The sequence below is a fragment of the Enhydra lutris genome, unplaced genomic scaffold (assembly GCF_002288905.1).
Source record: "Enhydra lutris kenyoni isolate GAN:26980312 unplaced genomic scaffold, ASM228890v2 scaffoldscaffold74, whole genome shotgun sequence".
Taxonomy (NCBI): Eukaryota; Metazoa; Chordata; class Mammalia; order Carnivora; family Mustelidae; genus Enhydra; species Enhydra lutris.
The window spans coordinates 4,560,957-4,633,045 of NW_019154158.1; the positions used below are offsets into that span (position 1 = coordinate 4,560,957).

Sequence of the window (72,089 nt, forward strand, 5' to 3'; positions counted from 1 at the left end):
TTAATTCTTCTTTAAATGTTTGGTAGAATTCTCATGGGAAGCCATTAGGCCCTGGACTCTAGTTTGTTGGGAGTTTTGTTTTGTTTTTTTTTTTAAAGATTTTATTTATTTATTTGGCAGACACAGATCACAAGTAGGCAGAGAGGCAGGCAGAGAGAGAGGAGGAAGCAAGCTCCCTGCTAAGCAGAGAGCCCAATGTGGGGCTCAATCCCAGGACCCTGGGACCATGATCTGAGCTGAAGGCAGAGGCTTTAACCCACTGAGCCACCCAGGCGCCCCATGTTGGGAGATTTTTGATTATTGCTTCAATTTCCTTGATGGAAATGGTCTCTGTCCACACTCCATGCTCACCCAGCCTTTGACCAAGTGTTTCTATCTCAGGCATACGACCCCATTTTAAGTCTCCAAACCCTGCAGACTCCTGTGCTACACTCCCGTGCTGTCCTCTTGGGGGAGGAAGGAGAGTCTTGCGGCAGCTCTGCCACTTGCTGGGCCTCTGCCTGGAGAGCAGTCATATGCCCATGCTGCGGTTTGAGGTATAGGGCAACCCCCAGAGGAAAGCCCACTCTTAGGCTTGCTGGTTGCAGCCAGCTTCCCCATTCCAATGCCTAGAACTCTGCTGCACTCAGGCACCCTCGGTCTTTCTGTGACCCTGGAGATCCTGACACCACATTGTCCCACCTAGGATTCTGCCCGACTTCACCACCTGAGCACCCCTCATGGAAGCAAACTTCTAAACGTTCTGATTTTGCGCTCTTCTGCTTTATCACTTTCCAGTAGCCAGCATACAGAGGCTCTGCCACCCCATGGTCCATCTTCCCATATATCACCTCAGATTCTCTTCTCCATACCTCCTACCTTGCAGAAAGTGGTCGCTTTTCCATTTGTAGAGTTGCAGCTATTCTTTTCTTAGCTCTCTGGTTGAGTTGGCAGGTGTTCAGAATGATTCGATAGCTATCTAGCAGAATTCCTGGGACCAGATGAAACTAAGATCTCCTACTCCTTTGCCAACTTGAACTATCTCCCCCAGAAGATTTTTTATTAGGGATTCAATCTCCCTATTAGTTTTAGTTCTTATAGATTTTCTATTCTTTAATGGTTTGGTGCTGCATTTCTAGGAATTCGTCCATTTCGTCTAGGTGATCTAATATGTGTGTGTACATTTGTCCACAGTACTCTCATAATTTTTTTTATTCCTATAGTTTGGTAGTAATGTTCCCACTTTCTGATTTTAGTAATTTGAAGTCTCTTTTTCTTAGTCCATCTAGCTGAAATTTTGTCAATTCTTTTGACCTTTTGGTTTTATAATTTTCTCTATTATTTTTCTATTCTCTATTTCACTGGTCTCTGCTCTAATGTTTATGATTTCCTTCCTTCTGCTGGGTTTGGGTTTAGTTTTTTCTTCTTTGTCTAGTTCCTTACATTGTAAAGTTAGGTTGCTGATTTGAGATTTTTCTTGTTTTTAATGTAAGTATTTACAGCTATGAATTTTTTCTTTAGCACCACTTTTGCTGTGCCCTATAATTTTTGGTACTTTGTGGTTGTTTTCATTTGCCTTAACTATTTTCTAACTTCCCTGTGATTTCTTTTTTGATCATTTGTTGTGTATGTTCTTTAATTTCCACGAGTTTGTAATTTTTCAATTGTCCTTCTGTTATCAATATCTACTTTCATCCCTTGGTAGTCAGAGAAGATACTTTATATGATATCTTTTTAAATATATTGATTTATTAGTTTGTAGCCTATCATATAATCTATATTGGAAAATATCCCATGTCACTTGAGAAAAATGTGCATGCTGTTGTTGTTGGTTAGAGTGTCCTGTGTATGTCTGTTAGATCCGTTTAGTTCATTTTGTGGTTCAAGTCCTCTGTTCACTTGGTTATCATCTGTCTGGTTGTTCTACCCATTATGGAGAGTGGGGTAGTGAAGTTTCCAACTATTATTGTAGAATTGTCTATTTCTCCCTTCGACTCTCTCTGCTTTGCTTCACCTATTTTGGTGGTCTGTTATTATGTGTGTAAATGTTATGTCTTCTTGCTCTATTGAAGCTGTTTTTAATATACAACATCCCTTTTTGTCCCTTATAAACTCTTTTGATTTAAAGTCTGTCTTGTCCAGTGTTAGTATAGTCTATCCTGCTCTCTTTTGGTTAGTATTTGCAGGAAATATCCTTTTCCATTGTTTCACTTTTAATCTATTTGTGTTTACATCTTAGCTGAGTCTTTTGTAGACATCTTATAGTTGGGTCATTTTTTTTTTAATCCTTTCTGCCAATCTTTTCCCAATCTTTTGATTGGAGAGTTTAATCCATTTACATTTAAAATAATAACTGAGGGGCACCTGGATGGCTCAGTTGATTGAGCACCTGACTCTTGATTTCAACTCAGGTCATGGGATTAGGCCTTGCCTTAGGCTCTGTGCTCAGCATGGAATCTGCTTGAGAATTCTTGCTCCCTCTCCCTTTGCCCCTCTCCCTGCTCGTGCTCTCTCTCTCTTTTTAGAATAAAAAAATTAGTACGTTAAATAATAAAATAATTACTGATAGGAGGACATTTACCTCAGGCATCTTTCTACATATTTTTCTATATACCTTACAGCTTTTTTGTCTCCCATGTACAGAACCATTCTCTTCTTTTGTGTTTACTTGATTTTTTGTAGTGAAATTTAAATTCCTTTGTCATGTCCTTTTGTGTGTATTCTATAGCTATTTTCCTGTGGTTACCATGGAGATTACATTTAACATCAGAAAGTTTTAACACTCTATTTTGAATTTAGACCAGTGTAACTTTAATAACATACAAAAATTCTGCTCCTTCAAAACTCTGTCTTCTTCCTTTTCAGTTGTTGGTGCCATAGAATTACATATGTATATATGTGTGCCCCCAAACATAAACTAATAACTTCTTTAATGTATTAGTCTCTAAAATCATGTAGAAAAGAAAATGTGTAGTTACAAACCATTATTTCTTCAAATATTCTGTGTGTCCCTTTCTCTCTCTTCTCCTTCTGGGACTTCCATAATGCATATACTGGCCAACTTGATTGTACCCCTCACATCCCTTAGCCTCTGTTCCATTTTATCTTTTTTTTTTTTTTCTGTCCTTTAGACTCAATAATTTTCCTTTTCTTCAAGATTACTGATTCTTTCTTCTGCCTGGCCAAATCTGTATTTGAATCCCTCAAGTGGATTTTTGTCATTTGTCATTGTACTTTCCAAGTCTTTTTGGTTTTAAGTTTTTTATCTCTTTATTGCTATTTCCATTTTGTTTGTACATCATTTGTTGACTTTCTCCACATTTGCCTTTAGTTCTTTGAGCATCTTTAAGGCAGTTGTCTTAAATTCTTTGTCTGCTAAACCCCCCATCAGGTCTTTTCAGGGAAAATTTCTGTTAGTTTATTTTCTCCTTTGAATGGGCCACACTTTCTTGTGTATGTCTTGTGTATCCTTTGTATGCCTTGTGATTTTTTGGGTTTGAAAACAGGACATTTGAATCTAATAATGTGGTAGCTCTGAAAATCAATCAGATTCTTCTGCTTCCTCAGGTTGAGTGTTAGTTTTTGTTTCTGCTTTTAATTGTTGCAGGCTGTCTCTGTGCCAAGGATCATCCTGAGGTGTAAACTTGGTCTTCTTGGGTTTTTCTGAGGCTATGCCTTTCCCTGAGCATGCCTGATGACTTTCTAATTCCCCCCTGCATAAGCCATTATTTTTGTTTTTTTAATTTTTTTTTAAGATTTTATTTATTTGAGAGAGAGCATGAGAGGGCACAAGCAGGGACAGTGGCAGAGGGAGTGAGAGAAGGAGGCTGCCCACTGAGCAGGGAGCCCAATGTGGGGCTCAATCCCAGTACCTTCAGACCTGATCTGAAGGCAGATGCTTTACCAACTGAGCCACGTAGGAGCCCCTGCCATTGTTTTTGAATGGCCTAGTCTTCAAGGTCTAGATCCCAAAAGGGGGAAATGAAGGACAACAAAAGGTACCAGCCCTTTGAAGACCCTTCAGCCATTTGGGAAGCACTTTGCAAAAATGGTGCAACAATGCCACCACCTCTTTCTCCAAACCTCTGTGTTCAGAAGCAGCAATCAGAGCAGGTCCCAAAAAAGACAGGGTGCCTTTTGCCCACTGTGGCTCCACAATCTGTGTACAAGCTACTCCAGGAACACATATATAACTGTCTGCCACAGGGCAGAGTGGTGGGAGATGGGTAGCTACTACAACGCTAAGAGCTGAAATTGATCAAAATTAACTGCAATTTACCATCCATGCCTTTCCTTGGAAGTTAGGAGCCTTCGGACTCGAGTTTCAAAATATTTATATAAGATTCTGCCAGTGCAATTTTGTCTAGGTGGTGACACTGATTTCTGTTGTTTCCTACTCTACCGTCTTCCCAGAATCCTCAAACCTCGTTTTAATGTTTAATAAGTTATCAAGCTTGGGTATCACTTTATAATTTAATCAAATGTTAATTCACAAGAAATAATCCTAACTTCATTGTCTTTGAATTCTTAATTAGCCACATCTACACATAGGTATCACTGTCTTCAGTCTGGACATAGGCCAAGAAACATTTGCAGAGATAGGTGGAAAATGCAGCTACCAGTTAAGGGGAATAGACAAGACGACCTGTTTTCTGAATCTAAAACTCAAGACACAGGGCCTCACAAAAGATTTGAGAATAACTATATGAAAAATCTTATAAGTACATAAAAATTAAATTTAGAAAAAAAATTAAATTTAGTTACATTATAAACTTAATGCACTGCCTTTACAAAAGAAGAAAAACCTAATCAGAACTTATCCCTGGGGGACACCTGGGTGGCTCAGTTGGTTGGACGACTGCCTTCGGCTCGGGTCGTGATCCCGGGGTCCCGGGATCGAGTTCCGCATCGGGCTCCCAGCTCCATGGGGAGTCTGCTTCTCCCTCTGACCTTCTCCTCGCTCATGCTCTCTCTCACTCTCTCTCAAATAAATAAATAAAAAATCTAAAAAAAAAAAAAAAAAGAACTTATGCCTGGAAAGTTAAGCCACATAGTCCCCACATACATGTTGAAAGAAGAAGAGGGAAAAGGGAGGCATTGACCATTGAATGAACCATTCCCAACTTTAATTCTTTGCATATTTTGACCATGATAACATCTCAATAAATGTCTTTTAATAAAATCAGTACATTTTCTTTACATTTAATGTAAATACCAAGTGGTCACATATCAACTTCATACAAGGACACATTTCATGGGTTTCATAATCAGATTTTTAAATATTCACATGTAACAAAAACAAATCACAATCTAAAAATAACATAAATAATAAAAAACACAAGTACAACATAAAAAATACAAAAATGTAATTTATTTACCTTACCTACCAAATGGTTAACTACAAAGTTACAATTTTTGCCTTGGAGTTTAAGGCAGTTTCACTTTTACCACAGTTACTTTTTCAGATCATATGCTAGAATCAGTACCTTTTCTCTTTTATCTGTATTTAATTGATCACATACATTTTACATTTATCCACTTAAGAACTATATTTTCTTCAGAACACAGAAGCTCCATTTATAAAATGTCTTCATATATTTGAGTAATACCGATCACGGTTTTGAAAGTCTCTATGAGCATATCTTGCGTAGGTCTTGTTATGTGGGATCCTTCCAAAAGGTTCATGGTCATTGAAACAAGATTCAAAAACTTCATCAACAGCCTTTTGGGCTACCTCTTTGCTGATATTCCTAACAGCCAGGATAGAAAGAATGGCTCTGTCTCGCACACAAGTCTAAGGAGAAAGAAAAGTATATGGCTTTAATTTAAATGACAGTTTAATCATGAAATAATAACATTTTATATAATGTCTGACCACAGTCAGACTTAATTCCCTTTCAAAACCTCTTACCCTGTTGGGAATGCCAACTGGTGCAGCCATTCTGGAGAACACTATAAAGGTTCCTCAAAAAGCTGAGCCTGGGTGGCTTAGTGGGTTAAGCCTCTGCCTTTGGCTCAGGTCATGATCTCAGGGTCCTGGGATCAAGCCCCGCATTGGACTCTCTGCTGGGCAGGGAGCCTGCTTCAACCTCTCTCTCTGCCTGCCTCTATGCCTATTTATGATCTCTCTCCCTCTGCCAAATAAATAAATAAAATCTTTAAAAAAAAAAGTAGTTCAAAATAGAGCTATCCTACAACCCAGCAATTGCACTAATAGGTATTTACCCCATTAATACAAATGTAGTGATCTGAAGGGCCACCTGCACCACAATGTTTATAGCAGCAATGTCCACAATAGCCAGACTATGGAAAGAGCCCAGATGTCCATTAATAGATGAATGGATAAAGAAGATGTGGTATTCATACACAATGGAATACTGCTCAGCCATAAAATAAAAAATAAAAAAAAAAAACGAAATCTTGCCATTTGCAATGACATGGATGGAACTAAAGGATATTATGCTAAGTGAAATAGGTCAATCAGACAAGATAATTACTCATATGTGGAATTTAAGAAAAAAACAGGATCATAGGGAAGGGAGGGAAAAATAAAACAAGACAAAATCAGAGAGGGAAACAAATCATAAGAGACTTCTTTTTTTTGTTTTTTTTACGATTGATTGATTGATTGATTGATTTCAGAGAGGGAGAAAGAACACAAGCAGGGAGGAGGGGCAGAGGAAAAAGGAGCAGCAGTCCCCCTGCTGAGCAGGGAGCCCAAGGCGGGACTCAGTCTCAGGACCCTGGGATCATGACCTCAGCTGAAGGCAGAGGCTTAACCAACTGAGCCACTCAGGCACCCCACCATAAGAGACTCTTAATCACAGGAAACAAACTGAGGGTTGCTGGAGGGGATGTCAGTGGGGAGATTTGGTAACTGGGTGATGGACATTAAGGAGGGCACGTGATGTAATGAGCACTGGGTATTATATAAGACTGATGAATCACTGACCTCTCCCTCTGAAACTAATAATACATTATGTGTTAATTACTTGAATTTAAGTTTTAAAAATTCATGGAAAAAGAAGAATTAATTCCCTTTCATATTATTTTATTCATTTCTATCATTCTAAAGTAGAAACATAACTCTTAAATTATGGAATATGTTTAGCTTGATCTAAAATTATTTAGGTATAAATAAGACCTCCTCCATTTTTTTCATCTTTTCCAATAATACAACCAGATGTCATTCTCTGCAGTCCAACAAACAGTAACTCCCAATTTGCAAAAATCAAAAAAACTAACAAACAAACAAAAAATCTATAAATAAGGTTCTGGTTGGATTTTTGGTAAAATTTCAATAGATTTAAGATATACTTTACTTCTATGTCTTTCTCTTTCATTACTTTCCAGTTGACTAATACTAGATAATCTTTCCTTCAAGAGGGGCATCTCCCATGGAGGCAATAGGAAGCTACACATATATATACAAATTTGAAGGTGTCTCAATTTTTCAGGAGAAAAAAATCAAACAACTTTTTTTTTTCCTGAGCATTCTTTACATGGGTATTAAATTCTCTACTTAAGACAACAAATTATCTAATGTTACATACTAATAGGCTAGAATCTCTCAGTATTCAAATATGTTACAAAACAGATGGTCGTGGGGCGCCTGGGTGGCTCAGTCACTTAAGTGTCTGCTTTGGCTCAGGTCATGATCCCAAGGTCCTGGGATCGAGCCCCTCGTTGGACTCCCTGCTCAGCAGAGAGTCTGCTTCTCCCTCTCCCTCTGCCTGCCGCTCTGCCTACTTGTGCACTCTCTTTCTATCTCTCCGTCAAATAAATAAATAAAATCTTAAAAGAAAAAAGAAAAAAAGAAACAGAAGGTCCTGCCATTCCAATTGTTGGAGAGCTTTAAATCCATTTATTTCTCCACAAGCACAAACTAAAGTTCAAAAGAATGGCATCTAACCTTTTCATGAAAAATAACCAGGGACGCCTGGGTGGCTCAGTCGGTTAAGCATCTGCCTTCAGCTCAGGTCATGATCCCAGGGTCCTGGGATCGAGCCCCACATTGGGCTCCCTGTTTGTTGGGGGGCTTGCTTTCCCCTCTCCCTCTGCCTGCCACTTCCTCTGCTTTTACTCGCTCTCGTTTTCTCTCTCTCTCTCTCTCAAATAAATAAAATCTTAAAAAAAAAAAAAAATACTGGTCCTTACAGCTGTGCAATCTGTCAATCATTCATCTTCTGTGTTTATTTCCTGTTTCACTTCACCCTGGTCAGTATGCCTGAGCTGGAGATGCTCACTAGCATTAGAATATAAACCAGTGCTTCTCGACCTAAGTTACACTAAACACTGATTTTAAAAATAAACCCCAGGCATAAAGGAAGAAGAAAGAGAGGACGAACCATATGGAGCTATGACAGCAACAGCCAGAAGAAGACATTTCTCCCTTCCAGGGGGAAAAAAGATAGCAAAAATTTGTCTCCTAGAGTTAAAGGTTTGGGATGCTTGTATAGACCACAGTTCAGGTTTATCTTTCCAAATGTAATGCATTCCTGTCAAAACCAGCCGATATTACCATATTTTGCTATCGGTTACTGTCATCAATGTCGGTGTCTCTTGGGTACGTGCTGTACAAAAACAGGGACTCCACTCTCTAAGACTGCTCTCCCTCAACCAGGCTCCCACTACCTCCCTGAACTTTCCTTCCTGTTGCTAGTTCTATTCATTTTCAGCGGCCACTACCCAAGGGAAAAAGAAGAGAGACAGCATCGTCAGGGCTGTGCTGATTCAAAGCTTTGCTATCATGGCCCACAGCCTGTAAAGGTGCCCTACTACTCAGCCCTAACCTGTGCTGTGGGGCAGCCTCTGTTCCGAAAGGTATGACTGTTTTGTCTCCGGAATACAAGTTCCAGACTGTGGGGAGAACAGTCCAACAGGCTGTGATTCTGCATCCATTCTTCATCTACTTGCTTCCAAAAGGATCCCAAGAAAAAGATCGTATAGTTCTTTTCACTATTAAAATCTCTCACTGAGTCCCACAGCTTCCCATCATTAAAAAGTAGAATTTGGGCGCCTGGGTGGCTCAGTTGGTTAAGCAAGGTCTTGATCCCAGAGTCCCGGGATCAAGTCCTGAATCGGGCTCCCAGCTCCACGGGGAGTCTGCTTCTCCCTCTGACCTTCTCCCCTCTCACCTTCTCCCCTCTCATGCTCTCTCTCACTGTCTCTCTCTCTCAAATAAATAAATAAAATCTTAAAAAAAAAAAAAGAGTAGAACTCAACTCCATCCATTTGGCTTCCACGGGACACATTCTGTATTCTCCCCATAGAAGTAGTTCTTTCACATTTCAAATACAAAATGTACTTCTCATTTCTTTGTGCGTTATTTCCACTCCTAGCACTCTGGAGGGTTAAGTGATTCATATGTTAGTTTTACCTGATGGTGTTGTTTCAATCCAAAATGCAACCTGAATATTTCATTTATAAGTGAGCAGTCTCCACTAAGGTTAGCAGCTCGAACCTATCACAGAGACAGAGGCAAACAGAAAGAAAGTAAGTTCTCCTGCTCTATAAAAGGTTTTATAAAAGAATTTAAAATTAGCATGTCTTTCTGAGACTAGAGTATCCATTGGACCTTTTTCAAGAATGTCTTGAACTCTATTTTAAGTTATTCTTAAGTTAAGAAAAAGAGCAGATATCCATGAGCTGGGCTAGACAAAGCAAAATAAACTGGGGGTTGGGGGAAAGCCAATCGTTTACCAAAGGAAATTTTCAAAACTTCACACCATAACCTTATTGAAAGAACTAATTTCTTATGAAACCAGAAGCCAGAAAGTTGGACCTCAGAGTTAAAGTCCATGCTCTCCACAAAAAACATTTCTAGAAATTACCAAAAGGACTGCAAAATAGCATTCTTTCAAAGATCTACAAACTGAATTTCAACATAAGCTTAAACTTAAATGCATCAGCATCTAAGACACTTTGAGAATAGGAACCTCCTGCCCTTGGCCCGAAACAATGAAACTCTCTTGGAACCTCCCTTAAACCTGTATAAACTCATGCCTTCCTCCAGGGCCTCAACTGTCCTTTGAAAACTTAAGTTGTTGAAACTGAAGCAAGAACATTCCAAGCACAAGAACACACTGGAGCTAGCTGACAGGCCTTCATTCTCCTAACACCCAAGGGAGAAGAGACCTATTTAAAAACTCGGGTTTCACCTCTACTCTCCAAATAGTAGGAGATGTAATTAGATGCAGTGGGGCTGCTTACTAATTTCAAAGGAAAGAGAAAATAATCTAAGTTATAAAGTGTACACTTACATTTATATATATATATATATATATATATATATATATATATATATTTTTTTTTTTTTTTTTTTTTACTTCTCAGCACATTGCACTCTTCAATTACCGAAATACAAGTATTAAACACATCTGTCTCTCTAAGAGCATAAATATATTGCACTTCTGAGAGCAACCCAAAGTGCTTAGCAGTAAAAAAACTTTTAATGTCGTATTTTTGAGACTAAATGTTTTACTGGAGGGCAAGCAAGGCGCTCCGCCTATGGGAGGCAGCACAACAGGCCGGTTAAGAACCCTGGTTGTAATCCTGTCTCTGCCATGTACTAACCACGGATCTCAATCAATGCCTCCCTTTCTACACGTGTAACATGCTGATTATAGCATCTACCTCGATGGACTATTCAGTAGACTCAGGGAGAATGCACAAAAGGAACAGTGTTTGGCACACAGTCTTCAGCCAGGGTTAACTAGCATTCGTTTTTATATTACAGAGTTGATTCCACAGGGAAAAATGGTTATTTGGTTAAGTGGTTAAAAATTATTATTATATACCACATATAACAATATGTCATATATTATTATATAATATATGTGAAATATAGATTATATACTAATGTATATGAAATATATATATTATATACTAAAAATGGTTATTATAAAGTCATTACTATCACTAGGACTTAAAAGTTATTATTAAGATAATTCGAAGAAGATACTTAAAGTATCTCTTGTTGTGTCTCAAGCTGTGTTCAGGAATTAAAAATGGACATCTAAGAGTAACATGGAACCATGATGGGAGGAAAAGGAGTATGTTTAAGTAAATTATACTTCAACTAGTTTGTTTGTTTGTTCGTTTTTAAGATTTATTTATTTATTTGAGGGGGGAGTGAGGGGCAGAAGAAGACAGCGTCTTAAGCATTATACTTCAATTAAACATTCAAACCCAGAGTGCTTCAGGGGGAGAAAGTATCTTTTTATAATAAGACTTACTTCGGAGCAGGCCAAATGTCTGACGTCAGTGAACCAGTTGACGTGAGCGCGACAGTGATCAAAGGCATGAATGAGCTCATGGGTGACCACTCTGTTCATATGGGCCTGATTACGGATGTTGTTCTGGCACAAAACAATCTAGGAGGGACCAAAATAAGAGAAGTTCCATTATGTCTAACACCTACTCACCTTTCGTAACTCCCATCTTCTCTCTGGTATGAGATGGCTTGGCAGCTTAGAGAGCCTCCACCCAATATCCTCCCTCAACCCCACACCTACCCATCCATCAAGGCCTGGTCCTAACGTACATGCTCCACTTAGCGCTCCCAGTAACCAACTTCTCCCTGTTCTCTCTGAACTACAGTAGCACTTAAATGCCATCCTTGGTGGGCTGCTGGACTCCACAGCATCATACTAGGAGTGGGCTTTGGAATGAAGCAAACTCAAACACCAGCCCCACTCCTTACTAACTCAGTGACCTTGGGCAAGTTTCTTAACCTCTTTGCACCTCAGTTTCCTCAACTATAAAAAGGAGATAATTAGAGCACCTACCTCATAGAATTGTGAGAATTAAATGAGAATACATGTAAACTGCTTCTTATCAAGTTTCTGAATGAGCAATGAATCAACAATGAATGACCACCACTGTCTCATTCTACTAGAATTGCCAGGGAAAATCCTCAGAAAGACCTTCAGAAAGAAGTGCAAAAAGCCAACAGCACACAGAGCAGGACCCTATAAGAGTAATAAAGACATGAGAGGGATCCTAATAACGACAGTTACCATTTATTGTGTACTTACTATGAGCCAGACACCAGGATATGTGCCCACTATTTTGTATACATTCATCCAACATGCATCTTTCAACTAGTATTTCTTGAGACCCACTAGTAGATTTATAATCTACTTAGAATTTATAATCTATAATTATAATTTCTAATGTATAATCTATAAATGGTGCTAGAAATTAATCAACTATTTACCAAAATCTTTAAATACATGCAATGACAGCTGTCATAAAGAAAAATCCAGGATGTCATGAGGACATACAATAAGAATGCCTGACCTGGTCTAGAGGATTGGGAAAGGGATCTCTGCAGAAGGAATTTTTAAAACTGGGATCTCATGGATGAACAGGAGTTAAATTTGAGAGGTGGGGAGGGGAGCATTCCAGACAGAGCAACCTGTGCAAAGGCAAGGAGTGCTGAAGTTCTAGAATGTCTGAGAAGCTGAAAGCAGGCCTATACTGCTGTAGCACAGAGCTATAGGGGACAGGCATGAGATAAGGCTGGTGAGGTTGGCTAGAGCCAAATCACTCTTTATCCTGAGAACAGTGGAAGTCACCAAAAGGGAGGAGTGAAACAGGGTGGTGCTTTTGTTTATCCTTTTGACTACAGTGGGGAAAATAAGCAGAAGATGACCAAAACTGGATGCAGAGAGACTTCCTGAAGGTTAAAAAGGTATTCTAGGCAACAGGTAATGGTATTTGAGCAGGGATAGTGAGATGCCTCCCCAAAAAATACTTAGGAGATAAATGGGACAGAAGTTGGTGATGGATATAAAATATGGAAAGGGAATTAGAGATACAAAGATGATCTCTTTATTTCTGGCTTGGGTAAGAGGTTGGAAGGTGGTAAAATTCACTGAGATATGCAAAATTACAACACAAAGTTGGATGGGGATAGGGGATGGTATAAACCATCAATTTGGACTTGGACAAATCTGTGAGGTCTCAGGTGCCTTTAAGACATCCAAGTGTAGGTGTAAAGTGCCATTTGGATATATAGATGTTAAGTTCAAAAGAGAGCTCTAATCTAGGGAAACAAATGAGATCCCCTTGGCAAACTGTAGAGAAAGAAAAGAAGGGAATCTAACATCAAGGATTAAGAGACTTCAACATTTAGCAGCTGATAGAGGAAGGTGAGCTAGCAAAGGAGCAACCAGAAGAGTGTCACATACCAGGAACCAGGGGAAGAGTGTGTCTGGCATTACCCACAAAAGCGTCTGGCATTACCCGCGAAAGCCAAGGGTATGCGTGCTATATGACCCAGCAATTCTGCTTCTAGACAAATACCTAGGAGTAACTTCTGCACATGTGCCCCAGGAGAAAAGGTGAGAAATATTCACAGCAGCATTGTTCATAATAACAAAGTCAGAAACAATATTAAGTATGGCTAATTGCTGTATACAGATACAGTGGAGGACTATATAACAGTCCAACTACAGAAAAGAGAGCTGTGTACAACATGAAAGAATCTCAACAAAATAATGGTTACAGAAGACTCTGTGTTGTATGATTTCATCAAACTACAAAGTATCACACAGAACTCAAAGTATTCCATGCATAAAACTTAAAAGCCAGGCAACTAAATAACATATTGTTTGACTGTACATATCTATGATAAAACCATTGAGAAAAGCAGGAAATGACTATCACAAGAGTCAGAATAAGAAAGGGAGAGGAAATGTGATCCAAGATGGGGGCACAATCTTCTGAAGTCCTGGAGATGTCCTATTTCTCAAGTCTGGGTGGCAGTTACAAAGGTACTCATTTTATTACTACAACCAAAAGCATGCACACAGGTTTCTTACTCTTCTGTATGAATGAGACAGTTCATGATACAAATTAGAATTTTAAAAAAAATAAAAGGAGAAAGTACCCAGCTATGCTCAACACTGCTGAGAAGTAAGCTAAAAGTTCGAAATGTCCACTCTATTTAGCCCCAAGGGAGAAATGAATTCACCAAGACCCATTTTGAGAGCTACAAGTATTGTTATTATCATTTTACAAATGAGGAAACTGAGAATAAGGCAAATAACTTTGCCCAAGCCCCACAGCTAATAAGCAGGGGAAGCAGATTTGAACTCAACTCTACCAGACTCCAAAACCCAGACCTTTCACACTTACATTATGTTTCTTTTTCTCATGATTACTACAAAATACCTATAAATAACCAAAATACATATAAAATTCCCCAGGGGGAAACAACTAAGTATTATCAAACAGGGTTGTATCTTCAAGATGGAAGGTGTTACTTATAAAAACTTCATCTACCCTCATCACATGCCCTAATTCTTCTACCATCTCCAAGATGCTGTCAAAACCCTGATTACTTAAAACTTTTATTGAATGCTTTCTATGCTTACTATGATAAGCACCTTACACAAGGTATCTCATTTAATTCTCATAACTATACTATAAGATAGATACAATCACTACCAATATTTTCCAGATGAGAAAACTTACTCCCCTAGTCGAAATGTTCTAAGATGTATCAGCTCAGCATTCAAAGCCTCCCACCATATGGCTTTCCTTTTCTTCCAATCCTATTTCCCTGTATTCTCCACACATTCCTGTCCCCCAGCTATGTTAGACAACATGTCACTCTCCAAATACACCTTGTCCTTTCCCAACACACCACCTTTGCTCATGCTACCCCTTCTTTGGGTAACAGTCTTCATCTTCTTTGCCACAGAAGCAGCTTTATACACTCTAGCTGAAAATCTGTAGGTATCTTGCAATCACCTTACTGTCCCATTGTGGTAACCACACCCCCCTAAAATAGTTTAACCTGCCTAACTTTATCATTGTCTTATCTCCCCTATGAGAGCATAAGCTCCTGAAGAGTAAGAACCATAACTATTCATTTTTTGAATCTTACATAAAGTCTACCCAACAGAATGGCCAGTATGCCAAGGTCCTTAGCAAATATCAGGAAAGAGAACAACTTGGCAATAATGCCTACCTGAGATGTTGACGCATCAAAGCCTCCACTGACATTGCCATTACAGTCTTCACAAGAAAAGTGTCTTTCTCTGTTAACAGCACTAAAAGGCAAGAAAGCATTAAAGATAAAATGTCCAAAAGCAGTGTGCACTCAGTGCAGGGTAAACAGCCCTGGGCAAGGAGTCAGGAGCCCCTTGTCATAAATCCCCTCTACCACTAACACACAGGAAACCTTGGGAAGCCTTCAGGACTAAGTTGTCTCATCTGTGATATAAGAAAATCATCCCTGCAAAATCTACCCTAGTTCAAATTCCATGACATGGTTCCATAAAGCATTTGGTCCACTGATTAAGACCATATTGGGAATACCCTGGAGTTGCTCCACTCGGGCCAGAAGGTCACCTCCCTAATCTCCTCCAAGTTAAACAACCCCTGGAAGGCTCCTGCATAACAAGCTGAGATTTCTTCTCCACGAAGGACAGAAGGACAACGCTGGGGCTGGAAGAGAGGAAAAGCCAGGTTTGGTAATTACTTACAAGACTTTATGTGTGGTCTTTACTAAACGCCGGAGATGAATGGTAAAGCCAGAGACTTACAGTTAGGACAGAAGGTATATGCAGAGATCAAGACCTACCTGGAAAGAATACAGCCCATCCCCACCACCTACCACATGGAAAAGGTTTTGTGGCCTGAAGTAAAAACCTGTAAGTAGTTCTAGTATGGGGTTTTTATGTTTTTAGCAGCCTGAATAGAGACCAGCACTTTAAAAAGATTTACTTACCAACCTGAGTGCTTCATGGCATCAAGTAGAAGTTTGACATATGGATCTAAAAAGATATTGATTCAATTAAGCATGCTAATTGGAAAAAATAGCACCAATTAAATTATCTAAAAAGCAGTAAATTATCAAAAAGTAACTCACAAATCTTAATGAAGTAATACTATCTTAAAAGTGGTAAAAATTGATATGAAAAGACAAGCTTAAATTAACATAAAAACAAGTCTTCAATGAGATAAAACACTGATACAAATACCAAGATGGGTACTACTGAACATCTTCAATAATACCAAAAATGATTTGAAAGCTCTTTTTTAGTTACATGATCAAAAACAGCATACTGAAGCACATACCAAAAGAATGAGGGAGTTTGGGGCCACATCCATAGAAAGGAACAGCAGCACAGTATCCAGATTAGAAGGTAGTTACAGAGCCCCACTGGCATCTTTCCTGGTCAGACCACAGGCTAACAGAATCCCATTCTGAGTACCACAGTCTAAACAGGACCTGCCAACTGAAGCTCTTCCACGAGAGAAGGCAGTCAGAACAGTACAGGACTTTGTTCAGTAAGAAGCAAGAAAGGAGTTGTGGATTTGGAAAGAATACAAAACTGAACTAGGACCACAATGGCTTCAGGTTTTGAAGGAGTGCCACATGGAAAGAGATCCCATCAGTATTTCTCCAGAGGGCAGAACAAGGACCGAAGAGTAGAAGTTACAGTATGAGAAAGGATTTTTCCAACAATTAAAGCTGTTAATAAAAACACAAGTGGCCTCAAAGAATCGGTAACCTGTTCCAGCAGAGGTCTATAAACTCTCTGGTCGGTGATGGCTCAGAGCTTTTCCTATATGGGGTGGAAAGGCCTAGATGACTCCTGAGGGCCCTTCTATGCAGCCACGAGCCTGTGATAATTGCAGGAAAGTACAACAAACCCAAATGCCTCTAATATTAACTTCTCACGTAGGGGTCTCGTCTGAATGTACAAATGGGCAGAGGATTATATGACATAAGTGAAAAAATAAAAAAAAGAAAAGAAATCAAGGTTGGTTTTTTTTTTTAAGGGTTGAAAGCAAAAACAAGTGAGTAAAAAAAGTAATGAGAGATGAGAAAGATAGGCATAGGTTACTACTTTAGTAACCTGCCCCCCACTTAAGAGTGTTAACAGTAATACAATTATTAGTAATAAGCATTTTGTGTGTGTGTGCATGTGTGTGTGTGTGTGTGTGTCAAGTGCCAGGAACTGTATCAAGTACATTATTATTCAAGCAACTAAGAGAGCCTTACAAAATTAAAGTGGATTCCAAAATCTATAGTCCTCTTACTAAAAAATAATCATAACAATAACAATTGTAGGGAGCGTGGGGGGGTCTGATACTTCAAACAAGACCTGCAGTATTTAAAATGAATTTACTTTGGGGCACCTGCGTGGCTCAGTGGGTTAAAGCCTCTGCCTTCTACTCAGGTCATGATCCCAGGGTCCTGGGATCGAGCCCCTCATCGGGCTCTCTGCTCTGCAGCAAGCCTGCTTCTCTTCCTCTCTCTCTGTCTGCCTCTCTGCCTACTTGTGATCTCTGTCTGTCAAATAAATAAATAAAATCTTTTAAAAAATAAAATAAAATGGATTTACTTTAAAGAAAAAGGGAACAAAGATCTCCCTGAGGCTCAGTCCTAGGAACAGCATAGTTAAGTTACAGGTTGACGCTTTAATACCACTAACACTTCTCTCAACATCCCTTCAGGGGAGCGTTGAGGCCTGTAAATTCCGCCTGGGGCTCATGGTCAGCCCACCACCACCTTCACATTCTACCTCCATATCTCCTCCACTGTTTGTCTCTTCCACTGTAAGCAGTTATCCATTACTCAGCTCCTGATATGCTCACACTTAACCATTCATAAAACCTATTCCTCACAACCCTAAGAGAGGCTTTTTATCCCTACCCATTTTTTTGTGCGTGTGCAGATAAGGATAGAGGCGATCGGAGAGTTAAGTCAGTCTTCCACACCTGATAAGGAGAGGGACCAGGATTTGAACCCACATCTAACTCTGCAGTCCATGTTCTTTCCACTGTGTTCCACTTCATAAAAGGTACAGTCCTGGTCCCTACCCATCTTTGTATTTCCCCACACCAGAACCTAGGAGGCATTCAATATACATTTCCAAGTGAATACAACCTCATGATTCCCATTACCACTCTTCTTCCCACTCCCTTGAGTCCCAAATAAGAAGACTGGAGAATCTTCAGGTGGTTGACTTTTGAACTATAATGGGCAGCTATGAGATAGTAACCTTGCTTTAGGACCAACGGGTTTAAGACTTTTTATTTTCTAAATAAACCTGAAGTAAACTTAGAAAATCCATATATCAATGTAAAGGAGTTAAGAAATCTCTAGTGCAATGTCCCTGGGACTAAAGAAATTGGTCAGCAGGTAGGTGTGTCCCCTATTTAACCCACAGCAGTAATTCTTGATCCTTTGGGGGTCGGGCCTTTTTGAGAATATGATGAAGTTCCCCAGAAAAGTGCATTCAGATGCATACACACAGGATTTCATAGCCCATTTCAGAGGTTTCCACACTCGGAAACCCATCTATGTATGAAGGTTAAGAACCCCTCACAATGAAGAACGGTTTGCAAAACTGCTTTTGTGCCCTCAGCAGTCATGCCTTAATTAACGTGACTCTTTAAAACTCTGCTTCACCCGGACTATGAAGTCCTCACACCACTGCATAATTTATATAAGAAAGGACCTGGGGCACCTGAGTGGCTCAGCGGGTTAAGCCTCTGCCTTCGGCTCAGGTCATGATCTCAGGGTCCTAGGATCGAGCCCCGCATCGAGCTCCCCACTCAGTGGAGAGCCTGCTTCCTCCTCTCTCTCTGCCTGCCTCTCTGTCTACTTGTGATCTCTCTCTCTGTCAAATAAATAAATAAAAATAAAAATAATTTTAAAAAGAAATCAGAGGACCTGTCAGATCAGTGCCTGTGACTGAAAAAGGCAAACTCCTATCCGACTCCTTCCTCATTCCACAAGCAAGAGTGAGGCTGAACACGGCCTCAACACCTCCTCTAATAGGGAAACTGAGGCCCAACCTGCCCACCCTCCCGCCACCACTCCCGCTCCAAGACGCTGAATCTACCTAGACCCTACGCAGAGGTGCCTGAACTCTGCTCATGGGGCTGAACCCAGAGACCCCTGCCCTCCGGGTCTCAGACACCATCCGGCCCACCCACCCCCAGCTGACCCCCGGCACCCGGGCCACGGATCCTACTTGTCTCCAGAGTCTTCAGGAGCATAAGCTGGCACTTCTGGTTGTTGGTGAAGAAGCTGGAAAGGAACCCTTGCCCGGGCTTCCCCTCAGCCAGCCGCTCGGGTAGGACCTGGCACGCGACGTGTTGCTGCTGCAGCTGTTCCTCCGCCGCGGGACCAGGCGGGCGCTCGTCCGCAGCTCTTGCCATGCCGCCCGCGAACGTCGGGCGGCGGGGGATGAGATCCGGGAAAGGCAACAGCCCTCCAGCCAACCTGGCCGCGCCGAACCTCTTTCCGCCAGGCCCACCCGGCCCCAGGTAGGGCGACAGCCGCAGAGCGCGTAGGAGGACGTTGGGGCGGCTGGGCCTCCTAGCCCTGCAATGGACGCGGGGCGGGGCGGGGCGGGGCGGGGCGGGGCGAGAGGAGCGGGACGGGGCGAGAGTGCGGGTGGGGCGGGGCGAGAGGCGCGGTAAGGATGGGGGCGGGGCTCCAGATCCCCGCGGAGGGAGTCAAACCTGGGCGCTGCACTGGCTGGCGTCTGTCTCCAGGGCTGCTGTGGGCTTCGCTGGGAACCCTCGGCGTGGTTGGCCGATCCTCATAAGCATGGTTGCGCAGCCCACCTCCTCGTGGACACTCAGTCCTCAGTACTGGCCACTAAAGTCCCCTCACGCTCCGAAGGTCTCAGGCATCCTCCCACTCCCTGACTTTTCAACCAGCAGGCCAGTTGCAGTCTGGCCCACCCGTCTCCTGATGTCCCAAGCCATTTCGAAAGCAGTGCTTTTCAGAAACGTTTGAAAGCTGCCATTATAATTACTGGTAATATCAGTACCTTCAATTTTTTTTCTACCTCACCTGGGCCCAATGGCCCACCCTGCTCTCTTGTCACCCCAAATAACTTTCTGCTAACAAAACACAACCAGTTTACTTCTACCTCCAATCCTTAATTCACTTCCATTTTCAAGCCCCTTTACTCAGTCCTTATGATCCAGGTCCTGATCAAATCTACCTATCCCACAGGGCTTTCCCAGATACCTTAATCAAAATTATTCTCTCCTGATCTCCCAAGGTACAAAGTACTCTGCATCTGTTATCATTTTCATCACAACCTGCCGGGTTTTAGCTAATTTGTATTTCTCATTTTCCACTAAATTTTTTTAAGATTTTATTTACCTATTCGAGAGAGAGAGACACAGACAGAGAGTGCACAAACACAGGAAGGGCAGAGGGAGAGGGAGAAGCAGACTTCCCACTGAGCGCGGGCTAGATCCCAGGTTCCTGTGCTCTCAACCTAAGCTTAAGGCAGACAGTCAACCAACTGAGCCACCCAGGCGCCCCTCTTTTTCCACTAAATTACTCAGTTCAGCTCAGGCATTTATTCAGCACCTACTATGATGGCCCAAACATAATGGCAGAGACTGAGGACAATAATAAAAGAATTGATGAGATTGAAGAGGAGCACATGATTTATGTGAGAAATGTATAGAAATAATATAGGCTTAAGAGACCTTGAGGATTATGAATAGTGCGTTATGTGTCATGGATGCTTAATAAATATCTTGATTGAATGCAAATCAAAACCACAATGAGATATCACCTCACACCTGTTAGAATGGCTAATTATAAAAAAGACAAGAAATAACAAATGTTGGTGAATATGTGGAGAATAGAGAACACTTGTGCACTATTGATGGGAATGTAAATTAGTAAAGCCACTCTGAAATACAGCATAGAGATTCTTCAAAAAATTAAAAATAGGACTACCATATGATCCAGTAATTCCACTTCTGGGTATTTATCCAAAGAAAACAAAACACTAATTTGAAAAGATAACAGGCATCTCATGTTCACTGCAGCATTGTTTACAATAGCTAAGATATGGAAGCAAACTAGGTGTCCATTGATGAATGAATGAAGAAACGGTGGTATAAAAAAAATGGAAAACTGTTCAGTCATTAAAAAAAAAAAGAATGAAATTTTGCCACTTGCAGCAACATGGCATTTGTATTGATCAGGAAGTGGTAAAAGCACTAATTTGTAGTGGATTTAATCAAGGATACATGCTGTAATCACAAGGATAACCATTAAAAGAACAGCCTTAAAGGGCAAAACTAATGCACAAATGAGAGGGAAATCACAAATAAGCAAATTGAATGGGATGCTAGGATTATTCATCATTTGAAATATTACAAAAATACAAACACCTCCTACATACAGATTGCTAAAATTATAGTAGTTTTCTTAAACCACTTTTTATTGAGTTAACCTTGGATACATTACTTCTAACCTCCTCTACAACCCTATAAAATAAGTATTAATATCATTATTTTGCTGATCAAAAAGAAAAGTGGGTTCAGCCATATTGAATGATTTATCCAGGACCATACAGCCAACTTTCAATCTATTTAGGGAACTAAAACATAAACATATAGAAAACTACACTATTACAGTTATTGTAATGGGTCCACAATACTCAGGAAAGGCTAGATGGAGAAGATGGGGCCTGACATTGACCATATCCTGTAAGCACATGAAATACTATTTGAAATATCATTCAGCTAAATGAATAAGGAAATAAATGCAAATTAAAAGCTGTAATTTTGCCCTACCAAATTAACAAACATTTTTTTTAATATTCATCACTGAAGGCAACAAAGAAAACTAGAAAAAAATATGCCAAAATATGATCAGTAGTTGCCTAGGTATTGGGATATTTTTATTATATTCTGAATTTTCCTAGTGTTCACAATAAGCATGTATTACCTTTGTAATAAGAAAAGTAAACCTTAAAAAATTGAATAAGCTTTTGGCACAATTTGTGTAACTTCATCCCTTAATAGTATGAAGACATAGAGTGGAATGGAAAGGTGTTAGGAGAGCAATAACGAAGTGCTAATACAAAGGACTAGGTTAAAAAGAGAAAAGTAATGATCACAAATAAGAGTATGGGCAAAGATTTAGCTAACGGGATTTTCATTTCTCCACGGCAGCACTAATTAAGAGCAAAAAGGATAGAAAGTTTCAATGTCCGAGAGATACAGTGGAATACATGAAACCATGTTGTTGTAGCCTTTTTAAGTGTATTCATAAAAATTAAGTTACAAAACGGCATAAACGTGATTCCATTTTGAAATTTCATTTACTATATGCATGGAAAGGGTCTAGAAGACTGCTCCAGTGTCACAGTGGTTATTTCTATGTGGATGAGATTTGGGTGTTTTGTTTTCTTTTGTGCTTCTCTTCGTTTTCTAAAGCAAAAATTGTTGCTTTTTTATTGGAAGTTTTTTAAATATATCATAGCTATACATGAAGTTGCTATCATTTTAAAGTGCTTTCCATCTTTCAGCTTTTTAATAACATTTAATCTATTTTTCGAGGGCCAACAAAAATTCGGTAAGTTTCTAGCCTTTCCTCAGCTTTCCAGTCATTTTTGAATGTGGGGAAAGAAACAAAACGGTCCCCACAGCCCTCTGCAGAAATACACTACACCGCCAGCAGCCGCCAGCGACTGACAGGAATCTACTTCCGGTAGGAGTCAGCTCCGCGAACCAGAAGCGAATGAGAGCAGGCGCGCAGCATTCTGGGAAGACCTGCGGGGGCTGGGTTGGGCGGGGCTGGAGTTGCTGGCTGTTACCAGGACAACTGGAAGCGATTGGAGGTTTTCCGAGGTTTGCAGCCGTTAAACTGCTGAGGCTGAGATGCTCAGAGGTCGTTTGGGATGAGCGAAAAGAGCAAGAGGGCTTTTCTAAGAGAAGACTGTCCTATCAGGAGGTTTTCTAGTTGTGACCCGCAGCGGGAACACCTGCCCTGGGGCTGTGGGTCGTGCCAACCTGCTCTAGCTGTTTGCGGTGAAAGTAAGTGTGGTCCAGTGACTCCTGTCACTTCTCTGATTTTCTTCTGCCTTGTAGAAAATGTAACTTGGTAATTGCAGTATCACATTGCAATGTGTTTTAATAGCAAGGTAAATTTTTTTTTCAGTTGAGGAAAATTACAAGAAAAGGAAAAAGAAAACTCACTAGTTATCCCAACTGCCTGGCAGTGACTTAAATTTTTCATTTGATTACCTATCACTTCTTTTCCCAGCACAAATATTTTTTACACAGTTAAGCTTATTTGAGGAAAATCATCTTGTATCCGGCTTTATATCATATATATATGATACAATTGTTGTTAAAATCTTAGCAACAAAGAAGGCTTTGAAGATCTTAATGTAAATCTATTTGTAGTGAATTGAAGAGACAGAGATGAAGGGGACGCAGCATGTGAAGACAATTCTTTCAAGAAGTTTGGCTGTAGGGCGCCTGGGTGGCTCAGTGGGTTAAGCCGCTGCCTTTGGCTCATGTCATGATCTCAGGGTCCTGGGATCGAGTCCCGCATCGGGCTCTCTGCTCAGCAGGGAGCCTGCTTCCCTCTCTCTCTCTCTGCCTGCTTCTCTGTCTACTTGTGATCTCTCTCTGTCAAATAAATAAAATCTTTAAAAAAAAAAAAAAAAGAAGTTTGGCTGTAAAGGAAAAGAGAAGGGTCAGTAACCAGAGAAGAATGGCAAGTAAAAGAAAAAAGGTGGGGTTTTTCCTGAAGAAGAGGACATTTAGTGATATTTATTATTACAAGAGGAAAAACTAGTAGTCAGAGGTTAAACATACTGCCGAGAAAGCAAATAACTGATTGAATAATTCCCTAAAGAAATAGAGGAGATAAGATCCCCACTTCAAGTACATAAATTAGTTTAGGAGGTGGAACTGGGTAGGAGGATGTCAAGGTGGATTATGGATGTTAGTAATTTTAAAACTATTACAAGTTACAAGTTGGCAAGAGTAAGAAAGATATAGATACAAATAGCCAGCAATAGGTATGCTCAGCCACATTAATAGTAATATAAATGGAATATTAAATACCTATTAAAATGGAAAAGATTAAAAAGCAGATAATATATGTGTTGGGCAAGGGCTCAGCTAAACAGGCACTGCAGGTGGGAATAGAAACTTGTACTTCTCTCCCCTCCCCCAGGCACTTTAGAACTACATAAACTTAAAATGTGTATATACTTTGACCAAGTAAGTATACTTCTAGGAAGTTCTCAAAAGGAAATAATCACAACTGCATACATATATTAAGCTGGATGGAGTTCACTTCAGCTTGTCCACTAATGAAAGACTGGTGAAATATATTACACCAGTATGTACTTCTTAGGCATGGATAACATGGTTGCAGATAAGAGACGTTCACTTATATTAGTTTCAGTAAAAACATCTTAAGGTTTTACTGCTTTTTGATGGACTCTCTGTTATGGAGGGGAGGCTCTTCAGAAAGTAAATCTCTTTAATTACCTTTCTCATTTGGAGGCAAACAGTGCAGTGTGGGGGTCTGGATAAGCAGCAGGTGACACTCTGGCTTGAAGATATGCATAGAGAAGGGCTCCTGGGTGGCTCAGTCCCTGAGGCATGTGACTCTTGATCTCAGGGTAGTAAGTTTGAGCCCCAAGCAGGGTGTAGAGATTATGAAAAATAAAATCTTTTTTAAAATATTTTAATATTTTACAATATTAAAATAGAAAAATAGAAATAAAAATAAATAAATAATAATAAATAAATAAATAAATAAAAACAAAAATAGAAAATATTTTTAAAAAAGAAAAACATCTTCAGGTTTTATAGGAAGGGAATGTAATGTTGCAGTCTGATTGACTGGCCTGATACATAATCAGTGGGATGCTTTGAACCATTAAAAATTATTTAGAAGACTATTTAGTGATAAGGAAATACATGTAAAATACATTGTTACGAGAGAAAAGTGGGATATGAAAGCAGCAATATGTAGGTTCTTAACCACATGATGGCTTTTTTGTTGTTGTTGTTCTTTAGGTATTCTGCTTTCTGCTTATCTGTATTATACATGATATATATTTTATAAGGACATATAAAATGTTGCTCATTTAAAGATGTGAATAACTTTACATGTAAGGAAAGAAGTTGGGGAAGTTCTCTCCTGAAAACCTTGAAGTTGATTATAACTCTCTGTGAAGTAGGAGATCAAAAGAAATTAGATGCTTTAAAAAGCTGTAAGACTTGTTTTTAAAATATATTTTATAGGGGCGCCTGGGTGGCTCAATGGGTTAAGCCGCTGCCTTCGGCTCAGGTCATGATCTCAGGGTCCTGGGATCGAGTCCCACATCGGGCTCTCTGCTCAGCAGGAAGCCTGCTTCCCTTCCCCTCTCTCTGCCTGCCTCTCTGCCTACTTGTGATCTCTCTCTCTGTCAAATAAATAAATAAATAAATAAATAAAATAAAATATATTTTATAGATACTTATTATCTATGCCTATATCAATGCCCCACCAGTCTCACAAAAGATTGAGTGTGCTCAGAAAGAGATATATGCTATAGTAGAAGAAAATGATCAGAAGAGGCAAAAGATAACTGGAAAACAAACAAGATCAAAATAAAGGCAAGCATATGTTAATATCCAAACAAATCATGCCAAAAGGTCCTTTATAATTGCTAGAGAGGTGCCACCACAAATTAGTCTCTGATGTTCCTAGAAACTAAAACAAAAGGAAACGTAGTTCTAGGTTTCACATGGTCTATAAGAGTTTTTCTTAAGTTGCTTAAGAGAAGTATAATTTGGTATAGAAACCTGAGAAAAAATTCACCCTAAGCTCCCTATAAGGCAATAATATGAGATTCATCTATTACTATTTTTATTTGTGTTTATTCTGTTTTTATAGAATTTAGGAACATCTCAGAAAGGTTATACTCCTCTTTACTAACTCAGTAATTACAAGCGTTCATTAAGTACTGTAAGATATAGAAACTCATGTAAGACAAAGTACCTGCCCTCATCTATTGTGAAAGAATAAATATAATATATAATAGCATGTTTACAATATATAATGAATAACTAGTAAGATGAATAATGAGTATGATGAGTAATAGAATAATTAATGTGAGTAACTATAAATCAAGGCACTGTTTGAAGCAAAAAAGTGAGATGGGATTCCTGCAGTATATAGAAATACTTTCAGCCAGTGGGATCATGTTTAACCATTTGTAAAAGGGGATGATATTCCCCCTTTTTACAGAGATTTGATAAATTTGATAAATTGTCCAGGGTCACATGGCTAGTAAAGGACAGAGCCAGGATTTCAAACCAGACCTCTCCTATGCAAACCACCTTCTTAACTACTGCACCTTATGGGAGAGGTAGCATTCAAATAAGCTTTAAAGGATGGAAAAAGTTATGTCAGGCAGAGTCTGGGCAAAGATAATCTAGGTGGAGAGCATAGCACTAAATAAAATCAGAAAGTTTGGAAAGCACAGGGTCTGTTTTGGATAATACACACACACCCCCCAGACAAGTGAGATAAAAGTAGGTAAGCACTAGAAAAGTAAGACTAAAAAGGTTGGGACACATTTTTTTAATTTTTAAGAATTAGGGTATAGCTTACCTGATAAAAAGACTCAGGTCTCGGGGCCTGATAAAGCAAGAATTTTAAGCACAGAGACCTTGAACCTGAAAATTCTATGTGAGGGCTTTGAATGGGAAATATGAGACACATTAGGTCTAGGTTAAGGATTCACCCCACCCAGGTGAGGAGCGGGTCTAATGGCAAATAATAGAATCCTGCTACACATTAACTGTGTAAAATTGCCCAGGTAATGTAAGTTATTTGGACCTCAATTTTTTTTTTAATTTCTTAAAGGAGGAGGAAGAAGACTGTCAGACAGGATGATATCTTAATATCTCTTCTAGTACTAGCATCCTGTGATCACATATGCCAAAGACTGCAAACTCAAATGCCTAAATTAAGGATCAGGAAGGTCTGATAAATAAGTAAATGAATTTGAAGTAAGAAAAATAAGGAATGGTAGAGATTAGAGTGGTAGTTTAGATGCCCCATCTAAAACTCCAGCCAATTTTTTCATGAATGGGGACCCAATGTTGCCAATTTTCTAATTTTTTTTAAAGATTTTTATTTATTTATTTGACAGACAGAGATCACAAGTAGGCAGAGAGGCAGGCAGAGAGAGAGGAAGGGAAGCAGGCTCCCCGCTGAGCAGAGAGCCCGATGCAGGGCTCGATCCCAGGACCCCGAGATCACGACCTGAGCTGAAGGCAAAGGCTTTAACCCACTGAGCCAGCCAGGTGCCCCTCTAATTTTTCATGAGAAACAAGAACACCATATTTTTTTTTTTTAAAGATTTTTTTATTTATTTATTTGACAGAGAGATCACAAGCAGGCAGAGAGGCAGGCAGAGAGAGAGAGGAGGAAGCAGGCTCCCCTAGAGAGCAGAGAGCCCGATGCGGGGCTCGATCCCAGGACTCCGAGATCACGACCTGAGCCGAAGGCAGCGGCTTAACCCACTGAGCCACCCAGGCGCCCCAAGAACACCATATTTTTAAGAATATGGTACAGAACAAAGAAAACACCTCTGCTGGCTAAATACAGTCCATGAGTCACTAATTTTCAACCTCTGCTACAGAGAAAAGGGCCTAAACAAGAATACTAAGTGTTTGAATGAAAAGAACTAAATATGAAGAAAGAGGAAGGAATCAAGGAGAATACCAAGATTTCCCCTAGGTAATGAGAAGGAGGTGGGAACATTAAGATAAATGTTAAAAATCAGTAGAAGGTTTGGAGAGAAGGTGCTTGACGGTGATTTTTTTGAACATAGGACAGACTTCTCAGTCATAGGTATCCACAGCACACAAACAAATTAAGCTGTTGAGTTTGAGAAATCTGTGGGATTTAGCAGGTCAAATGGGCACAAGAAATGTAAGACAGGAGTTTTTGGAGAGAGGATGAAACAGGAGTTAAAGATAAAAGATCCATTCTCTCAAAGTTTTATTAAACATACATCAAAATATGCATTTGTTATTTCTTAATATTCTATATTCTATGAGGACAAAAACCACATTTTTTTCATTTATCCAGCACCTAGCTCAATGCACGGTAGATACTTAATGTATGTAGATTTAAAAAATTAATAAATACACCATGTGCTTCACAGTACACAAGGTACAATGTTGAATTAGAATACGTTCTCAAGTTTATAGACTAGAAAGTAAGTCAACTCTTAAATATATAATTAACTAATCTCGGTTTGAAAGCAGTACCATTAAAAAAAGGCACCATGGAATTCAGAAGACAAAAAAATGTTTAGAAGAAGTTACACTGGGCTTTGATAATAGATAGTTAAGATCGGATCATGCAGATGTTGGGAGGAACTGGTCAGAAGCATCCAAGTTAAAGGTGCACACTTTTCTTCTGAAAGTAGGGAAGTGTTTGAGACTGCCAAGATAGTCAATAGAGAATCAGTTCGAAGCCAGAGCCTTGAGATTGTAAATGTAGCCACATGTAAAGGTAAGGAAGGAGAACCAACAAAGTAAACAGGGAAGAAGTCATCAGAAAGCTAAGAGAAGCATCAGGAGAGTGAGTTACATAGAAACTAAAAATCCACGCTTCGGGCGCCTGGGCGGCTCAGTGGGTTAAAGCCTCTGCCTTCCGCTCAGGTCATGATCCCACGGTCCTGGGATAGAGGCCTGCATCAGACTCTCTCCTCAGCGGGGAGCCTGCTTCCCCCTCTCTCTGCCTACTTGTGATCTCTCTCTCTATCAAATAAATAAATAAAATCTTTTAAACATTAAAATTAAAATAAAAAAATTAAAATCCATGTTTCAAGAAAGAGAGGTCAGTCAGCATTGTCAAATGCTACGGACGGCAGGCCGGCAAGGAGGAGGGTTTAAAGCCACTGGATTTAGTGATTAAGGAAATAACTGATGCTTTCAACTAAACAATGTCTTTGTAGTTGACCAATGAATAAGAGGAGAGGAGCATAAAAGACCACTAGAATTTTGATTTGCTGAGGGTGGAAGAGAATGGAGTTACTTGGGAGCAGGGGGGGAATCAGAAGAGGAGAAGATTAGGTTGCCAAAAAGGATAAATTCATAAAGCAAAATTTTACAGGCTCTACACAGTAATGAGAAAAACTAGAAAGAGAAAAACTAAAAGAAAAAAGAAAAGAGTCCTTTGTCAAGAATCAGCATTATAATTCTAACAAATATATCTCAATAAAAAGATAATATTTTAAGTAATCTCTCAACATATTTTTCCTACTTGGTTACCTCATTTCTTTTTATCCTTATGGCCCAAAGTAACTTCTGATATACTGAAAAATAGTATTAGAACTTTAACTTAATAATATTTCTTTTTTTTATCTTTTTTTAAAGATTTTTTTATTTATTCATGGACAGAGAGAGATCACAAGTAGGCAGAGAGGCAGGCAGAGAGAGGAGGAAGCAGGCTCCCTGCTAAGCAGAGAGCCTGAGGCGGGACTTGATCCCAGGACCCTGAGATCATGACCTGAGCTGAAGGCAGAGGCTTAACCCACTGAGCCACCCAGGCGTCCCAACTTAATAATATTTCTTAATGCTTCCTGAAAATCCTCTTTTTATAAGTGAATGGATATCACAGTACATAACTCCTGCATTTTTTGTTATTCCACATCCCTTCAAGAATCCACCCCTCCGCAAATGTAGCTTGTGTAGTTCAAGTGGGGCTGATTCCCAAATCCCCACCCAGCCCCCACTCCTGTATTTGAGCCCAGATCTGGCCAATGACAACCATCACTGATACTTTCACTTACACTATAAGGAAAAAGACTGTCTTTCTCTGACGTTTCAGGAGCTAACGACCATGTAAGCATGGAGCAGATAGGCCACCTTTGCCACCACATGGAGGCTTGTGTAAAACTGGAACCTGGGAGATAGAAACCAAATCCTGATGATGTTATTTAGCCCAGCAATCCAGATATACCTCACGACTAGTTTGACCACTGGACTTTTCAGTTAAATGAGCCAATTAACTCTCTTTTATGCTTAAACCTGGGTTTTATCTGGACTTCTGTGATTTACTACTCAAAACATCCTAATACAGGTATCCTTCATTAAGTCAGCATCATTTCTGTTTCTTCTATGCCTTTATTTTTTTTAAGATTTTATTTGTTTATTTGACAGAGCAGGGGGGCCAGCAGGCAGAGGGAGAGGGAGATGCAGGCACGTCACTGAGCAGGGAGCCCAGTGTGGGGTTCAGATCCCAGGATTTGAGTATCATGACCTGATCCAAGGGCAGATATTTAACTGACTGAGCTACCCAGGGGCCCCTCTATGCCTTATTTTAAATTTATTACTCTAGAATGTATTCTGTAATATATTCCACAGTTCTCACTAAATTAATCCACAAATTTAGTACAATCTCAATCTTAATCCCAGTAGTATTTTAGAACTTTTTGTTGTTGTTTGCCTGTTTGGGAACTAGGCAGAATTACCCCAAAGTTCACAGAGAGGGAAAAAAAAAAACATTAAAATACCAAGAAAAATAGGGGAATATAATCAGATACTGAAACATATTATAAAGCAAGAATAATAAACATAGGGTGGTGATAGAGTATGACTGAACAGTCATAGAACAGAATCCAAAGCTTAAGTATATATATTTAATATATTTGCCATATTTAATATATGCTAAATCAAGAAATGGTTAACTCAATAAAGTATTTAATATTTTAAGGTTAATGAGCCAGATTTGGGGGAAAAAATAATCAGATCTCTACCTTATTCATCATTCTAGAATAAATCCCAAATGGGTTCATGACTTAAATGTGAAAATTGAAGCAAGACTGATTCTCAATATATATTGGTTGGTGTATAGTTGATACAATCTTTAACAATATCTGCTAAATTTTTAAATGTGAATACCTTTTGACATAGCTTTTCAATTCTAGGTATTCATCCTATAGAAACAAAATATATGTATAAAGATAAGGATGACAATAGAGCACTGGAATATCAAAAATAGTATACACATGTGGAATAATTAAGTTATGGAATATCTATACCATGCAACCTCAAAGAAGCAGTATCACAACCAAGAGGTGAAAATTGATTTGGGGGGGTGGGAGGGGGACAAAAAAATTTATTTTTTACATACAAAGCACAAATATATACGTAAAGTACATAAATATACAGTTTATATGTGGTATTGAAATTTCATGGAAGGGATGATTAAGAAAAAAATGTCTAAGGCTTCATGGGACAATAATGAAAAAAAAAAGACTGAGAATAACTGATCTATAAAATTCATCACAGTCCAACTGTTGAAAAGAATGAGGTAGATGTATATTGACAAAAGAGGATGCCCAAGATGCAGGATGTTTTAAATGAAAAAGAAAGAAACCAGTGTAGATAGCCTTGTGGTGAAAAACAACTTCTTAAACATGACTCCAAAGCCCAATACTATTAAAGTTTAGTTTAAAACTACACAAAATTAAAGATTTCCTCATGGGGAAAAACCCTACCCACCCACTACCCTACATACATAGACACACACACACACACACACACACACACACACACACACACACACGCACACATTAGAATTCAAGTTGAAACAACAACCCAAGAGAAAATATTTGCAAAATACATGGAAAAGTATATGCCATTAATAAACAAAGAGCTCTTATATGTCAATAAAAAGGTTTAACACCCTAACAAACACATCTGCTAAAGACCATAAACAAGCAAATCACAGACACACCAAATAAGCATATGAAAATAGTTATATTCTTGCTAGTTAAGAAATACAAATAATCCCAGATTCCTGGGTGGCTCAATCAGTTAAGCGTTTGCCTTCAGCTCAGGTCAAGAGCCCAGGGTCCTGGGATCAAGTCCTGCGACAGGCTCCTTGCTCAATGGGGAGCCTGCTTCTCCCTCTACCTGCTGCTCCCCCTGCTTGTCCTCTCTCTTCTCTCTGACAAGTAAATAAATAAAACAATTTTTAAAAAAATTTTTAAAGGAAATACAAATAATCCCAGCAATGAGATAACATGTTTTCATTGGATTACTCAGGTCTGCAAAGATTGGTGTCGGCAGAGATATGAGATAGGGCTCTGTCCCAGTATAAATAGGTTCAGCCCTTCTGAAGTACAGTTTGGCAACATGTATCAAAATGTTAAATACAAATACCTTTGAATCAGCAGTGATATTCCTAGGAATATATCTAAAGGTGATCATCAGATAGGCCAGAAAATATGCATGTGTAAGAATGCTCTTTATAATATTGGTTAAAAATGGGAACCAACTTAAAATTTTATATAAGTAAGAGCCTAAATGTACTTTTGAGTGAAAAGAGCTAGTTACAAAGCATCATGTTCATTGTAATGCTATTTATATAAGTTATGTATAAGTACACATAGAAACAATATTTTTTAAATGTTAGTGGAAATTTCTGTGGGATTTCAAGTGAGTTTCAAGCTTATGCAAAAATGAGAGAATAGTATGAACTCCTATGTACTCTCCTACTCACCTTCAACTCATATCCAATCTTAGTTCATCTATATTCCCACCCACTCCCTCACTCAACCCAATTTTTGAGGTAAATCCAAAACATTTTATCTGTAAATTGTTTAATATATACTTCTAACAGATAAGAATGATTCTGAAACAATGTCCACACCATTACTAACAATTCATTTATGAAATCAATTATATCCAATCAATGTTCAAATTTTTTTTAAGATTTTATTTATTTATTTGACAGACAGAGATCACAAGTAGGCAGAGAGGCAGGCAGAGAGGAGGGGGGCGGGGGGGAAGCAGGCTCCCCGCTGAGCAGAGAGCCCGATGCGGGGCTCGATCCCAGGACCCTGAGATCATGACAGAGGCTTTAACCCACTGAGCCACACGGGCACCCCAATGGTCAAATTTTTTATTCTTATGCATTGTTTTACAGTTAGATTGAGGTCCATACATTACAATTCATTCATATATTTCCTAAGCTATAGGTCTTTCTCCCTTCCTTCCTCCCTTCCTCTCTTTCTCTCTCTCTACCCACCCCCACCCCACTCCCCACCTCCCACCCCAACCACCACCCCGGTTCCCTCTCCCAGTTTCGGTAAGTGACTGGGTTGTTTGAGCTTAGGAGTTTTGAAAGTAGACCTGACCCTAACATTTATGGACCTGGGACAACAGTACAAATAGAGCCCCAAATACCACAGTTAAGATAAAATAAAATGCACAAAACTTAACTGTTCAGTTCAGTTAGTTTTAACAATTGTGTACATCCATGTAGCTTGCTCCTAAAACAAGGTGAAGACTATTTCCATTACTTCAGAACTCTTTCTCATGAGTCTTTACAGTTAGGTCCCCTCTACCCACTGAGCCTGGGACTACTATGAATAAGGCTGCCATGAACATTCTTGTACATGTTGTCTTGTGGGCATTTTCATTCTTCTGGGTGAATACTTAGGAATGAAAATGATAGTTTAGCTTTAAAAGAAACCACCAAACAGTTCTTCAAAGTGGTTTACTAGTTTACATGTCCAGCAACAGTGTATGAAAGTTCCAGTTGCTTTTTGTGCTGTTAACAAATGTTGACTATCATTACTTAGACACATTAATTAGGGTTTACAAAATAGTGTTATTCTAGCATTTATTTATTTGCTGAAATGCTTCTTTAAAGAGAAAATTCCCTTAAAATGCATTTGGTTTCCCTAAAATACAACTCATACAGGAAAGTCAGGATTAATGCTTAATTATTTGTTTACCAATTTTCAAAATGATGAGTTCTCTCACATTCATCAAAGACTGACAGACAGTGAAAAGGGTTTTTTTCAGAATTATTATAAACTCATTAACTTAAACATATTTGATGTGCTGAATCCATTTCAATTATCATCTTTACTGATGCTCATATTGTCCTATCTTTAGCCAGTGGGAATCTCTTCAAATTAGCTTCTGTTTTCTTTTCACACAATGCTCTAAATCTTTGATAACTTCCTTCCCTTCTAAATGACAAGTCGTTCCAGACTGATCTTCAACATTTCCTGCAGCAGACACAGAATCAGTCATCTCTCCGAGGAATCCTGGTTCTTTTTAATGGGAAATGGTATCTCAGAGGCCACAATCTGGTAGGGTGTTTATTGGTAGTGGATGTTCATGGTTTCTAGACCTTTAGAGTGGGTGAAGCTAAGAAATGTGTCATTGTCGTTGTTGTTGTTTAAAGATTGTATTTATTTATTAGAGAGAGAAAGAGAGAACACGCATGAGTCAGGGAGGGGCAGAGGAAGAAGGAAAATCAGACTCCATGCTGAGCAGGGAGCCTGATGGCAGGACTGCATCCCAGGACCCTGGGATCATGACCTGAGCCAAGGGTAAATGCTTAAACAACTGAGCCACCCACGAGCCCTGAAATGTGTTGTTGTTTTAAAGACATAACACATATGTCCAGTTGAAAGGACTACCCTCATCAGTCTCACATCTGTGTCTCCTTTTTCCCATGCCTAAAATCAACATAATTACTCATTTGCTTTATAACACCATGTACAAATAACAGTCTCAGAATACAATCTTGGCACTACAACCACAATATGATTACTGAAAACAGTTTTGTTTTTTGGTGTTGTTGGGGTAGGGAGGCCTTTCTTTAAGTCCTCTGTTATTAGGGTATATTTCCTTATGGATGTGTAGTCTATTACTGTGTTTTAAAGCCACTTGGAAAGGTTCCACATGTGTGGTTATGCCACCAACTCAATACATAGTAAGAGTAATTTGTTTAATCTTGATTGCAATTTTTAGAGATTGCATTTTTAATGTAGCTTTGCTTTATACAAACATAAAATATTTACATGGTTCTAAAGTGAAGTCTATAAAACAAGAGCTGTCAGAAAAAAATATAGCTTCTACCCCTCTCCAGTCTGTGCTGTCCTTCCCTCGCTATATAAATAACCATTTATTTTTATTATTTATCCTTCCATTTTTATATACATAAGCAATTATAATCTTCTAAAACAAATGATAGCATACTATGCACTCAGTTCACTCATTTAAAGTGTACAATTTAGGAGTGCCTGGCTGGCTCAGTTGTTTGAGCAACCAACTCTTGGTTTTGGCTCAGATCATGATCTCAGGGTTGTGGGATCAAGCCCTGTGTCAGGCTCCATGCTGAGGGCAGAGTCTGCTTGGAACTGTCTATTTCCCTCTCCCTCTGCCCCTCCCCACCTGCATGCGGGCTCTCGGGCTCTCTCTCTCTAACAAATAAATCTTTAAAAAATATATAGTATACAATTTAATGATTTTTAGTATATTCACAAAATTATGCAACATGACTACAGGTTTAGACCATTTTCATAACCCCAAAACACCCTTCATGCCTTAGTTACCCCCTCTTGGCCCCCCAGTTCTCCCTAGCCATAGGCAACCACTAATCTACTTTCTGTCTCTATGGTATAAATTTGCCTGTTTTGGATATTTCATGTAAATGGAATCATACAATATGCGGTATTTGAGTCTGGCTTTTTTATTTACCAAATGTTTTCAAGGTTCGTTCATGTTGTATATGTATTGGTACTTCATTACTTTCTATTGCTAAATAAGTTCCATTATGTGGGTATACCACATGTTATTTATCCATTTATCAGTTGATGGACGTTTGGGTTGTTTCTACTCTTTAGCTAGTGTGAATCATGCTGCTATGAACATCTGTGTAGCATAGACTTACACTTTCATTTCTCTTGAGTGGAACAGCTGGGTCATATGGTATCTCCATGTTTAACATTTAGGGAAACTGTCAAACTGCTTTCCAAAGGAGCTTGCACTATTTTACATCCTTCCTCCCCAGCATTGTGGTTTCCAATTTCTCCATGTTCTTGTCACCACTTGTTATTGCCCATCCTTTTTCTAATAGCTATCTTAATGGGAGTGAAGCGATATCTCACTGTGAGTTTGATTTGAATTTCCCTAATACTAATGATGTAGAGCATCTTTTCATGTGCTTATCAGCCACTGGTATATTTTCTTCGGAGAAATGTCTGTTCAAACCCTTCACCCATGTATCGATTGGGTCATTTGTCTTCAGTTGCTATTGTAAGAGGTTTATTTTATATGTTCTGGGTACAAGTCCCTTATCAACTTGTGATTTGAGCATGTCCTCTCCCATTCTGCTTTCTTTTCATTTTCTTTTTTTTTTTCTTTAAGATTTTGTTTCCTTATTTAGTTAACAGAGAGTAAGCACAAGCAGGCGAAGTGGGAGGCAGAGGGAGAGGGAGAAGCAGGCTCCCCGCTGAGCAGGGAACCCGACGTGGACCTCGATCCCAGGACCCCGGGATCATGACCTGAGCTGAAGGCAGACCCTTAACCGACTGAGCCACCCAGGCACCACTTCTTTTCATTTTCTTGAGAGTGTCCTTTATTGGTTAAAGTCTAATTTATCTACTTACTCTTTCTTTTGTTGGTACTCTTTTTAGCATCATGTCTGAGAAGGCTTTACCTAACCGAAAGCCACAAAGACTTATTCGGATATTTTATTCCACAACTTTTACAATTTTAGTTCTTACAATTATGTCCATGATTCATATTTATGAATTTTATGTACGTAGGAGTCTAACTTCATCCTTTTGCATGTGAATATCCAGTTGTCCTGGTGCTATTTGTTGATAAAACTATTTTTTTTTTCTGATTTAATTGTGTTGGTACCCTTTTGAAAATCAATTGACTAGGGTCACCTTGGTGGCTCAGTCGTTAAGCGTCTGCCTTCGGCTTGGTCATGATCCCAGGGACCTGGGAAGCCTCCTTCTCCCTCTCCCACATTCCCTGCTTGTGTTCCCTCTCATGCTGTCTCTCTCTTGGTCAAACAGATAAGTAAAATCTTTAAATTAAAATAAAATCAATTGACCATAAATGTAATAGTTTATTTCTAGATTTTCAATTTAATTCCATTGATCTATATACCTGTTCTTTTGCCAGTACCACAATGTCCTGATTACTATAACTTTTACGGTAAGTATGAACGCAGGAAGTGTGAGTCCTTCAACTTTCTTCTTCTTTTTCAAGATTATTTAGTTACTCTTAATGCCTTGCATTGCCATATGAATGTCGATTTCTGAGAGAAAGCCAGCTGGGATTTTGATAGGTATTACCTTGAATCTACAGTCAGTTGGAGAGTATTGTCATTCATCTTAGCAATATTAAATCTGCAATCCATCAGTATTGGATGTCTCTCTATTTACTTATGTCTTCTTTAATTTCTTTTAACAGCATTTTGTAGTTTTCAGAGTGTAAGTTTTACACTTTTGCTAAATTTATTTCCAAGTATTCTTTTCGATGTTCTTGTAAAGGGAATTTTTTTTTTTAATTTCAAATTCCTCCTTGCTTTTTTTTTTTTTTAGGATTTTATTTATTTATTTGAGAGACAGAGACAGAGCATGAGTGGGGGGAAGGAGGGAGTGGGAAAAGCAGACTCCCCACCGAGCAGGGAGCCCAACACGGACTCAGGACTCAATCCCTATACCCCGGGATCATGATCTGAGCTAAAAACAGACACTTAACCAACTGAGCCACCCAGAAGCCGCTCCTCCTTGCTTTTTTAATTTACCAGTAGACCTGAATATCACTCCATTGTAGTAAATATACATATTCTTCATTCCTCTTTACAACTGCAATTATTTTCTTAGTTTATGGTTTAAATTTTTCACAAGTATTGTATATGTGTATAATATAACAAAAATATTATTTATCAAGTGAAATAAGTAAAATAGTGTACCCATCAGATAATTACCAGCGTCGCTAGTTAAGAAATGTGGCAAAATTAACATCTGAGAAATGCCAATAATTACTTGACAGCTCACATCTTCTAAGAAAACTTGTTTTGTGCAGATTTCCTTTCCCTGAAAGGCTGTTTACTGGACAATATAACTACCTACTATCATAATCACTAATTGACTGGGCCAAGGAATGTGGCAGTATATCCAATATCAGTCCCCTTTTCCCTTCTTTCATTCAAATGGAAAATTTATGTGTTTAGGTATCTGTGTCCAACTGCATTGTGACACCTCCCCTTAGCCTTAAGAGGATCAATCCTGATCAGTTCAAGTCAGTGATAACTGCCATTTCCCTTGCCAACTGCAGCCAATGAGATACCAAGAGGAAGTCTGCTGAATGCCTTTTGTGAAAGTTGTTCCTTGCTCTTAGACAGGAACACAAGATAGGATAGTTCATTTTCTGTCTCCTGGTCTTGTTACCCCCTGAAGCTATGGCAGCTTTCATGACTCCAGAGGAAAAGCCAACATGCTGAGGATGACAGAACAAAAAGATGGAAGGAACCTGGGTCCTTGATGAGGTCACTGAGGACATGCCCTATCTCCATTTTATTGTTACATAAGATAGCAAATGTTTAAACGACTTTGAACTGGATTTTCTATTACTTTCAGTCAAGAGTATCATGACTGATAAAAGCGCATTCCTGATTCAAGAGTAGCCAATCCCTGGGTGCCTGGGTGGCTCAGTGGGTTAAAGCCTCTGCCTTCGGCTCAGGTCATGATCCCAGAATTCTGGGATCGAGCCCCACATCAGGCTCTCTGCTCAGTGGGGAGCCTGCTTCCCGGTCTCTCTCTGCCTGCCTCTCTGCCTACTTGTGATCTCTCTCTCTCTGTGTCAAATAAATAAATAAAAATCCTTAAAAAAAAAAAAAAAAAGAGTAGCCAATTCCTAGGCTGACTAGTTGAACACAGAAAAGTGTAAGGTATCACCCAATCACATTGATCCCAAGCATAGAGCTAAGGCCCACATATTTCTGCTTAAATCCACAGCCACTCTTCAGCTCTGGCCTCTCTGAGGCCTAATCCCAGTATGTGTCCTATGTGTAGCATGCCAGGAAATTTTGTGTCCCTTGTTGCAATTATCACTTTAGCTTGAATCTCTCTCTCTCTCTCTCATAACCAAGTAAGTCTGACTAGAGTCAGACGTGAGTCTGACTTACTTTGGAGAAGTTGGTACCTTGGAAAACATCCCATTTCCTTAAAAAAGGATATAGACTTTATTACCGTTAGCCTAAAAAGGACAATAGATGTATTATACTACATTTTACTTTTCTAGCTACTCCTATAACTAAAGAAGAAGCCAAAGAAAATCCATTTGATGGGAAAATGTGGGGTCAGGTTTCAAACCTCCATAGAAATGTCTATAGTATTTTATATTTTTCAAGAAGAAATTTAGTCATTTGGAAATTTTCAGGTTTTTATTTTGTTTTTGCTGAACTATTTGAGACTAAGTTGCAAAAGTTTATGACCCTCTTTTCCAAGTACTTCAACATGTATCTCCTAAGAACAATGGCATTTTCGGGGTGCAGTCAGCTGAGTGGTCTGACTCTTGATCTCAGCTCAGGTCTTGATCTCAGGGTCATGAGTTCAAAGCCTACATTACACTCCATACTGGGTATGGAGACTACTTTTCAAAAAAGGGAAAAGAAAAGAGAAAAACAAAACAAAACAAAACAAAACAAAAAAAACAGAATAATGGCATTCTCTTACCCAAACACAAAGCGATTATAAAAATCAGAAAATTCACATGTAAACAATGTTATTATCTAATATGTCATCCATACTCAAATTTTACTAATTTTTGCAGTATTATCCTTTAGAGAAACCTTTTTTCCCATTCCAGAACCACATATTTCACGTAGTTATCACGTCCCTTTTCTTTTTTCTTTCTTTTTCTTTATTTTGTTTGTTTTTTAATAACATCTTTGTGTGGAGTTTTTCCTTTTTTTTTTTTTTTTAAGTAGGCTCCATGCTTAGCGTGGAGCCCAATGCAGGGCTCAAACTCACGACCCGGAGTACGAGACCTGAGCTGAAATCAAGTTGGGTGCTTAACTGACTGAGCCATCCAGGCACCCTTGTTTGTTTTTTTATAACATCATTATCATGTCTCTTTAGTCTCTTTAAATCTGAAACCATTCCTCAGCCTTTCTTTGTCTTTCATGACAGTGACATTTTTAAAGAATACAGGACCACTGTTCTGTTCCCATTACTTCCTCATGACTCAATTCAGATTATACATTTGGGGCAGAAACACTACACAAGCAATATATGTCCATCACTTCAAGAGACACCTCAGCTTGTATCATTTGTGATGATGTTTTCGATCTTGATCTCTCAGAGGAAGTGGTTTCAGCTAGATTTGTCTTGTTTTTGTTTCTATTTAATAAATAACAGTATATATATACTTTGAGCCAATATAAATATCCTGTTCCCCAGTAAATTTTCTACAACAAACTTTTAGCACCCACTGATGATTCTTGCCTAAATAGATTATTACTATGCTAAACATTGATTACTTGGCATTCTACCATAAAAAGCCTTCCTTCTTCCTGCCCTTTGTGCCACTTGCCTGCTTGTTTTCAATGTCAGTATGAATTCATGGATTCTTTTTTGTTCAAGGAGATATAGTCCATTCACATTACTACTCATTTTGATGCTCAAATTATCCCTGGTTTGGCCAGGGGAGGCCCATCAACTGGCTTCTTTACTTCCTGGCATAGCAAGTGCTCCAGGCCCTTGTTGCATTTCCTTGCCTTAGCCATAGGATAATCAACATTTCAAGAAGCCCTCAGTTTCTTTTAGAAGAGAATGTTCTTAGAAACCAAGATTTAGGGGCGCTTGGGTAGCTCAGTGGGTTAAAGCCTCTACATTCAGCTCATGGGGCTCTCTGCTCAGTAGGGAGCCTGCTCCCCCCGCCTGACCCCCCTCTCTGCCTGCCTCTGCCTACTTGTGATCTTTGTCAAATAAATAAATAAAATCTTTTTTTTTTTTTAATGTTTAAAAGGGGTGTCTGGGTGGCTCAGTAGGTTAAAGCCTCTGCCTTTATCTCAGGTCATGATCCCAGGGTCCTGGAATGGAGCCCCACATCAGGCTCTGTGCTCAGCAGGGAGCCCGCTTCCCTTCCTCTCTCTCTGCCTGCCTCTCTGACTACTTGTGATCTCTGTCTCTCAAATAAATAAATAAAATCTTTTTTTAAAAAATGTTTAAATGGGGCGCCTGGGTGGCTTAGTGGGTTAAAGCCTCTGCCTTCAGCTCAGGTCATGATCTCAGGGTCCCGGGATGGAGCCCTGCATCGGGCTCTCTGCTCAGCAGGGAGCCTGCTTCCTCCTCTCTCTCTCTGCCTACTTGTGATCTCTGTCTGTCAAATAAATAAATAAAATCTTTAAAAAAAAAATGTTGAAAAAAAGAAAAAAAGAAACCAAGATTTAGGAAGCAGGTCTCTTCATTGCTCCTCACTCTTTCAGCAAATATACCTAGGAAGTAGTTTTTGTTTTGTTTTAAAGAAAGAAAAAAGCCTGACTTTTTACCAGTCCAGCACTAAGTGTTCGTCCTCCTTCCCACATTCCGTATTGGTATATCCTCTCTCCAAAACTGAGAATCCTGGCTCCCAGCAATGTCAGTATGGTTTCTTATTTGCTCAATACTATATTATACACAAAATAGTTCCAGAATTGCTACATCTGTACCACTAACAGCAATAAACCTGTTAAGTGGAGTTCAGGATTTCTTTGCAGGTTTTTTCTGTATTTAGACTGAGGAGATATATATATAGATATATATATAGATATATACTCAAGGTACTACGTTCAAACAGTACTTGAATAAGTTCTTTTTTATTCTATTTGATTATCCATTTGATGTGCAATTCAGTTTCCTTGTTTCTGCTTATATTCAGTTTTAGAATTTCTCCCCCAAACTTATTGATTTTACTTTATTTTATAAGTATGTAAAATATTAGCATGGTTCCAGAAGTCAAAGCTATATACAAATGCTTATCCAGAGAATCGACATTCTCTCCTGTATCCTTTCTATTCTGTCCCCTCTCTCCTGTAGGCAAATTTCATTAATTTTTGGTTTATTCTTCCAGTGTATATTTTTGTAAAAAGTGAGCAGATACATGTATATTATTTCTCCTTATTCCTTACCCAAAAGGTAGCATATGATATACTCTTCTGCTCTTTGCTTTTTTCACTGAGCAGTAAATCCTGAGAGTCACTCTATAGAAGCCGCCTAGTACTTGATTATGTGTATATTACTCTATTATGTATATTCAGTCTCTCTCCAATGTGTACATATTTAGATTATCTCCAACATTTTGCAATTTACTCATTTTTTTAAAAATACAATCATAGGGGCACCTTGGTGGCTCAGTTGATGAAGCATCTAACTTCAGCTCAGGTCATGATTCCAGAGTCCTGGAATTGAGCCCCACATTAGGCTCCTTGCTCAGTAGGGAGCCTGCTTCTCCCCCTCCCTCTCCCTCTGCCTACTGTTCCCACTGCTTGTGTGCTCTCTCTCTCTGTCAAATGAATAAATAAAATATTTAATAAAAAATACAATCACCACCACCATATATATCCTAAAATTGACTCTTTTCCCAAAAGAAGTGTAGGTGAAAACACCCCTTGCATTTGTGGTTTTTATTATGTGGATTTTCTATTTGGCCTTTGCTGCCGCCCCCTTTTTTTGGCAGATATGCTTTGGAACAGTATGTTTGGTGGAACCTGAAAAAAGCGTGATGCATGCCTAAAACCTGTAGCTGGTCTGGCTGTCACCGAGTGGCAGGCCACAGCAGCAATATTCTGCCCTGAAGATAACCAAATCAGTGGCCACACACGTCTGTCCTTATCATTGTTTCAAAGACTGGTGTGGTGTTTATCTTCCCTGCAGAGTGTATCTTCGTGTCATTCACATGTTTTCATTCTGTAAGAAAATAATTTTCCACTTTGGGAAACTTTAGCACAAAGAAAAAGGAAAGGCTAAACTATGAGTATGAAACGAAACATCAGCAGAGATATATGCAGGGAGAAGACAGCAGATCCCAGGTGTTTCTTGGGTCTGACTGAGTGTGTGCTGCAAATTGCAAGAGGCCCAAGGACATTGCGTGGATGGACGGCACGAGCCTTTAGCCCTCACTTTGCTCTTACCATCCTCAGAGTCCCAGAGAGGAAAAACACATCAGTCAATGGGCAAAGATTATGTGACCAGCCATAACACTGCTCTTTAAAGGAGTCAAGCACCTCACCAATGTCGTCCTCTTCCACCTCCTCAAAGCCCACTTGCCTGGCTGGCTGTCAAGGACGGGCATCTGAGCCAATGGACGGGGAAGAAACCACCCTTCCAGCTCTAACACCTCATCTGACCACATTTCCTCACTTATGCCCCACCTCTACCGTCTTTCCTCTGCTCTTTCTCTTACCCTTCACCCCTCCTTCCCTTCATCCACGAGTACTTCGAGTACTTCGTACTTTGTGGTCCTCTCCTTCCCCAACCCGACAGAGGCTGCATGGCCTACTAGAAACCAGAAGGGCTTTGGACTAAAAAAGAGTAGTTTTGCCTCTTGGCTCTGTAGTAATGAGTTTTCTGGCCTTGTGCACATTATTATGAGACTTCTAGTTCTCCGTTTCCTCACCTGTAAATGGGGAAAATAAGATATACTTTGTAAAGTTGTTGTAGGATTAATGATGATTTTAGTGTGACTCATTAGTAGCTCAATAAATAATAACTAGAACATAAAAACCCCATGTAAGGAAGGCCAGAAAGTTATCTTTATTCTTTGTTTGTTTTTTTTTCCATCTTCTAACCTATGCTTCCTCACTTTATTTTTTTTTATTTTTTTAAGGATTTTATTTATTTATTTGACAGACAGAAATCACAAGTAGGCAGAGAGGCAAGCGGGGGAGGGGGCGGGGGGAGGCAGGCCCACCGCCAAGCAGAGAGCGAGATGCGGGGCTCAATCCCAGGAGCCCGGGACCATGACCAGAGCCGAAGGCAGAGGCTTTAACCCACTGAGCCACCCAGGTGCCCCATTTTTAAATTTTTTTTTTTTAAGATTTTATTTATTTATTTGACAGAGATTGCAAGCAGAGAAGCAGGTGAGGGCGGGGCACGGTGCGGAAGCAGGCTCCCTGCCGAGCAGAGACCCATGCCAGGCTTGATCCCAGGACCCTGAGATCACGACCTGCGCTGAAGGCAGAGCCTTAACCCACTGAGCCACCCAGGCGCCCCACGCTTCCTCACTTTAAAAAGTAAACGATTTTAGAAGTCTTTTCCAATACTAAAATTCTATTTTTTTTTTAAAGATTTTATTTATTTGTCAGAGAGAGAGGGAGAGAGAGCGAGCACAGGCAGACAGAATGGCAGGCAGAGGCAGAGGGAGAAGCAGGCTCCCCGCCGAGCAAGGAGCAGGATGTGGGACTTGATCCCAGGACGCTGGGATCATGACCTGAGCCGAAGGCAGCTTCTTAACCAACTGAGCCACCCAGGCGTCCCCTAAAATTCTATTTTTAATGGGAAAAAATAACCATGTGTATTTAAGACCTGTTATGAACAGAGAAGGTCACATACTATTTCTTTGGGTCAACCAGATAAATGAAAATCTGCTGAAAAAATAATCTTTAGATTTTCTTTTTCTTGCTTCATATATTATTGCCAGGTGGTGTCACTGTGTATAGATCAAAGGGAATAGCAAGTGACAATCATTCCTCTACTTAGTAAGAGCCTGAGGCTTTTCATATATATTTATATACACACACCCACATACGTATATATATATTTAATTACATAACGTTTACACCTTAAAAATTCAATTTCAGTGCTTCCTTATTCTCTGCCTGGGCCATCTAATATGGTCACCACTACTCATGTGTGGTCAGTAAGAATTTGAAATATGACTAGTCCCAGTTGAGGATGCGCTGTAAGTGTAATATCCACACTAGATATCTAAGACTTAATTTGACCAAAAAAAAAAAAAAAGAATGGAATATATGTCATTAACATTTTTATATTGATTGCATGTTGAAATAGTTTTTTAGATAGATTATATAAAATGTATTATTAAAATTAATTTCACCTTTTCCTTGGGGCGCCTGGGTGGCTCAGTGGGTTAAGCCTCTGCCTTCGGCTCAGGTCATGATCTCAGGGTCCTGGGATTGAGCCCCGCATCGGGCTCTCTACTCAGTGGAGAGCCTGCTTCCCCCTCTCTCTCCATCTGCCTCTCTGCCTACTTGTGATCTCTGTCTGTCAAATAAATAAAGTGTTTTTTGAAAAAGTTAATTTCACCTTTTCCTTTTACCTTTTTTGATGTGGCTATTGGAATTTCCTAAGTGGCTCACATTATATTTCCATTGGACAGGACTGCCTCTAAACAAATGAGAAGTCTACATAACATTAATATTCTCCAAAACAGTGTTGTCACTGACTTTTAGTAAATTAAATTTACTAAGGACTATGGGGGTTTTTTCCTGTGCATATTCTCTGGGGAGTAAAATCAATACCCACTCTTAGTGACTTTTACATTTTAATTTTTTGGAGTGATCTTCAAATCACTAGATATCAGTAGCTGTCTGGTGAAGACTGCCTGTCATACTCAGTGGTGTGACCTCATTTCATGGAGCCCATCAGTAAAAGATCAGGCTGAGATGATTCATTCAGTTTCACTATCTAGGAAATTCATATCATTAAAACTGAATTAGCTCAGTACAACCAAGCTAAGTGCTCTCCCAGGTTCCAGGATAACTTTTGGTGGGAGTTGATGAGACTAACACTAGGAAGCCTCCTTTTACCCTGCTCGTCTCCTCTGAACATTATCATCTGCAAAAGGTTTTCACCTGGGTCCATAAGATGTGCTTTGGGGTGTCCATGAACCACTTGAGATTGTATTCAGTTTTGTGTGTATATGAACTCTTCTAGAGAGAAGATCTGTAGCTCTCATCAGGTTCTCAAAGGGGTCTATGGCGGTCCAAAAGCAAAGGGCCACAGACATGAGAAATTAAGTAGTGTCCTAGCTGCTGTAACAAATGACCATAAACTTAGTGAACTTAAACTCGTGTATTGTCATATAGCTCCATGGGTCAGAAGTCTGACACAGTCTCACCAATGTGTGGGCAGGGCTGCATCCCTTTCTTGAGGCTCTAGGGGCCAGCTTGTTTCCTTGCTCATTCAGGCTGTCAGAGAAATTCTGTTTCTTGCAGTTGTAGAACAACAGGTCCCCATGTCCTTGCTGGCTGCCATCTGAGTGCTATTCCCTGCTTCTAGAAGCTGCCCACATTCCTTGGCTCATGGCCCCCTTCCTCTGTCTTCAAAGCCAAGGTTTGAGTCCCTCTCAAGCTTCCTCTCCCCTGCATCTTCAATCACATTTCTCTGACTCATTTTCCTGCCTCTCTCTTCCACTTTTAAAGGCTCATGTGATTACGATGGGATTACATTAAGCCCATCTGGATAATCCAGGATAATCTCCCTCTGTTAAGGTTCATAACTTTAATTCCCTCCGCAAAGTCTTTTTTCACTGTATGATTTAACATACTCACAGATGCCAGGGATTAGGGAGCCATATTCTACCTGCCACAGCTTTCTACCCACATTTGTGTGACTTGCTCCATTCTGAGCACAGAGATGATGAGGCTGGTGACTAGCCCCCATGCAAGGTGTCCCTCAGCAAAAAGTGTGGGAGTCCATATTTGTCAACAGCTTCCACAGTCTTCCGTCTGTTACTCATTAGTCAAGTGCCACTCACACTCCCCACTTAAAGGCTTGATGTACTTGGGCCCCAGCAGCACCTCACTTCTCCGGCTCCTCAAGCCAGACTGTCATCTCCCATCACTCTACCTTTCTTCCTTTTTAAAAAAAATTAAGTCCCACAGCTACCATCCAGAAGAGATCTAATAAAATAAGTTGCTCTAAATTGCTGAAGTCTGATAGGTAACAACCTGCTGAAGTCTGATATATATATTCACAAAATTGATTAAAACTTATAGATGTGTTACTACATTTCTGTGAATTGCAAGTAAGCTGTATCCAAGGCTTATTAAATTTGCTCACACATGTCTTCTGTTTTCTTATCATCAATCAACTCTGTTCATGAGGTTTTATCATGAGGACTATCATTCATCCCTCTCCCTTCTAAGAAATTTCACCTTTTGTGCCAGACCTTCAGTTCCAGGCAGCTCACAGGTCTCTTAAGAGAATATCAGTCCGCCTATCATTAAACATACAGACACGCAGGGAGGGAGGTTGCACTACAGAGGAAAAGGTTAGGCTTTTCTAGACCTAGACCACCTTCAGCTGTCTGCTTTGTAAAGGCAATCTGCCCTAGATATTTCCTCATAGCATCCTTGTCTTTTAGAGAAATAACCAAATGTAAAATGGTTTTTAGAATAACTGTCTTCATCAATATAGGTGATTTTTTTATATTTAGTTTAAAACAAGATTTAGCAGCCAACCTAAAAAGTTATAAGGAAAAAATTATTCAGATAGTGAACCCTGGCTTGCTTACAAGCTCCCTCTCTGTTCTTCTCTCTCTCCCTGTGCCTCTGCCTCTCACAGGTACACAAATGACAATTTCTTCTATGTGTTTGCAATAAAGAAAATTAAAAGAGTAAAACTGTTGTTAATAGACTAATTCATGTTCAAAATTCAGTTTCCAGGTATCCCTTTCATTAAACCATCTCTGTGACTCTGGAGACAAGATGGTGGGGCCTCTTCAGCCCAACACCTACTCAGCTACTCGAGCTCACCGTGGTGGGGAGGGAGACATCACACTTAAACACAGCTGTTTCGATGTAGGGTTTGTTGTTGTTGTTGTTGTTTTTACAAGATCTGAAAAATAAAACATCATATCTCCCCATACTCTGCCCCCACTCCCTTTATTATTTATCCTTAGGTAATGTGTAGAATCCTTCTTCCAATCCTTATATCTCAACTCTTATCTGTACCGCATCATCACTCCACGCCCTAGTCACCTCCAAAGGTGATTCACAGGAAGGCTAACAAAGCTGCAGCCTATGGACCCCTCACTTGCAGGCCTCTGGAAGGTGCCAGAAGCTATAGAGGGATCTTGGTGGGGAGGTGAACCAGGTTCTGATCAGAAAGGATTTGTCCGTGAAGTTCTGGAAAATTGTCTGAAATTTATCAGAAGAAAGTATTCTGAATCTCCAAAGCATTAAGAATTGGTTGTGATTTAACAGGTATCTAAATGGGCAATTTTGTACACAACTTTGCATTTTTTTTTCTTAAAGGACCCCCAAACTGTAAATGCTTCAGCCCCAGAAAACCTGGTTCTGCCTCTGCTCACCTCATCACAGTTCCTCATGGCATCCCCAGGTATCAGCCCACTCTTCATTCCCAACCCCCACCCCATGATCAAGTGGGATTTCTTCCAGGGAGACAAGAATGGTTCAACTTCTCTTAATCAATCAATGTGATATACCACATTAGCAAAATGAAGGATAAAAATCATATGACCATCCCAATAGATCCAGAAAAAGCATTTGATAAAATTCAAATAAAAGTTTTATTCACGATAAAAACTCTTAACCAAGTGGATATAGAGGTCATGAACTTCAACATGATAAAGGCTATCTATGACAAGCCCACAGCTAGCATTATACTCAATGATGAAAAGGTGAAACCTTTTCCCCAAGATCAGGAGCAAGACAAAGATGCCACTCTTGCCACTTTTATTCAACATAGTACTGGAAGTCCTAGCTGAGCAATTAAGAAAGAAAAAGAAATAAAAGCATCCAAATTGGAAAGGAAGAAGTAAAAGTAACCTCTATTTGAGGGTGACATGATATTCTATATAGAAAACCCTAAAGAATCCACCCAAAAAATCTGTTAGAACTAATAAACAGATTCAATAAAGTTGCAGAATAAAAATCAATATACAAAAATCAGCTGTGTTTCTATACACTAGTAAAAAAAAACTATAAGAAAGAGAAATTAAGAAAAGAATCCCATTTACAATTGCACCAAAAAGGATAACACTCCTATATATAAATTTAACCAAAAAGATGAAAGATCTGCATGTTGAAAACTAATAGATACCGATGAAAGAAACTGAAGAAGAAACAAATAAATGGAAAGATAGTCCATGCTTATGGATTGGAAGAATATTGTTAAAATGTCTATACTACCCAAAGCAATCTACAGACTCAGTGCAATCCTTATCAAAATTCTGGTGGCCTTTTCCACTGAAACACACACACACACACAAACTAAAATTTGTATGGAACCACAAAAGACCCTGAATACCCAAAGCAATCTTGAAAAAGAAGAACAAAACTGAAGGTTATCATACTTCCCGGTTTCAAGCCATAGTACAAAGTACCCAGTAATCAAAACAGTATGGAACTGGCATAAAAGCAGACACATAGAACCATGCAATAGAATAGAGAATCCATAGGAAACTCATGCACACTAAGTCAAGTAATTAATGACAAAAGAACCAAGAGTATACAATGGGGAAAGGATCTTCAGCGGTGTTGGAAAAGCTGGACAGTCGGGTGCCAAAAAATGAAACTGTACCACTTTCTTACACTATCCACAAAAATCAATTCAAAATGGACTTAAAACTTGAGTGTAAAACCTGAAACTACAAAACTCCTAAAAGAAAGCATAGAGGGTTGACATCTTGACATCAGTTTTGACAATGATTTCTTTGGATTTGACAATGAAAGGAAGGATGACAAAAGCAAAAATAATCCAAGTGGGATCCCATCGGACTAAAAAAACTTCTGCAAAGGAAGCCATCAACAAAATAAAAAGGCATCCCATGAAATTAGAGAAAATATTTGCAAACCATATCTATCTAATAAGGGGTAGAGAGCCAAAATATATAAAGAGTTCATATTGACTAAGTAGTAAAAAAAATTTTTCTTAAAAAATGGGCAGAGAAACTGAATAGACATTTTTTCCAGGGAAGATATATGAATGGCCAACAGGTACAAGAAAAGATGCTCAACATCACTAATCATCAGGAAAATGCAAATCAAAACCAAAGTGAGATTTCGCCTCACACCTGTTAGAAAGACTATCATCAAAAATACAAGAGCTAACAAGTGTTGAGGATTGAGTAAAGGGAACACTTGTGCATTGCTGGTGAGAATGTAAAGTGGTACAGACACTGAGGAAAACAGTATGGAGGTTCCCCCAAAAATTAAGAAAAGAACTACCATGTGATCCAGCAAGTCCACTGTGGATATATACTGAAGGAAACAAAATCACAATCTCAAAGAAAGATCTGCACCCCAATGTTCATTGTAACATTATTCATAATAGCCAAGACATGGAAACAACCTAAGTATCACGGATGGATGGATATAGAAATTGTGATACATGCACACACATACACACACACAGTGGAATATTATGTAGCCATACAAAGAAGAAAATTCTGTTACTTGCAACAACATGGATGGACCCTGCAGGCATTATACTAAGTGAAATAAGTCAGGCAGAGAAAAACAAATACCATGTAATCTCACTTGCATGTGGAATCCAAAAAAAAAAAAAAAAAAGACTCATAAAAACGAAGATCAGATTGGTGGTTGCTGGTAGGGGGGATGAGGGGTGGGGGAATTAGGTGAAGGTGATCCAAAGCTATAGATTTCTAGTAATAAGATAAATAAGTTCTGGGCATGTAATGTACAGTATGATTGTAGTTAACAATGCTGTATTGTATATTTGAAAGTTGCTAAAAGAATAGCTCTTAAAAGTTCTTAACACAAGACAAAAAAATTGTACTGTGGGAGGTGATGGATGTTAACTAGATTTATTGTAGTCACCATTTCATAGCATCTACATAAATCACTATGTTGTACACTTTAATATAAACTTATATGTCAATTATATTGCTATAAAACTGGAAAAATAAAAAATATAAATAATAAGTAGTACTCAAACCCATTCTTCCCTCAATGTTTCCATTTCCACTGTCTTCAGTGTTCATCACTGTACACAGAGTTACTATAGTAGCCCACTAATTAGTTCTCTGCCTCCTTCTTACTTCTACCCAAACTATTTTAAAAACAGAAGTCTGATCTTCTAACTCTGCTGCTTAAAACTTTTAGTGGTCCTCCAGCTCACCCTCCTTCAGCTCTTACAGCCTAACAGTCACATTCCTTAGTATTATGACCTGCCCACCACCTAACCTCGTCACCCTCCTCTCTCACCACTCCCACCACCATCATCATCATTCATTCATGCATTCACGGATTTATGGAGCAAATACAGTGCACCTCACACCATATGCTACAGTCGTATTTGCAAGTACCTGGACACCCAGTGTAACCCCACCTTCTTGGATGAGCTTTCCAAATGCCAGGCCTCCCTCTTCCATCCCCACCCTCATCCAGCCTATCTGTAAAGCTCCCTATTCTGCAAGACACAGATGAAGTGCTCCCGCCTGTCTTTCAAGGCCTCACAGACTTCCAAGTAGAGGTGGCCATTCTGCATCTGTGTCCTCACAGCATGCGTGCTCTTCCACTGTTGTTGCACACTGCATGGTATTTACTTATTTAACTGTCTTTATCATCACACGTTTAACCCTTTAAGGACAAGGCTTACACATACCTAATTCATCTTCAGTCCCTAATACCACTAGTATAGAAGCTAATAGAAAAAATTCAATAAAATTTTGCTGACTAATATCTAAAATGTTTTCCAGCTTTAAAATTCTGTGATTCTGGAACAGGCTAAAGATCAAAAATTAATAATTGAGAATACGTCGTATATTCACACCCCATTTCACACAAAATTGTAAATTTGGATTTTCTGAGGGCAGTAGGCAGCAACCACAGATACCGTGCCAGTGCCAGTATTCTGCTAGTTTACCTTTGAGCTCTGTCTGCCTTATAGGTGTTACGTAAACTAACTGTTAACTCACTTCTTCCTGATCTTTCTTACCATCATTTCGCTAATCCTAGAGCAGGGGAAGGATTCCTATGGTGTCATACCAACTCTGGCCACAAGAGGGCAACAAGAAGACACGACTTGTGTTAAGATCTTCTGGCCACCAGATGGACCCCAAACACCAGTTTAATGGGGGCAAAGATTTAATTTAGATCAGGTGCACTTTAATTTACATCAGTTTTCCTTTATTTCCTCTTCCTGAAAAGTAAAATCTCTCTGACAGGTGACTAGCCAAAAACCTGGAAATTGTCTAGAGCTATAAGTTACTTTGCTTATCAAAAGGAACAAGAGGGAAAAAGAACCACTAAGATTTTTTTTTTTTTTTTAAGATTTTTATTTATTTACTTGTCAGAGAGAGAGCGAGCACAGGCAGACAGAGTGGCAGGCAGAGGCAGAGGGAGAAGCAGGCTCCCTGACGAGCAAGGAGCCCGATGCGGGACTCGATCCCAGGACGCTGGGATCGTGACCTGAGCCGAAGGCAGCTGCTTAACCAACTGAGCCACCCAGGCGTCCCTAAGATTTTTTTTTAATGGTTAGGAAGAGAGGTCCTCTTCAAGCCCAAATAAAAGAACCAGCAATTTAACGGTGGATTGAGAATTTAGGTGAGTCCAAAGAATTAGCGTTAATTTTTGTAGGTGTGTTGGTGATTTTTTTAAAGAAAATAATATATTTAGAAGACAAGCATACTAAAAGTCCCCCCCAAAATATCCCTGGAGATAGATGGGTGGTGAATCCTAACCATGATCATCAAATTACATTCTTGAAAGCCTGGCACTGTCATCATGGCACAAACAACCAAAATGAAAGTCTTGTGAATGAAGACAGTCCCTGCAGGAGACAGGTTTGCTGGGCCAAGAAAACATTTATGCCGTGTCCTCTTCCCTGGCCCTTGGTGGATAAGCATGTGGGCAGGGGAGTGGCAGGTGTGATGTAGCAAACAAACCCTCCAAACCCGCTCTGAGGAAGCTGCTTTATCTTGAGGGGCAGCAAACTCAGGAGAGGGATTTTTCATGTCGGTTCTGGACAGACCTCTGGAACTTATATTCTCCATGAAGGCTTTCAGGCCCTCCCATTAAAGTTGAGTGGTAGTTATTTACCCCAAGTAAGAAATTTCCATCAAAAATCATGATTCCAGGGGTCGCCTGGGTGGCTCAGTGAGTTAAAGCCTCTGCCTTCCGCTCAGGTCATGATCCCGGGGTCCTGAGATGGAGCCCCACATGGGGCTCTCTGCTCAACACGGAGCCTGCTTCCCCCTCTCTTTCTGCCTGCCTCTCTGCCTACTTGTGATCTCTCTCTCTCTCTCTCAAATAAATAAATGAAATCTTAAAAAAAAAAAAAATCGTGATTCCGGGGCATTTGAGTGGCTCAGTTGGTTAAGCATCTGTCTTTGGCTCAGAGCATGATCCCAGGGTCCTGGGATTCAGTCCCACACCGAGCTCCTTGCTCAGTGGGGAGCCTGCTTCTCCCTCTCCTTCTGCTCCTCCCCTACTACTGTTCCTGCTCTCTCTTGCTCATTCTCTCTCGCTTGCTTTCTCTCTTGCTTGCTCCTCTCTCAAACAGAATCTTAAAAAAACAAAAACAAAACAAAAAAAAGCATGGTTCACACCCAGACAATATAAAAGACTGCATTAGGGGCATGTGGTACTTTCATTCAGAAAAACTGAGGAGAGGCTGTCCAGGGAACTTCATCCTTATTTTAATTTTGTAGCCCCCAGAAGAGATAATTCCATGCCCTGCTTTTCTTCTTCATCGACTGGTGCTGTTTCTCCTGTGCTAAAAGAAAACTGTTTGGGGGCACCTGAGTGGCTCAGTCAGTTGAGTGTCTGACTTGATTTCGACTCAGGTCAGGATCTCGGGGTCCTGAAATCGAGCCCCACAACAACTCTGTGCTCAGCGCAGAATCTGCTTGAGATCCTTTTCCCTCTGCCCCTCACCAAGCTCGTACTGTGTCTTTCTCTCTCTCTCCCTCTCTAAGATAAATAAATTTTTTTTTAAAAATTGTAAGGAGGCTGATAACAGGAGGTATTTTTAACCAAAAAATATATGTTAGCGCCCAATCATCCACAAAATGTATGTGACATTCCCTGACTCCTCCACCTAAAGTCAGTCTCCATATTCACAACACCTGTATATGTCCTCCATAGTACTTGGGACAGTTGGTTGTTTTTTTTTTTTAACTTGTTTATCAATTATCCTCTCTACTAGACCTTCGGCTCCATGAGGACAGGACCTGGTCTATTCTGTTCACTCTCTCAGCTCTTAGCAAAATGGCACAAAGTAGGCCTTTAGTGAATAGTCGTTGAATGAAAAAATGAGTGAAGAGAAAGTTTAATGTCATCCAAATTCTACCAATCACAAAAGGAGGGAAAACAGAATCTTGGCTGGTTTCTATGTTGAATATTCTTTCAGGAATGAAGAGAACTATTAAGACTATTGCTCCTTTTCGGGGCACCTGGGTGGCTCAGTGGGTTAAAGCCTCTGCCTTCAGCTTGGGTCATGATCCCAGAGTCCTGGGATGGAACCCCACATCGGGCTCTCTGCTCAGCCGGGAGCCTGCTTCCCTTCCTCTCTCTCTGCCTGCCTCTTCGCCTACTTGTGATCTCTGTCAAATAAATAAAATAAAATCTTTAAAAAAAAAAAAGACTATTGCTCTTTTTCAATAGAGTCCAATTACAATTACTGTTCATTTACCTGTGTCCTCCTGGAAGGACTACTTAAGCCAATTACTAGCATTAAAACATAGAAATGTGACATTTCACTGTTGAGATGACAATCTATTTAAAATATGTCCTAATTTTACTCTCTTGTTAGAAGATTCTGACAAATCTCTTTATAAAATCCAAGTCCTCCCCTAACTGAGCCTAATCACAGTAGAACCATTAGTATACTGCCTAGCTGGACTGGGGAGTGAGCTGGTCCCGAGCTGGGTTCTAGCTTGGCCGATTATTGCCATGTGACCGGGACCAGGATAGCGTTCCAGAGCTTTCTCTTCCCCACCTCATAATGCCTCCCCGGGACTGTGCCTGGCCCATGCTAGGCCCCCAAAACTATTCAATTCCCTTACTTTCCCTACCAGCTCAGAGGAGTCACACTACCCAAAACACCTGGACTTACCCATCCAGGCGTTAGCAACATTCAACTTGAGAAACAAGATTATAGGCCCCACCACAAATGCCCCAACTCAAACTTCCTCCCCAGTCTCCATATTTATTATGCTTCCCCATCCGATGGACACCCACAGGAGCACACGCACACACACACACACACACATACACACACTCTACCTCACTCCTCCCTACTTAACACAGAACTGCACTGGCTCCCTGCAGAGTCTCCAAAAACAGCTTTTTACTTTGTTGCTCAATATGGCCAAGTGTTCAAGGGCCAAAGAGGGTAAATGTGTTATACAGGCCAAGGTTTCCCAAATTCGTCATCAACAGGCTGCATGCAGTTAAGGGCACACAGCATCCAACCACACACTTGGCAGAACAGAAGCAAATTTCTTTAACATTCAGAAACTCCTACAAATCCATCAGGAACATCAATTAAGAAAAAGCAAACTACCCATTTGAAAAATGAAGACTTAAACGAGCAAAAGAATGCAAAAGGCCAGTACCCCCGTGAAAATATACTCAGGTTCACTTAATTAAGACAAAGCAAAACAACCAGACACCAGATTAACAAATATTAAATTAATATCAGATTAACAAAAATTAAAACCAATAATACCCAGTCAGCAGAAGTGGGGAGAAACAGGCAGTCATGTACACTATTGACAGAAGTATAAATTGGGTAATTAACGATACTGAAAATCTAAATACAAAATTCAACTACATTAAGTCAACCTCTGCCCATCAAAAGTCTCCATTTAAAAAGTGAGAAAACAATCCAGGTGCCTGGCTGGCTCAGCCAGTAAAGTGTGGGACTCTTGATCTCGGGGTTGTGAGTTCGAGCCCCACAATGGATGTAGAGATTACTTTAAAATGGGGTCTTTGAGGGACGCCTGGGTGGCTCAGTTGGATAAACTTCTGCCTTCAGCTCAAGTCATGGTACCAGGGTCCTGGGATTGAGTCCCACATGGGGCTCCCTGCTCAGTAGGGAGTCTACTTCTCCTTTTGCTCCTCCCCACCTCATGCATATGCGCTCTCTCTCTCTCTCTCTCTCTCTCTCAAATAAGTAAAATCTTTTTTAAAAATGGGGTCTCCGAGAGGCACCTGGGTGGCTCAGTCAGTTAAGCATTCGACTTCTGCTTTCAGCTCAGGTCTCAGTCTCAGGGTCTTGGGTTCAGGCCCCCAAGTTGGGCTCCATGCTTGGAATGGAGACTACTAAAAAGAAAGGGGGGGTGGATCTTTGAAAAAAAAAAAGTGAAAAGACACTCACATACTGGGAAAAAGATATTATTTAATTCACAACAGACCAGTAAGCACAACATATAATGAAATTCTGTAAGTCAACAAGGAAAGGATAAACACTCCGACAGAAAAAACTGGGCAAAAGCAATTTACATAAGAGGAAACATGCACAGCCACAAAATATATGAAAGACGCCCAATCTCACTAGTAAACAGAGAAATATAAATGAAAACTATAGTTCACAGCTATCAAATACGCAAAAATTAAAAGGCTGGACAATACCAAGTGTTAGTGAACATGTGGAAAAACTGAAAACAGGTTTAAGAGTGTAAAACCATGTTGAAGAACAACTTCTGAAATCATCGAAGATTCTCCTATTCCCAGAACCAACCATTCCCTCCTAGGCAAATAAATACCCTACACAAGTCCCCACCTACTGACAACAGAGAGATACACACAGGAATGTTCATAGTAGGGGCTCCCAGCTGGCTCATGGGTAGAGCACACCACTCTTGTTCTCGGGGTTGTAAGTTTGAGCCCCATGTTGGGTGGAGATTACTTAAAAATAAATGCCTAAAAAATGTTCATAGCAGTATTGTTTATAGCAGGAAAAAACTGATACAGCCTTACTGTCCATTAAGAAAATGGATACATAAGTTGTGGTGTATTCATGTAATTTGAAGTTATTTGGTACTGAAAGGGAATTAACTCAAAAATGGTATAGATGGAAGAATGTCAGAAATATAATACTGAGGAAAAGGTGCAAGTCTCAGAAGAATATATACAGCAAAGTACCCTTAATATACCATGTAAAAAACATTCCAATCATTGCATGAAAATAATACCAATTCAGGATCCTGGCATCCTTTAAGTGGATTGGAAGGGATGACAAGCAGGACTGTACAAAGGAACATTTCCCTGTGAGGACAATGCTGTTTTTTAAGTTCTTTTTATTCTTTATGTCTTTTTCTTTGTGTATGTTTCAAGTAGTACAGAATAATTTTTTAAATTTAATGTATATATACTTTCATTTAATTCCACTCCTAGGAATTTATCCTACATATGTACTAGCATATGCACAGTGTGCAACAATATATACAAAGATGCTTTTTGTAGCAGCTTATAACTGGGTGAAATGGAAGCAACACAATTTGGGAATATTATATGCAATATTCAATGAAACACCAGAGCTAGACAATCATTAAAAATGAGATAGGCCTGTATGTCAACATATATATTTATGTGAAAAAAAAAATGTAGGACTAGACCATTTGTGGAAAAATATTAGATTAGCTGTACACACACACACACACGTATAACAAAAAATTTCTGGGTCACAAGAAACCATTAACTTCAATCATCTCAGGGGAATAAGAATGGGTAATGGGAGGGGACTTTTCATTTTACACCCTTCAGAATGATTTCCATCTCTATTTTTACCATTAATGTGTATTACCTTTGTAACGCGAATAAATAGATAAAGCCCTGGAAAAAATAAATAACCGCTTAAGATTAGGATGTTGGTTTGCTGGGATTTTATTTTAACGGTAAAAATCATATGAAATTCTTTTAATCATTTTTATAATGCTTATCTCCTGGGGAACTGATACCACTCAGAGAGATGACTCCTACCGGACCGGTGGCTACTTTGTACACGACAATAATTAGTACTGCAGTTAGAGTACATTATCTGCGGCTCTTTGACAGCTTTACATAACTATCTGCAGCTCATGTCACCAATATTTGATTTATTTCAAGTCAACATTCTAAAAACCATAAACTGTTTTGTTTTGTTTTTTATACCAAAGAGTTTGCCTTTCAAGAAACACACTCAAAGAGGAAATAAAGACCCAAAGCACATTAGCAGAGCAGGCCAGTACACCCCAGCCAAGGTAGTTCCCGAGCCCTGGTGACATGGGGGGCTGTTGTTAGGGTCTGACCAGAGAGGGCAAACTGGCCCTCTGCCTCGGAGCCGCGCTGGTCCTGCGAAGCTGGCGCACACCCCCAGCCTCCGAAATGAAGGCAGGGCCAAACCGCTGGCATCGCCATCAGAGACTACACGTGGCTCACATGAGGAGCACAGCCACAGGTCCACAAAGCCTTCTTGGGCTCCAGCCTGGCCTCTGAAGTCAGGAAGTTTGTAGCTAAAAAGGAAGAGAAAGAAGCTGTGTGTAGAGAAAGAGGCTCTAAGTGCTTCTGGGTTGTCCCGGAAGCGAAGTCCCATTGCCCAGACAGGCCCAGGGGGCCAGGAGTGGGAGCAGAGCAAAGCCATGGACGCTCAGAACCTCCCCCACTCCACTGAAGCCAGAACTCTAGTTTTTGTATCTATTTTATTTGACTGCCAGGTAAAATCTACTTCCAAAAAGAAGAGCCTAAAAATAAAAGTTCAGAAATCTTTGACCTAACCGTATAGATAGACAGGTGTTTCTCTAACATAACGACAAAACTTTTAACAAACATTCTTCTATTTCTTCAGCTATAGGTGTGGGGAGGGACCTCATAATTTCTACCCTCCTGAACCTTGCAGGCTGCTGGAAAGATCAAATGAGCTAATAGTCATCTTCAGCTAAGAGGCCCTTAGGAAACAAATTTATTATTTCCTTCCTTTATTAATGGAAGGTATATCCGGTTCAAATAATTAGTCATGCAAGCAAAACTGTGTTTCTTCTAGAAGGAAAAAGGAGAATCAGCAACAACCACAGGACAAGGACAGAGGGTGGGGGGAGCAGAAGGGGGGCAAAGAAGAAGAAAAACAACAGCAACAGCAGCCCAATTAAATTTTTAAAGAGAGAACTATACTCTGTTCCAGTGCCTGCCACTTCAGGGAAGTGAGGGAGGGGCAGAGAAGGGAGAGAAGGGCGGAGAGCAGGATACTTGCTTTAAGCACTTGCAATGTGCCAAGCACCGTACCGTGTGCGAGATGCTTCCTACGTTTCCTTTAATCCAAACAGAATACGATGCAGGTATTATTATCATCCCCATTTTACAGATCAGAAAACTAAGGTTTAGAGAGAGTAAACAACCAAGTTCAGGTAGAACCTCTACTCACCCAGGTCAGGGCATATTCCCTCCACCGCCTGGTCACCGGCTCCTCCTCCCAAACGTGGGTGTTCCCTGGCCTCTTTCTATTTTTCCCTTTCTGTTAGCTTCCTTTCAGATCTGTAGTAGCTCTTTCATCCTTTGGGTTATTTCCTCCGTGCTGTTCTGTCCTGATTTCCAGCCCCCTGGACAGTTCCCAGTTAAGATCCCACTGTCCTTACAAATGATAGCTCTAAAGGCGGCTCCTCCCCTCCGGATGACACACCCTCTCCACCTGGGGGTAGCCCTCTTCTCCCTGCCTCCCAAGCTCAAAATCGCCATCACTTTTGGTCATTTCTTTCCTCCCCAAGTAAACAATCGCTCGACTACCTTCATGCCTTCTTAAAAATATCTCCTACCTCTCACTTTTCATTTCTGCTTTTTCTCTTAACATCCTAGCACTGTGAACCTTTGTGTCTGCCTGGTTTCTGCAGAGAAGCTACCAGCTGGTTCCTTCAGGGCTTCCAGATTAGGCTGTGTGTGCTGCCAGACGCCTGGCACCATCTACCTGCCCTGCACCTTCAGAGGATCCCACGCTGCCTTTGTCAAACCACATCTGCCCAGGCCTGCACTCCAGGCTGTCCGCATCTGACCCCTAGGGCTTTCCAGCCTCAGGCCCTACTCCTCCATTCTCCAGTTCCTCCCTTTATCCAAAAGAACTGCTCACTGTGCAACATCCTAACACCATGCTCCTTTCCTCCCAGCCCTACCTGTGGCCTCCAGGTCCCCCACAGGCTGCGCCTCTCCTCCCTCCTCCCTCCTCCCTCCTGCTTTCTCCCAGCCCTCCCTGGAAGCCTGCACGACTCATTATCTGTACTATTCAAGGGGCAGTAATTGCCTACTGCCTGGAACAGCACTGAAATGGACCAGTGCTATTTCAAATCTCCCAAATCTGTATCTCATCGCCCAAATAGTATACAGCACTTGAAGGTGAAGACTAACAGGTCTTGGTTTCTCCCTGCAGTGCCTAATACTTAGATAGTAGGTGCTTAATACCTGTGTTGATTTTTTCCCCCACATATGTTGGCCTCAAACAAATAGCCAGGGCTGGTGAGAATAAAAAGCATCAGCCTTAGAAGCCTGATTTTGGCCACACAGATCTCCCACAAGTCAGTTTCATCTTAACCCCTCGGCTCAAGATCCCTCACAGGCATCCTGGGCATCAGCGCTCTCAGGACCAGCTGGTCTCCAGAGAGGTCTCTGACCGACCTCGCCCCCCGGGACTGCCCGCTCATTGGGTGATCGAATTTCCAGGTCCTTCCCCGGTTTCCAGCTAAAACGACGCGTCCCCGGGGTGGTGATGGATGGGGGGTGCTCCCCAAACCGGGAGCCCTGGCACCCTCGGGGGTGAAGCCCCGTCCAGTGCAGCTCAGGGGCCGGCAGAACCCCCCGGGGCACCCGGCCCTGGGGAGAGAAAGAGGACACTGCACCTTTAAGTCTGCAGCCAGTGGAGAAAAACAAGCTGTGATTTATATAAGCGGGAAAATCATGTGATGTGCGGGAACGCTCCCTCCTCCTCCGGCCCCCTCCCCGCGTCGCCTCCAGCCCTTCCCAGAGGGGCCCGGCCGCGGGACTCCCTCCGCGGCGCTCCCTTCCCGTGGCGCTGCCCCGGGGCCCCCGACGCCCGGACTGACCGGCATCGGGCCAGGCGGGGCGGGTCGCGTTGGGCAGCGCGGGCGGGGGCCGTCCCCGCCCACACCCCCGCCGCCCGCGCGTCCCCTCCCGGGGCCCCCTCGGCCTGCCACTCGCCGCCTAGAGCGTGCGTGGAGAAACTGACGCTTCCCCCCAACTTCTCGCGGAGGGGGCAAAGCCGGGGCCCCCACGGCCGGGCTTCTGCGTCCCGGAACACCCAGCACGCGGGGGCGGGGGGCGGACGATTGAAGAAATAATTTGGTAGGGACGGCGGGATGAAAATCAGCCATTTCTATAGCGGAGAGGTGCTTGAGTTTAGCCCAGAGGACATAGCTTGGGGGGGGGGGGGGACCGATGTGGCCTTTTCAGACAGAACCAAGGAAAATAAATACAAGATTTGGAGGCCGTAAGAACCAGCACAGATCTTTCAGATATTAGAAGGAGGGTATGTAGCTACAAGGAGATCACGCCCACGCGGAGTTAACTCCGACAGTCTCTGAAGAAAAGGAAATGTTTAGACCCTCCTGAGATGCACAAACTGTTAAGAGGTCATCTCAGCCATCCCTGTCTCTGGAAGACTGTACCAAGCCTTCCAGGAAGGGCTTATAGTGGGAGAGTAAGGTTAAAGATCACTTCCAAAACCAAACCCAGGAGAGGCTGGGGGGCTTTCTGGGGGCGAAGAGCTGGGAGGAGAGGTGAGATCTCTCTGGGCGAAGCGCCCTTTCCATAACCAGGAAGATGGGCTCTGAAATGGTCCAAGGAAGGCAACCCGTAGCTTCCCTGAGTACCGGATTTCAAAGATTAAACCTTGTCAGGGGTACGGTTTAAATTCCACTTTATTTCCCTCCATTGGTCATCTGCTGGGTTGGAGCATAAGCCCTGAGCTGTCACCTAGAGGAAAAACCCAGTGCAGTTCAGGAGGTTACTAATGCATCCTCTTGTCCTGACCCCTGCCACAGTGGGCAGAGCTGGGCGAATTCCAGTCCACCCTCTACCCTCTGCATCCCACAGCCAGGTGGGCCCTCGTCCAGCTTCCCTTCCTCCCCACATGGAGGGTCTTTATGCTGAGATCATTTCCAAAACAGTGCCTCAGTGCCCTGTGTCACACCAACAGAAGATCCTTCCCTTAGGGGAAAGCACAAGGTAGGCAAATATTCTCCATTAGTTTTAAATCCCAACGAAGAAAAATTTCAGGTAACTTGGGGATTCAAGAGAAGAGCATTCCATGGGTTCATTCAGTTATGTAGTGAGTGCCTTCTGTGTGCCTGGTGCCCAGACGGGGAACTAGAGGCACGGAGGGAGCAAGACAGACACTGCCCCCCCCCCCCCCCCCCCCCGCCCCACAACGAGCCGGAAGCCCTGACTGTCTGCTCCCCCACTCTGCCTCCCAGAGAGACCTTCCTCTCCTCCACCAGCATGTGTATGTCCCCTCCCTACTCCCCACCCAGCGTGTGCCGTCCCCAAGTCCAGCTGCATATGTCTCAAGAATCAAGAGCTGCTTCTATCAGAAGGCGCTAACTCTCTGGTGATTGGGTGGTGGGTTTAAGAAGTAACCCAAAGGCCTGTCCAGAAAATGAGATCAAAGTTGGCAGCCTCCTGGGCCCCTCCCCAAATTTATAATTTAATTCAGGCCCCACCTCAGTGCCACTTGCTTGCTCGCTCTCTCTCTCTGCTCTTTTTCTGCTAGGCTGGCTGACCCCTTTTCTAGGTCTGCTCTTCCCTAAGCTTCCAGAGCCCTCCCTGACCAGCCCAGGTGCCTTCATCCTAAGGCAGCCTTAGCTGCTTCTACAGGGGGCCTGAGCCTTCCTGCTGCCCTGCCCAGACGCCCAGCCCAGGTCTCTCAGCAGGGAGGCTCCCCGCGCAGGGACTCAGACATTCACCCTTAACCAACAGGCCTGTTGACCATGACCTCGACCTTCCGACCTTCCCAGACCACACCAGCCCCTGCCTTCTGCACAGGCTTTTCCTGAGTTTTCCGGTTTCTGGCTTCCCTCAGCCATTCACAAGCCCGGCCTGATAACGTGCAAAGGGAAACCTGGCAATAAGCCTGTGGTGAGCGATCATTTTAGATGAACAAACAGAAATTATGGCTCCAAGCTGAAAACACCCTGCAAACCACACGCTCTGTTACTTTCAAAGAAGCCAGATTAGACCTCTGAGTTTTCTTTAAAACGCACCAAGGAGTGCAACGAGTGAATGGGTAAAATCGGACACTCCTTCAGGAAATGGGGCCTCTGAAGAAAAAAGGCATCCCAGCCCCTGCCAAATTCCATTCTGTTTCAAATTAGCCTTCCAGCAAAATGTGAGGGGGGGGGGTTGCTAAACTAGCCGGTCTCTAAGATCCTCCACACGCTGAAGCTCTGAGCCTCTATGGTGCACCCCCCCACAACCAAAACAACCTTTTAGAACACTCCACCTTCTCCTGAGTAGAAAATGCGTTTGTACTCCAGGCCTAGGTCGGCAGCTGAAGCTCAGAATTGGGCTTTCACTGCCGCTTTTTCAAGCCCGTTTCCTCTTTCTCCTTTCCCTGAAAGGGCCTCTGGTCTTTCCCAAGCTGCCAGAGGAGAAGAGAACACACAGCTCCCCCAGAGCAGAGGGGCCCGCCAGAGGGAAAGCTGGCCCAGCCCCAGCACAGGCTTGCCTCGGATTCTGTAGGGACCTTCCTCCCTTCCAATGGGCAGGGAACTTCTGGAACTTCTAAAGAGCATATCCTCTGGCCAGCCCAAGCCCCATGGCATCCTGCACCCTAGTTTGCAAGCTTTTAGTGGCAACTAACACATTTGGCAAACATTCCTCAAGTGTGAGCCAAGCCAGGCCCTTTTTTCCAGGACCCACTGATGAAGGGTTACTGGGCTGGGACAAAAATGAGGACCAGCCAGACAAGCCGTGAGCCTTGGTTCTCTGGGCCAAGACTGGAGAGGAACCGGGGGGGGGGGGGGGGGGGGGGGGAAATGTCCTCGGCCGGCCTCACCGCCACCACGCAGGCTGGTCCCAAGATCTCAGGGCGCATCACTAATTCCAGGCAGGGCTCCACCCCAGCCTACACTCAGCCCGGGACCCGGTTAGGAAAACTCCAAGCGTTCCTGGCAACATGAAGCTTGCTCTCTCTGCCAGGCTTCTCTGGGGTCTCTGGGTGGGAGCAGCCAGACCCTCTCACTGGGCTCCTGCTGTGTCTAGGAGGTCCAGAAAGCATCCATCTCCATCGGAGCTGGTCGCAGCCCCAGCTCTCTGCTTTCAGCTGATTTTAAAGAGAATGGTGTTTTGAAAGCTCAAGACATGTTCTGGGCTGAGCTTTGGTTCTATCTCCATCTCCATCTTTCAAAACACTATAGCTTTCCCCATGCATACAGAAATCCCAAAGGCAGTGAGCTGAGCTGAGGGGGCCTCAGAGAGCCCCTGCTTCCTCAGTTACCCAGCTGTGCCCTGGCTAGATCTTGCCACTAGGTTCCCAGGAAGAGAAGATCCACATCCACACCTTCCTTCCAGTTGTCTACCTGGAATGCCTGCCACCTAATACTCAAGGAAATGACTTGAACCCCACCCCACGTACTGTCGGGACTCCATCATTGTGTCCCCTCAACCTCGCGATCCTCCTAGCCTCCTGCCCCCAACACCATCTCTGTCCCCAGAGTTCACAGAGGGTCTGTGCTTCCTCTGGTGACCTCTGGCTCTGATTCCCTGCTTTTCTGTCTCCATCTGCGTCTCACCTGCTGCAGCCACTGTCCCTCCCTCCCTCCTGGCACTGCCCCCTTGTTCCCTTCCTAATCCCACAGCTGCCCCTGGACCTGCAGAAGGCTGAAGGACGCAGAAGCAGATGTTGACTCAAAGTTTGGGGTAACAGAGGGGGACCACAGCAAGCACATTCGGATCCACGCATAGACATTACTCCCCTAAAACTTCATCAACCATTCCCCTGCCTCAAAATATTTCTCACTTCATCCTAAGTCCCAGCATATCCTATCTTCTCCAGCCTCTTCTCTTCCAGACCCAAATTCCAAGGTCCTGTGGATTTCTCCTGCAGAACCATTTGTATTGCCTTCTGCATGGTCAGAGGACCACACTGTTCTCACTGGAGTGGCTTCCCCATCAGGGTCCATCATAGCATAAATCTCAAAAAGGAGGCATCTACCTCCCAGGGAGGACGCTACCCCTCCCCTGGGATGATAAAGCACAGCACTCTGTTTTCAATGTAACACTTTCTTCCTATCCACCCGCCACCACCGCCCCCTTACATCTGGTACCCCTGACAGTCAAGAAATCCACCCCAAATCACTCCTGATCTTTCTCTCCCTGTTTTGTTCTCTTGGTTTTGTTTTTGTTTTTTTACTCCTCTCTGGGCATGGGGTGCTACTCACCTGCACCACCTCTGTTGTCATTGAAAGTGATGAGCCAATTAAAAATAAGCATCAGGCAGACACAAAAGGGCAAATATTGTAAGATTCCACTTACAATATTGCACTTACCCAGATTCCTCTGGGTTCACATGATGAACTCAGAGAAGTCAACTTCCCAGAGACAGAAAGTAGATTAGCGGTTGCCGGGGGCTAGGGACAGGGGAGAATGGGAATGACTGTGTAGTGGGTATGGAGTTTCAGTTTAGGAAGATGAAAAAGGTTTTGAAGATGGGTAGTAGTGATGGTCGCCCAGTGTACTTACTGTCAATGTGAATGTACTTACTGTCCCTGAGCTACGTGCAGAATGGTACATTTCAGTTTACATATATTTTACCACAATGCAAAAATGTGGTAAAACTCTGACCCCAAAAGAGATTTGCCGTTAATTCAACAAATGCGGGCTTTTCCTTCTGCTGCATGGGATCACTGCTGCTCTGGGAACACCAGTCCCAGAGCTCCAGAGCTAAAAGGGAACACCCTCAGGACGCCTGAGTGGCTCAGTCGGTTAAGCCACTGCCTTTGGCTTGGGTCATGGTCCCAGGGTCCTGGGATCGAGTCCCGCATCGGGCTCTTTTGCTCGGCTGGGAGACTGCTTCTCTCTCCACCTCTGTCTGCCATTCTGCCTGCTTGTGTGCGCTCGCTCGCTCGCTCTCTCTCTGACAAATAAATAAATAAATAAATGGATAGAATCTTTAAAAAACAATAGATAAATAAAGGGAGCACCCTCACCTGCTCTCAGACTCAGTGGTCAGTGTCTCTGCTGACTCCGCCCATCTTGCTGGAGGCATACGCTTCCTTCTCAATTGGGGGGAAAACAGAAGAACCGCAAAGGGGTCACCATTGGACCAGGAGGCTTTAGACTTTGGTTCTAAACCTAGTTCAATCGTTCATTAGCTGTGTGCTCTTGGGCAAGTTATTTCATCTGTCTCCATATCCTTAGAAAGAAAGTGGAGAAGACCATATCCAGCCTTGAGTGAGATAATGGAAGGGAACACACCTTGAGAAGTGTGCGCAAGCTGGTCTCTCATCTCTCATTTCACTCCATCAGACTAAAAACACCTCAGACGTAAGAAGTTGCTACTTAAAATAAGGAGGTATACAAATAAGCCTAAAATAATACTTTGATTTTCAGTCAACACCCAAAATCATCATCCTCATCCAACATACAATGGAGCAAATCCTTCATGGGCTGCTCGTCTGCTACAAAGGCCCCCTTTTGCTGCAATAATGTATTTTCTCCATGATTAGCCTTTATTCCGAGCCAGCCTCCAGCTTTGCCCACAGGATGCGTGTAGCATTGCCTGGATGAAGCATGGAATGGGGTTCCAAGTGGGAGCACAGCTGGGGCGGGGAGTAGGAGAGACGCCAGGGAGGAGAGGTGTAGCCCATGAGCACACATTCGAAAATGGCACCTTCTATAATAATGTTCAAAACACTCTCAGTCCACTGACATGGCTGTCAAAAGACTGATGGAAAAGGACCAACACAAGTAGGGCTACCACAGACCACAAACCCCATAAAGAAGGTGTTCCAAAGGTGGCCTCAGTTGGCCGAGTTGGCTGCCCCTCAGTCTGACCACCAGCTGGCTTCCCTGTGGCTGGAGCCCCCCAGCCCTGGCTCAGCTTGCACCTGAAGTAAGAGGCAGCTTGCTCACCCTTTCTTCCTTTCTTTCTTTCAATATTTTATTTTTTTAAGTAATCTCTATACCCAGCATGGGGCTCGAACCCACAATCCCGAGATAAAGAGTTGCACAGTCCACCGACTGAGCCAGCCAGGAGCCCCTAGCACTTCTTTCCAATAAATTCTCTCTTTCCCTCAGGCCTGAGGAGGACATTCAGGTCACCCACGGCCCAGGTAAGGCCACAACTGATCTTCTCCCTTCCTTTTTTTTTTTTTTTTTTGAAAGATTTTATTTATTTACTTGACAGACAGAGATCACAAGTAGGCAGAGAGGCAGGCAGAGAGAGAGGAAGGAAAGCAGGCTCCCTGCTGAGCAGAGAGCCCGATGCGGGGCTCCATCCCAGGACCCTGAGATCATGACCTGAGCTGAAGGCAGAGGCTTTAACCCACTGAGCCACCCAGGTGCCCCTTCTCCCTTCCTCTTGCCACCCTGCCTCATACAACCCTTTCTGGTCCTTCTCTCAGCCTCCCCTTTCCTTTGAGGAGAGGCTTAAGGGCCCCTTCCCACCTCCATAGAACATCCTAAAGGGAGAGGTCCCAGGGCTCCCGGTCTCCGGCCCCTGCCGTGCCTCAGGACCGGCTCAGGCGCTTCACAGGGACCCAGCTGCGCCCAGATGGAAGTCATCTGCTTAAGGCTTCATACTGATTTCACCAATAATTACGTTATGCTCATCCACACCCATTCCCACATCACCTCCTCCCGAGTCCCCTTCCCACTCACTCAGGCAGTGCCAAGAAGTGAAAATGGAAGCAGGCCTGAAGGAACCCGGGCGGGCAATCTGGGGACACAAACAGAGCCCCGGGCTCAGACCACGTCCAAGTGCAGGCTTCCCACCACACGCCACCCGGCCTCCTGTGCAGCCAGGGCGGCCCAGCTGCAGGATCTCTACCACCAAGGAGCCAATGTTCCTGTAAAGCACAGGAAGGGGTCTGCAGAGGTTTCCGGGGAAGCTGGCTCCCTCTGGAGTGGCCTGTTTCCCTTCCCTCCTCTGGGCCTTGTGGGCGCTTGGGGTGACTCTCCTTGCTGCTGGCCCAGAGCCCTCACACCACAGCCAGCCAGAGGCATCTGCGGGTCTCCACCCCTAAGATCCAAGGACCCCAAGGGGCAGGGGGTTGTTGTGAGGCACTCAGAATGTCACCAGGAATGCCAAAATGATCTTTCCCATTTTGTGGCCTTTTACCTTTTCTTAGTACCCAGGCAGAGCAGACTAGGGGGACTTTGATCCCAGGGGCACCTAGTAGAGTAAATAGGGCCTCATCCCAGACTCCTCTCCACCCTTCCTCTCCAAGGTGGCCTGTGTGAGAGAGAGCTGCACCACAAGACCACACCTTCCTGGGAGCTCAGGAGCAGCCAGGGTGGGTGGGGAGAGGGGACCTGAGCAGTCACTCATCGAGGAGCTCTCTGGTGGGGGGAGGGAACTCAAGAACACCCCCTCCCCCCGCGCCCCTTCCAGAAAGAGCTAGAGTGGTTCCTCACAAGAAACTGTGAAGTGTCAACAACGTGACACTAGCCCAGCCTGAGAAGTCTGAGCCACCAGCTGCCTCTCAACTCCTCCCTGGAGGCTGGGGGTGGCAGGTGCGGGAGGAGTACTGCCCACCCCACCAAGACACAGGCCTTATCGCACCCCAGCCTCCTCTCCCGGGGCTTTGAGGAACCGCAGCTTCAGCTTCCCCAGTCTTTGCCCTCACAAAGGCACCCTCTGTCACAGCCTCCCCGAGAACAGGCCTCCCCCTCCTGCTACCCACTCGCGCCCACTCCCCGCACCACACACATGCACTTCCTCCAGGAGCAGATTCCAAGCTGAGTTAATGTCGGATACTGTCTCCCAACAACATGCTGGAACAAAGGCTGCACATGACTAACCGCGTTGGGGTGCTTGTCAGGGCTCAGGCAAACGTAATTATAGGGAGGGCAGAGCTGCTCTCCGCAGCCACACCTGGCCATACAGTAAACAGCACTTCTCCCTGTCGAGCTGGGGGGAGCTGAGAGACAGGGAGGCGACAAACCACAATTTGAATCATTTGGAGAGAAGCTATAAATATAATAATGAGTCATTTGTAAAATATAATTTCATCCAAAAGCCTGGAAAAAAAAATGGGAAAGAAGTTCTTATGCTATTTCAGGCTAAATTGTTCAAGGGTGTTCTGCCAGAACCTGGGGAGGGGCCCCAGCTGCCCACCAAGAGCGAGGCTGGGCTTCACATCCAGGCCTTTCCGAGCCCCCCTCCTGGCAGGGTGCTGCCTTAGGCACCCCCTTCCCCAGTTCTCGACTAATATTCTGGGATCAGAATGCTCGCCATTCAGAGCTCCCTGTCAGAGAGCTGATAAGAATCATGGACAAGCAGCCCAGCGTCCAGGCTGTGCAGCTGAGAACAGTTTAGGGCAGGCTTGCTGTTGTTTTTGGCAAACTCTTCCCCAGCCTTGGGGCCCGAACAGCCCTTCGTGCACAGGGTGGCTTTTCCAGCGTGGTTCCAAGGTCTCTTCCAGAGCACCAGGAAGCCTCCAGCCCTGAGCCCCAGCTGGCCTGGGGGGAAAGGAAGAGGCCTCACAAAGCTCGGTCTGGGGAGTGGGCTGACACTGGCCTTGCCCCAGGTCGCTGTCGCTGTTCAGGGGAGTGGCAAAGAGCGTGAGTTCTGGAACTAGATTTTCCCTAGGTTCAGTTACAACTGGGCCACTTACTGTCTGTGTGACCTCAAGTAATTGACTTCTCCTCTCTAGGCTGTTATCGCATCTCTCTGATGGGTTTAATAACAGTAACTTCCTCAAAGGGTTGTTGAGGAGATGAAATGAATATGTAAAACACCTAGAAGAGGGCCCAGCATAATGAGGTACCATTAAGCTCATAAGATTCTTGTTGTCTCTCACTGAGCATGTGGTGCAACAATGAACCACAGAACAGGGGCCCCTTGGTGTATGTGGTCAACTCTGCATGATCATGGGTAAGCCAGGGTCAGGTCCCCCGGCCTGTCCTTCAGCCATTTCATCACATCAGCTTTCTTGTTGACCTAAGCAAACTCTGTAGTCTCAGCGGCCAGAGCGTCCCCTTCCTCTGTCCTTTCTCAAAGCTTTGCCCTCCACCCAGCCTGCAGGCAGCATGAGGGGAGGAGGGCAACGTGCCCCTTGATGTTTAGAGCCTGAAGTCAAACGGCACTTTGAAGGCCCTGAATGCACACTGAGCTCTAACCCCAGCCTCTGGGGCTCTCCTCCCTCCTTTCTTTCCTCTTCTTCTCTTTGCTAGGTCTCCCCATCTTGGTCTTCTCCCCCCTGGGGCAGACCTGGGAGGTGGGGATGAGGTTAGGGCCCTCAAAGCTCTGTCCTACCCACGCTGCTCAGTCCTTGTCCCTTGTTGCTGAGAATGGCCTTGACAACCCTCAGGACTTCCTCTTAAGGCAGCCTCTACACCCAGGAGGCCAGAAAACATTGACATAAATAGTCTCCATGTCAATTACTCGGTCTTCTCCTGCCTCCAAAACCAGAGCAGCAGAGCCAGCCCAAGCCTGGAGGTAAGAGAGGACGTGTATGCAGCAGGAAGCTGCCAGACTGCTCCCCTCTCACTAAGAGGGCACGCCTTGGCCCTTGCTGTCCCCACCCTCTGGAGTGAACTTCCTCCTCTCCTGGCCTGGCTCACTTTTTTTTCCTCCAATAATTCCTTCATATACCTGTCAGTGTTCACATTCTCCTGAATGCCATCCAGTTTTCCCTTTTCAGTTAGAATTAAGGATCTAAATAACCACATGTTGTGACCGACTGATGTGTTACTTAAGTCCCTTGCTGTCTACAGATCCCCCTCCACGTAACTGTCACTCTTTCTTATTCTATCTCCTTGCAAGTTTGTTTCCTTGTTTGTTTGTTTTTGATGAAAAAAAAATCTGGTGGTTTATCCTACAGAATTTCCCAAATCTGGGTTTGTTTGTTTACTAAAACCAAGTGGTGTCACTTAAATGTTCCTGCCCCTTATACATCCTGTAAATTGGTAGTTAGATCTAGAATCAGGTTTGACTATTATGACCACTTTTTTTTCTGCTTTTTGGTCAAGGTTTCTTTACACAGGTGGTGAAGTGTGTCTCTATCGATGAATGTGATATCTGGTTGTCTCCCTTTTTGTCATACTGTCAGCCATTGTTCATGCTTGCCTAGATACACTATTCTTTGGGGTTTCAAAATTGTGATATCCTAATGATACTACTACTTCTTCATCTGTTAGATGAAACACCTCAATTCTAGTGCTCTTAATTGCCTCATGTAGATCCAGACTTTGACCCAGTATAATTTTCCTTCTGCTTGAAGGATTTTGTCAACATTTCCTATAGTGTAAGTCTGGTGGTGATGAATTTTTTCACAGTTTGCTTGAAATTTCACTTTGGTTTCTGAAAGTTATTTTTGTTGGGTATAAAATTCTAGAGTGACCTTTATTTCTTTCAGTACTTTAAAGATGTTGTTCCATTGACTCCTGGCTTTCATTATTTTAAAAAGAAGTCTGCTGTCATTTTTATCTTTGTTCCTTTATACAGGATGTCTTTTTCCCTGTGGATGCTTATAAGATATTCTATTTAGTACTGCTTTTAAGCAGTTTGATTATGATGTGCCTTTATACAGCTCAGTTTCTTGTGCTAGGGGTTCATCGACCTTCTTGGGTTTATAGTTTTCATGACATTTGGAATATATTGGGTCATTTTTAAAAATTCTATTAACTTATTTACATTTAAGTAATCTCTACACCCAACATGAGGCTCAAACTCACAACCCTGAGATGAGCAGGCTTATGCTCTTCCAACTTAGCCAGCCAGGCTAATAGCCCTGGCCATTATTTTTTTATTATATTTTCTGCCTGCCTCCTTTTTCTGAGACTCCAATTACACATATGTTAGGCCCCAGGAGTTTTCTCAGAGATTATTGATGTTTTGTTTTGTTTTGTTTTGTTTTTTTCCTTTCCTCAGTCTTTTTATTCCCCCTGTATTTCATTTTGGATAGTCTCTATAATTATGTCTTTACATTTACTAGTGTTTTCCTCCGCAGTGTCTAATTGATGTTAATCCCATCCAGGGTGTTTTGCACTTCATATTGTTTTTCATCTCTAGAAGTTTGATTTGAATCTTTTTTTTTCTTTTTTTTTTAAGATTTATTTATTTATTTGACAGACAGAGATCACAAGTAGGCAGAGAGGCAGGCGGGGCAGGGGGGGAAGCAGGCTCCCTGCTGAGTAAAGAGCCCAATGTGGGGCTCGATCCCAGGACCCTGGAATCATGACCTGAGCCTAAGGCAGAGACTTTAACCCACCGAGCGACCCAGGCACCCTGATTTGGATCTTTTTTATATCTGCCATGCTTTTACTTAACATGTTTAATCTTTCTTTTACTTTCTTGAACATTATATGTCTTTTTTTAATTGAACATTATATGTCTTTGTCAACTAATGTCTACTGATGGCCTTATTCTAAC

At 41.9% G+C, this 72,089-nt stretch overlaps 1 protein-coding gene across 1 annotated transcript; it reads right to left on the bottom strand.

The window, feature by feature from the left end:
- Positions 1-5,083: 5,083 nt before the first annotated feature.
- LOC111160189 (ATP23 metallopeptidase and ATP synthase assembly factor homolog) lies at positions 5,084-19,176 on the bottom strand. The gene is made up of 6 exons (XM_022523093.1): positions 18,987-19,176; positions 15,725-15,770; positions 14,963-15,044; positions 11,217-11,354; positions 9,359-9,442; positions 5,084-5,773 (listed from the first exon to the last, which is right to left on the bottom strand). Exons 1-6 carry the CDS (start codon positions 19,171-19,173, stop codon positions 5,570-5,572), a joined length of 741 nt encoding a protein of 246 aa, XP_022378801.1. The 5' UTR covers positions 19,174-19,176; the 3' UTR covers positions 5,084-5,569.
- Between the last annotated feature and the right edge of the window lie 52,913 nt (positions 19,177-72,089).

What these genes read in the sequence shown, in the direction of transcription:
- LOC111160189 (XM_022523093.1), bottom strand. Translation starts at nt 19,173, where the DNA reads ATGGCAAGAGCTGCGGACGAGCGCCCGCCTGGTCCCGCGGCGGAGGAA. An exon ending in CCTGAAGACTCTGGAGACAA is followed by an intron (nt 15,771 to 18,986) that starts GTAGGATCCGTG and finishes ATATCTTTTTAG; the next exon opens with ATCCATATGTCAAACTTCTA. An exon ending in TTGATGCGTCAACATCTCAG is followed by an intron (nt 11,355 to 14,962) that starts GTAGGCATTATT and finishes GGTCCCTCCTAG; the next exon opens with ATTGTTTTGTGCCAGAACAA.